Source organism: Perognathus longimembris, chromosome 6, assembly GCF_023159225.1.
Source record: "Perognathus longimembris pacificus isolate PPM17 chromosome 6, ASM2315922v1, whole genome shotgun sequence".
Classification (NCBI taxonomy): Eukaryota; Metazoa; Chordata; class Mammalia; order Rodentia; family Heteromyidae; genus Perognathus; species Perognathus longimembris.
The window spans coordinates 72,943,427-73,015,515 of record NC_063166.1 but is presented as its reverse complement, the minus strand read 5'-3'; the positions used below and the strand labels follow the sequence as shown (position 1 = coordinate 73,015,515).

Below are 72,089 nucleotides of genomic sequence, written 5' to 3'. Positions count from 1 at the left end.
GGTATGCTCTGCTGTTGGAGATGTAGGCCTGACAGCGGATACAAAGCAATAGGTGAGAGATGAGGTCTATAGCATCGGAATCATTGGATTAGAGACCACTCAATCCAGTGTCTACTTCACAGAAAGGAATATTGAGGCCGACAGAGAGAAGCAGAAGCTCCTTCAACTAAATGGAATTGATGAATTCAATAAGAAAAGAGAAATAAATGAACAAACCAAGACAAGTCAGTATAAAGTCACGTTAAAATCTATGTAAGTATCATATCAAATGAGTTGATAGTCATAAAGTACTTAGGGAAGTTCCCAGCACAAAGGAATGGCTATTAAAATGTCACACAGTAAAGGAGAATCTCTTGAGTTCTCACTGTTTCCAGAAGTTTGCAAGGCTCTTCATTGCAGTCAGTCACTGACTCTTCCGGGTACTTGGAGAGCGATGCTCGGATGATTTATCCCCATTGTACAGATGAGGAAATGAAGGCCCAAGCCACAGACAGAGCTGGCGTGTGGCTCCAGTCTGGCTGACTCTGGGGCTGGGTTCTTTCACTGCCCTGGGTGTCAGTCAAGGGCAGAGCTGGCATGGTATACTCTGTGCTCTTTCCCAGTGCCAGGCCTGACACTGGTGCAAGTGGGAAAAGCTGCTGATTCATATCTGCTCTGCTGGGAAGTTGCCTTACTCACTGGCCGTTCATGCTGCAAGCAGCCTCTGGGGCTATTCTCCCCCACCCCCTGCCCCACCCCCACCCATGCCAGCTCCATGCTGGGCACTGCAGACAGACAGGTGGAGCCAGGTGTTGCCTGTGCATTAGGGAATCACTAGGGCGGGGCAGGCAGTGGGTGGGACACACACTGGGGAGCCTATAAGCTCAGGCTGCGATGCTTTTCCATGTCCTTGGTTATCTGTGTGTATAGGGGACACCTTGTCTGATAGTCACCAGTGATTGAGATCTCAGATATTTGCAGGTAGAGAAGAAGTAGCAATCTTTGGTACCCAGATTACCTGTTCAATTCTCTCACCTAAGACCTCTACGAAGAAGGTGAAGAAAGAGAACTGGGCTGGCTCTGAGTGTGTCTTACTCCTGAGCAGCAAGGAGGCAGATAAAGCCCCACAGAGGAGATCTTTGGTTGCTCGAGAACCTTCATCAACGATTCCAAATTCGTCTCTCCTGCCACTGCCTACCTTCTCCATATTGGCATTTCTCTGGGCCTGTCCTTCTCACTTGTAACTGATTTCCATGTACCCTGTTATTAGCACCCCAAGATTTATAGGATTCAAGGTGGGTCACTCAAGGTGAGTGTTCTATCCTCAGTTCTCGGCAGAGATGTCCAACCCCATGACATCCATCAATCTCATGGACCTATTCATTCATGCTTCCGTTGACACATTCACTCAACAAATATTCATTGAATTCCTACTGTGGGCTAGGCATTGTGCTGGATTCTTAAGGAAGCAACTGAAAATATCTCAGTCATAGCTTCCATTACCAGTGAACACACACTTGAGAGGGCTAGTCTAAATAAAGCAAGGAGGAAACACATTACATGTCTGAAAAGGTGCACAGAAGGAAAGAGTGTGGTAATATGAATGAAAGATGAGTCATATCAGCTCGAGGGAGTCAACTGTTAAATTTTCAGGGATTTTGTGAGCAAGTTGTTAAAAAACACAGCCATTAGGACAAGGTATACAGATTTATAATTAAATAAATTTATATCAAAATGAAGATTAAGTGAAAACATCACTGCTTAATTATTTCACCACTCTCTGTGCTCTTGAGGTTAATGACTCCTATTATATCTGTGTGGTGGAAATAACACATCACAATGTGTTACTCTATATTTTCTCCTGCTTCACCTTCTGTGACCTTCCATCTTTAGCTTGACCTTGACCACAGGGGAAGATATACACCATGAGAACAGGCAAACAAATCAGAGCTTTTATTTTTTCTCTGAGGATTCTTTGCCAACATTTACCAGCCAACTACTGTGATATGAAGGAACATACAGGGTCGTCTGACTTCAAATGGGTTAGCCAGGGAAGAACTCCTAAAGTAGGAATACTTTTGCCAGGGTGAGGACGTAAGAGGTTTGTTCAACAACTGCAGACATGGAGTTCCTTACAGAGGCATGAACAAGGACAAAGGATCTTTAGCTTGGCCATTTCTGGGAATGGCAAGGAAACCAATATGGCTGCTCATGAGAATATGGACTTTTGATGTGAAGAGCGGAGGGAGATGAGTTTAAAAGTATGGTGACCATTCTGGACATGTGCGTTAGTATAGCCAGAGGCTGTAGAGGGGGAGGCAGATTCTCCAGGTCTCCACCACAGGTTCCAGCCGCACTGCCGGAACCCTGCTGTTCTCCCACATCTGACTCGGTGCTCTCTACATCTGTCTTCAGTCGGCCCCATGGCTGCCTTGTGGGTCTATGGGGAGGGGGCTGGCAGGAAGTTAATTCTCTTGGGGGCACCCTCCAATCTCAAGGCCATGGGGGGGACTCAACCTAAGACTGGGGTCACCTGAGAGTGATGTGTGCAGTGAGAGCTGAGGTGGCAGATGAAGGGGGAGCGGGAGGGGAAATGTCTGCTGACTCGGTTTCTCCCATCCATGTATGGCTAGGGCTTCAGGCTACTTTTAGGATCTCTTTCTCTCTCTTGGTGTGTCTCTCTCTCTGTCTCTCTCTGTCTCTCTGCCTCTGTCTGTCTCTGTCTCTGTCTCTGTCTCTCTCTCTCTCCTTGGGTCCTGAAATTAGCCCTGAAAAATGGCAGCCTGGATTCAGGTCCAGGAGATACATTAAAAAAAAAAAAAGTGGGGCTGGGGATACGGCCTAGTGGCAAGAGTGCTTGCCTCCTATACATGAAGCCCTGGGTTCAATTCCCCAGCACCACATATACAGAAAATGGCCAGAAGGGGCGCTGTGGCTCAAGTGGCAGAGTGCTAGCCTTGAGCAAAAAGAAGCCAGGGACAGTGCTCAGGCCCTCAGTCCAAGCCCCAGGACTGGCAAAAAAAAAAAAAAAAAAAAGTCAACACCATGTTGTAGAAACAACTTCAGGTCTTTCTGGATCTGTTAAGACACTCCAAACTCACCCCTCTTTGGTGATTTGATGCTAATCACCCTCGGCTGCCCCCTTTATGGCTGGCCCCTGTTTCCTTCTGAGGGCATCCCTGTCCTGCCTGCCTACCACATTATGCCAAAAGCTCACCTGGAGAAGGATGGTTTGAAGAGCTCTCCTGAGCTCTGAGAGTCCTGTGTAGTTGGTTCCCAGCCATGACCAAACTTATATACACGAATGACGCAGGGCTACCTAGACCTACACACTATCTAGGTCTTTTGGGGCACTGCCATGGAAAGCCAATCCTATGTAGTTCATTTCAGTCAATGCAGAAACTCAGCATTGAATTTCCCTTACTTTCCCCAGTTCAGCATGACTAGTCAACACATCCCCTTCTCTTAGCAGGCTATTGCAGCAAGAGATTCTAAGACTGAGCTTCTGCAGAAGCAGATAGCTATAGGAGTTTGGTATGCTTACAGAATAGGCTCTGTACACCCCACCTGAATCCTTACCTACTTGCTCCCCACAAAGTTCCCCTCCCTATTTCTCCTGTACTTTGCACTCCTGGTACAGGATACCCTTGGGCACAGATTTGGTGAGGTGGTGGGCTCCATTCCTTTCAGGATATTCTTCCCTGGCTCAAAGCCTGGGAAATCTTCCCATTCTCTCCCTCCTTCTCCCCTGGGGGACCTGGCTCCTTTCCCCACCAGCAGCCCCTCCTGTTGTTCCCTTCTGAAGCTCTACAGAACATTCTGACTCATCCTCTGACTCAGGTGAAGTCTATTTCTGTTCTCACGTCTTGCTCCCCCATGGGCCGAGATCACAGCTGTCACCCCTGTACATGTGTGTGCCTATGTGTGGGCAAGTGTGTGTTCCTATGTGTACATGTCCACAATGGCATGCACATGCCTGTGCACACATGCGTATCCCTGTGTGAGGGCATAGGTGTATATGTAATTACCAATGTGTACCCCATGTGTCTATGTGTGGGGGCACATCTACTCCATGAACTGGGAAGGGCAGTGCTTCTGCCTATATGTCTATCCTCCAAATTCTTCAGGAGTAGGCAAGCATCCTGCAAGGCCCTTGGCCAAGTGAGCTGGAAGGGTTGCCCTAGGAGATCTAACTCTGATCACCCAGATATGACTGTATAGTAGAAGATGTTTTTGAGCAAATAAAGTCCAAGATGATGACCCTGTCCTCGAAATCCTAACTCCGGCATCTCCACCTTGCAATGCTGGAAGAAACAGAGGCTGAAGGCACTCTGTGTTTGAAATTTCAGGGGCAAAGAAAGCCAGCTTGGTTAAGAACCATGCTCAGAATTACTCAGGAAGAAATTGGCCACTAGACAACACATGTCATCACACTAGACAACCAATTATCAATGTACTAGACAACCAATGTCATTGAGAGCAGGGATTACAGGCTTCACTTTGAGTAAGTGCTTAGGAAATATTAGCTGAAGCAATGAGTAACTTGATGCACGTGTGTGTGTGTGTGTGTGTGTGTGTGTGTGTATTTGTGTGCCTGTGTGCCCAATGGTACAGGGGCTTAAATTCAAGGCCTAGGTGCTGTCTCTTAACTCTTTTGCTCAGGCTGGCACTTTGCTACTTGAGCCATAGCTCCACTTCTGGCTTTTTGCTGGCTAATTGTAGATAAGAGAGGCAACAAATTGTACAAGAAATGTACCTACTGCCTTACATATGAAACTGTAACCCCTCTGTACATCACTTTGACAATAAATAAGTAATTATTCAGAAAAAAAAGAGTCGCATGGAATTTTCTGCCTGGGCTGGTCTCAAACCAGGATCCTCAGATCTCAGTCTCCTGAGTAGCTAGTATTTCAGACATGAGCCACCAGTGCCTGGATAACTTGATATACTTTGGAACTACTTGATATATTTTGGAACTAGAAGTCTGTTAGAATCCCAGGCAGAGGGATAAGTGTATGTGTGTCCAAGTGTGGGGGCAAGGAGCAGCTTTGTGTTCTATAGGGCCCTGAATACTTACATCTGCCTCCTCCTTGGGGCCTGGTCTTCTGTTTCTCTTTTTCAGGCCACCTTCTCTCTGTCCATGCAGACCCCAACAAATCACTGAGCTGCTCTGGCAGCAGGCTGGCCATTTTGGTTAGGAGGAAGGCTTAAGTCCTGAGCATGGCCTTCAGGGTCCTCTTGCACCACCTCAGCCCTTCAGTGTGGTTCTCTGTCATCTCCGGTGGCCTCCAGCACCCGGGCTACTCCCGCAGCGCCCCACCCATCCTGGTCTTCTTGCCGTTCTCCACATCATTTCTCTGCAAGTCAAACATCCACCCTTCCAGGCTCAGCTCCAATATTTCTTCCCTGAGACACAATGTGGCGTTTTGCCAGTTTTAGAGTTTCTCTTAAATAATTGTTACCACAAGATAAATGATAGGTAGTAGTTGGTTCCCACAGCACGTCTTATCTTTTCTTCATGATGACACTAATAATTTAAAGCAGAAAAAAAAGATCTCACTTTTGTATCTGATATTTGCCATCGGTCAGACCCTACCCTAGGCTCTCTGCAGGTATTGTCATTTAAAAAATTCTCACAGAAATTTTTATGAAAGAGGTACTATTTGACCCCTGTTTTATAGATGAGGAAGCTGAGATTCAGAGATGGACATAGAACTTCTGAGTGGCCTGAAATTCAAATATAGCTTGCTTTAGATTATAGTAACAAAAGGATTAAAAAAAATTGTGGAGGAAGGGAGGTACTAGGTATTGGATGCAGGGCCTCAGACTTACTTGGGACGAGTGCTTTATTAGCTGAGCCATTTTCCCAGCACTGTTGCTTTAGTTTATTTCTAGATAGGGTCTTATGTATTTTTTCCTGGGGTGGTTTCAGAAATTGATTTTCCCATTTCTACCTCTAGAATAACTGGGACTACACACATACATTACCATACTCAGTCCAAGCCCAAATGATTAATCAGAGCTCTGTCCTCCTTCTTGCTATGACAGCCTATCTCCCATGTGTGGGTCCCCTTCATCTTTCCTGCAAGAATTGCATCCTAGAGCCTAGAGTCAGTCCTGCTGAGAAGGTACCCTAGTCTCTGTGTATCTGCCATTATGTAAATCAAGCACAGCACCATGTTGTGGAGACCACTCCAATAGCTCCTCTGTGGCTGCTTAAATACTCAATCCCCATCGTTGAGGGCTCAGGCACAAAGATAAGTTTAACTCTTCATCTCTGGTCTTAACATAACCACTGCTTCTTTTTTTTTGGCCAGTCCTGGGCCTTGGACTCAGGGCCTGAGCACTGTCCCTGGCTTCTTCCTGCTCAAGGCTAGCACTCTGCCACCTGAGCCACAGCACCCCTTCTGGCCGTTTTCCATATATGTGGTGCTGGGGAATCGAACCCAGAGCTTCGTGTGTAGGAGGCAAGCGCTTTTGCCACTAGGCCATATTCCCAGCCCTAACCACTGCTTCTTGATGAAGTTCATGAAGATGATCTACCCTTGGCTGGGGTAGATCTTGGATATATGTTTGCATAGTATTTCTATGTCTTCCAAGACTCCTATCAGAGTTTAAAAATGAACAGCTTTATCACTCCCATCTTCCCAGGAGACCCGCACCAGGAAGGCCAGAAAGTGCTAAAGTTCCAGCACTTTCCTCAGGCACCTCTAAGATGCACAGTGAAAACTCGAATGGCTGGACGAAACCCTACACATCTCTTCACTTCACTGCTCTTCACATCTGAAGGGAGGTAGACAGCATGAGGTTTTCTGTCTCTAAGTCCTGTCTTTCCCGAGAAACTCAGTGAGGAAGACCCTGGCGTGAGTTAAAAATGAGACAATGAGAGATTGGTGATCACAAGACAAGTAATGTCTGGCCTTAAGACAAAGTTACTTTCTTCAGCCTCAGCCCATGAAACCTACGCCCCAACTATGTCCCTATTGGACACATGGCCTGAGGTTGATAACAGCTGAAGGAGACAGGTCTCTTGTCCTGGGATGAGCAGGCGGGCCTGTGGCCTGCACAGTGAGTCAGACAACCTCCCCACCCTGACCCCACCCTGGGGAGTGAGGGAAGTGATCTGATCAGTCATTTCCACAGCTGCTGACAGCATCTTGGAGTTTGATCTCCAATCTCAGCCTTGGGACTCCCCCATTCCCTTTCTCCGGTTGGCCTCCGTGGGTGTGGCTTGAGAATTTCAGTTATTATCTGGTTCAGGGAACTCGGTGGTAGGTGAGCCCCATAGGTGAGCCCCACCCTGCCCACCCTATAAGTATCTCAGGGATTGGCTAGTGGGTGGGTGCAGGCAGCCCGGGGATCGTGCCTCATAGGCATGCCTGGTTACAGGGCAAGCACCCTACTCCCTATTCTGATTTGCTTGGGCCCGTCTAGTTATTATTTTTTATGTCCAAGTTCTACTTCCTAGGAACTCTCTCAAATAGTTCCCAGTGAGCTGGGATGGTTGGTCTGCCATCTAGATCCTTTATACTTGAGGAATGAGTTTCAGGATAAGATGTCACATCTCTGGATTCATTTCCACACAAGGCTGCCCACTGGCTTCTATAAAGTCTCCCGCTGGGCTGGGCTGTAGATAAACTGCCACCAGATCAGTACTGTGAACTGTCTAGCCCTCAGAGGACTGTCCTTTTAGACTCAATGTTAAAGATCATGGATGTTTTATTCATTCCTTATGGGTGGGGGACCCAGGGTCCCATCTACTTGGCCATGATGGTGCCCAAGTTGGGTTGGCCTGAATTCACTGATATCTGTTCAGAGCCAGAGAAGCTGTGCCAAAGGATACAATGGAAATGCCATGAAAAAAAAAAGAACCCATCAGGTGAAATTACTTTTAATCCTAAACCTATTTAATGAGATTATCCAAAAGATTAGTATTTCAACCTCCAATAAACATGTAAATTATTAATGAAAACCTTCATAATTTTCTGTCTCCCTCCTCAGTGGAACATCTGGTGTGCTTTTCATACTGTCAGTCCACTTTAACTCGGACCAGCCACATTCAATTGCTCCCTATTGGACAATGAGGCTAATGGCTCCATATTAGACAATAGGGGAAAGGAATCTGAGTCAAGGGAGGACTTGCAAAGTCTGGGCAGGTGCATTTCAAGAGGATGCTTGGAATTTTTGTAGGTGAAGAGGATGTTGTGGACTCCGATGTCACAAGCAGCCCTACTGTGATAACAAAGCTGTCTGGAAAGAATGAGTCACTTGGGGGAAAGGTGGTTTTGTCATGCTTTCTATAGGACTGTCAGATCACTAAGAGGATTTCTCTCTTACTCTTAGAGATGCCTTTGTCAACCCTAATTCCAATGGACCACCCCCAAATAGGCCATGAAGAGCCCACTGTCTATCCCCTTACTCTTTTCATTTAGAGGGGGTATGGATTGCATTCTGTAGAGCCATGGTATGTCTTAAGATTTTTTTTTGTAAATGGGCATCCACATGTACAAATATGTCTATAAATTATCACATTTTTGTCAACGAGTGAGTTCAAGTCAACTCCTTTGGCTATCCAGGAATCATATTTGGTGTAAGGTATGGATAGTTTTGAAGTGGTTTAGTAATGATGTGTAAGCAGCGGGAGTTCCAAAGGCGAGAGGGACTGGGGACTCCCAAATTCTTGAACTAACCATGTAATGGGTTTACATGTACGTAAACCCACTGGAGAACTCACTGGGAATCACATAAGATGGGAGAGAGTATGAAAATGGAGGAGCAGAAGAGTAGTTCATTATAAAGATACATATCTCATTTGTCTTTTATGAAAAAGCCAGTGGGTGGCATTCATATATATGTATACACACATATGTGTGTATACATATATATGGCATTCATATATATATATATATATGTTATAAGTGGCAGAGAAAAATGACCTCTTAAAGATGTCTAGATTACATGCCCTAATACTGTGAACATGGAGCCATAGGAGACAAAAGTTCTCTGCAGGTGTGGTTAAGGTTACAGACCTAGAGATGGGGAGATGAGCTTGAATTATCCAGGCCGGCCCCAAAGAAGAGAGTCTTGGAGAGTCTTTCTTAGTGAAACAAAGACAAATACAGTCACTCCTGAGATCTGGAAAAGCAAGAACGCCTAGAGTACAATGCTGCCCTGAAGATGCTTTGGTGAGATTCCTGAGAGATGTGATGCATTTTTAATCTGAGAACTATTAAGATCTCTCTCTCTCTCTCCCTACTATCAGTCAGTCAGTCTGTCTATCTGTCTGTATGTCTCTCTCTCACACACATTTAAGCCCCTAAGTGCAATATTATTTGTTATTTCCTCACTAGGAAATTAACACAACTCATCTGAGTCCACACAAGAGCCAGGATGTATAAGCTTTCTCTAGGCCATGCACTTGTTCTGACCTTTGTGGGTATGACCTTATATGATATTCACAACCCCAGGAAGTGGTCACTGTCAACAGCCCATATCGAAGCCCAAGCCTCAGAGAGGGGAAGGGAATTGCCCCATGCACAAGTGCTGGTGTGTGTGTGTGACAGGCAGGTGAGAAGTTTGAATCCATTCTGTGTGCCAATTGTACTACATGGACAGTCATATCAGGAGTTTAAAAAAACAACAACAACAAAACAAAATGCACAACTCTTTACTTTCCTGTCCCTGATCCAGAAATGATTAGGTGAAAGTCTACCTTTTCAGAACTCATGAAGAAGAGACGCCTCCCAGAACTGGAATGTGACAGCACGCAGCACCTCTGCTCCCGTAACCAATTACAGAACTAATTGCAAAGTGTTTCTAATCTGTTCATTAAGGTAGATATAATTAAAGCAACATTTTGTTAAACTAGTTTAGTATGTGCTTTAAAGTAATAATTACTACTTTTATTTCTTTGAGACTTTCTAATTTGTCTTGGCTTGAATCTCAGCCTATCTCATGCTCTCTCTTGCTTTCTATTTGGCATCAGAAAGTCTGTGGACCTTAAACCTGAACTGAAATCAGTTTTAGATCCCAGACTCCAAGTCTAGGAGTTCTGTGTATGAGATTGGTTCATTTGCTCTTTTTTTTTTGGCCAGTCCTGGGCCTTGGACTAAGGGCCTGAGCACTGTCCCTGGCTTCTTTTTGCTCAAGGCTAGCACTCTGCCACTTAAGCCACAGCGCCACTTCTGGCCGTTTTCTGTATATGTGGTGCTGGGGAATCGAACCCAGGGCCTCATGTATACAAGACAAGCTCTCTTGCCACTAGGCCATATCCCCAGCCCCCTCATTTGCTCTTATATGCTAAATAAAGAGACACAGTGAAGGGCAAAGAAATGACATTTATTACATGTCATGAGAAGCTACCTAAGACAGCACTTCAGCCCATCTGCAGACATCTTCAGGGTGCAGACACGAGCTATAGGTTTAAATGGTTAGAGAACTGGAGCAGCAGGAGGGAGAGGTATAATAGCATCCTTAAACAGTTCCAGTTGCAGGTATGTTCCGGTGGTCCCCATCGCTGGCTGTGCATTGTAAGGGTTCTTGAGAAGTTGTCAGCATTTTATCATTTGAGGGGAGCAGCCTGGTCAGGATGACCAAATCATGGATGCCTGAGAGGTGTCTGTTTCTGCCTCCCACCCCCCCCCCCCATGGATTCCAAGATGGTTGTAAAGTGACTGCAAGAGAGCATAGCACAGAGCAAAAAGGGCCTAGCTTCAACATGGAGGCTGGGATGGTTATCCTCGATCTTACTTTTAGTTAATTCGTGGGTCCAAGTGCTGAGTCAGCGTTTAAGCATGGTTACCTGATTTTCTAGACATCCTTCAGTTATCTGGTTAGAGACAGGGAGAGTCCCCAGACCTGTTGACCTTCTGATAGTTGTTTATTTTCTTCCTTCTATCTGCCCCACCATACTAAATCAATGCATCCTTGATGACCCTTATTTTCCACTGTGAAGTTGGGACAACAGGTAAGTGGTGTCTAGTTCAATGCTCTCTTTGCCTTTAAGCTACTTTTCCTTGCTTTTTGTTTGCATCCATCTAGAAGAGGGAGTAGAGGGTTCCCGGGATGATTATACGCTGAGGTGCACTGCACTTCCAGGGGGAAGCAGCTACCTCTCAGGGTGCTTGTGCCTCCACTGAGATGGTACCTTAGGGCCAGCACCCTGTAGGAGGTCTCTCTTGCCCTGAAGCTCAAAGCCTAAAGTTCCATTCCTACTGCTCCTGCTCTCTTATAGGCCTTGCCATGCTTTCTTCCAATTTCCCTTCTCTCTCCTCCTTCCAGAGGACATTATAAGACTCTTAGGTAGGAGGTTTCTTCCTTCCAGGCTCAGGACCTTTGCCAAGACAACAACACACAGTGATCAGATTGGGGCCAGGGTACAGTCCTAAAAGTGTCCTAATCACTGAACCACAGCCCTCTGGAGCAATTCCAGGGGGGAGTGGGGTGGTACTTTGACCTTAGAAGCAGGGCTTTTGGAATCAGAGCTAGCCAGTGTGTTCTTTCTTGTTCCTGTTCCCAGCCTGCCTCAGCTCCTCCCTCGCTCCACCCCATTCAAACCCATGCCCTAGATCGTCATTTGGCCTGAACCCTGTCCCTTCCCAGTATCCAGGATCGGCTCCACCTACTGTGTCGACCAATGAGAGAGCAGAAGAGGCCAGTGTGAGGGAGGGGATGGGGGGAAAAGTCTTCCCCCAAAGGTAGAACTGCAGCAATCCACAGGCAACAGCTTCTTGACTTTCATGAGGAGTTTGTGTCTGTCTTCTCCGGCAATGGTGGTTATCTGGTGGGTGTTCAAGTTTTCATACCAGCGGGACTTCCAGCCTGTGACCTTGTTGCCTGCTCCCCTCCTTCTAGTGCTGTGTGTACATTACCTCTTCCCTTTGCTCCCATTTGCTTACCAGTGGACACAGAGAGTGGTGGGGAGACCTTTGGAGTTCATGGGTCTTGGTTCAATACCTGGCTGTTTGACCTTAGACATGTGGCTGCTTCTTTGGGCCTCTGTTCCTCAGAGAGAAGATGGGCTTTCAAAGCCCTTCCTCTCAGGTTGTGATGAGCATGAAATAAGGTGAGGCACTCACTGGCACACATTTCCTGAGCACTTAAATTGTGACAGGCACTGAGATGGGTTTACAGTGGTGATTGGGACTGAGTGTAGTTGGAAGGAACGAACTTGGGATCTACAGTGGAGACAGAAAGCTCTCACCAACCACAGAGAGATATACCAATAAGAAACAATCATACATTCCTCACATGTTGAGTGATGCTAGAAAAGCAAACAGGCAGGTGAATTTCAGTGAATTTGAAAACCTCCTCTCTAGGGAGGGTGGAGAACTGTTTTAAAAGGCAGGCTAGAAGGGGAGCCTTCTAGACCCAAGTTAGTGATGATCAGTCCCTTACTCCAAACAATACCAGGTACCTTCCAGATGCCCTGGAAGAAAAAAAAATGACCAACTCCTTGCAAGACTCACAATTCAACAAATCTTGATGTGTGATCTGAACTGGGGCACAGACTCCATTTTCCGGCAGCTCAGGAGGGTCAGCCCAGGTTTGGGGTGGCAGGGGTGGGGGAGAGGAGGACAAAAAACACATACCAGGTTCTCCCTCTCCTAGCATTTAAAAAGCAGTAATACATAGATGCGAGTCTGGGAGGTATGATTGATTTGTTTTATGAATCACAGAAGAGGCTGTAACTCATGGGAGATTAGGGCTGGAGTAAGTTATATGGCACTTGCATTACACGTGAAGATTAATGAATTATTACCTAAGTCCCTACCGTTAACCCAGCTCACCCACAGGTAGCGTAAACAGCAGGACCGTACTGGCTGACTTTTCATATGTGAACAAATGTTCCTGGCTTGTGGGTGGCCCTGATTCTCACCAAATGAGTACTTGTGAGGCTGGTGATGAGGGCTCAAGAACTGAGCACAGCTTCTCCTTTAATGAGAAGGAGCAAAGGTTTCTGAAGATACACAGTGACTTTACACATTTTTTTTTTGGTCTCAAATCAATGCACTCTTGGAGAGGGTCTGAAGAATGATGCTAATTTTTATCAGTACCACCAGCTAGAATGTTACTGTCCATGCTAGGTACTGTCCTGAAAGCTGTTTGGGTTCTCTCTGAAATCTCACAGTAACTGCACAAGGAAAGTTGAACCCATTGAATCCATGGTACAGATAAGAAACATAGCCAGAGGCTGCATGGGCCTCTGAAAGGAGTAGAGCTGGATCATGTTGACTGAGGTTGAGACCTTGGGTGTGTTGTGTGTCTCCTTCTTATTGTATTTACTATGTTGGAGCTATAGGTGCCTCATGTGTAAATTAGGTAATGTCGATCCATTGCAGGGATGCTCTGATAACGATACAACTGTGGTACCTGGTACATTTAGCCAGGATACTGCTGGGGATAAGAGGGATAGCCATCAGGTAGGCCTGAAGCAGACCTGGATGTCTGAAACAGCCTCCGGGACTATTCCTGGGAGTTCAATGTGTTGGTCAGGGGAGATAGGTTGATTCAGGCTTGGGAAGGTTAGACTCTATGCTTAAACATGACCCACAGTCTCAGACTAAGAGCACTGAGCCATGCATATTATGAGGTGTAGTCAGGAGAATTCAGGAGTTGGGTGACATCTGACCAGGTTCATAGCTATTCATAGCTATTCATAGCTATTCAGGCCGAGTCTGGATGAATGTATTTGTGTTGCTGGTGGCCACAGCATCTGATGAGACCACTGAATTTCTTGACCATTCTTTGGCTCAGCCTGTCTGTCCATCTCTACTTCTCAGCTTCTACTTTTGCTCTTTTGACCACTACTCTGTGTGCCTCTTTGGATTAGGTGCTGGGATCACACACGGTCCAACTGCTGGCTTATGTCAAGCTGACCTAATCATGTGGAACTCTGAACCTTATATCCACTTGCCCTCTGGCCTTTGTACCCACAGAGAGGACCTTTATGACTGCTCCTATTTACCTGAACTGCACATGTAGTGTAGAAATCTGTCTTCTACTGCAGCCACAGCAAGTTAAGGGTCATGAGGTATGAATCCTTAAAGTAAGAATCAGGAGCCCCCTCTCTCAAAGCTTGCTGAAACAACTTTAAGAACCCCTTAAGACTTTTCTCTTTTCACAGAGGGGGGCATCATACTTTTAAATTTTCTCTCATGGATACCACCCATCCCAACCACCTTCTTCATACCTGTCCCATGAGATAATCCTCCCCCCAATTCTATCTGTATCTCTCCTCACCTCCTGAGTGCCCTTCTCTCCCTTTTTGGCTTTATTTCTACAGGATACTCAAAGCTTTCTGCTTTATAATATCCTTATTTGCTCTATCTGTGTCTCTGCCTGCACAGATATTCACATGTGGGCAGGGAATTTTACTTCCCGTGTTTCCTGCTCTGTCTTCAGTCCTAGGCAGAATCTGAAATACATGAGGTACCCAATAGACACCAATGGAATCGATGAGATGACTGGAACCTCAGGAGCTCTCAGAGATCAGGTCTCCTACCTTCTAGATACGCTTTGTTCTCACTTTGCTCGTGGACTCTGCTCCCTGGGCAATGTACCAGGGGCCCATTTGCTTCTGACCTGGCTGCTCCACTTTGCTCCTTAGACTCAGTCTTGGCTGCCAGCCAAGGCTTTCCAGGAAATCCCAACCCAGCTGTTACTAGTCTTGACTTTGTTACTCCTTGCTTATCTCTGGGAGTTCACAGGGGGAGAGCGGCTTTCATTCCTTTGTGGGCCCCCCTGGTCATGTTGAACGCCCAGTCCTATCAGATCTGCAGTCAACCCCGTGGTCACTCAGCAGGGTTTCAGTTGGGCAGTCAATCAACAAGCACCTATTACAAAACAGATGATCCAGGCTTCTGGTTGAAATTGGTCCTCTGGGGAGGTGATGGAGTGTGAGAAATGGCATGGGAGCCTGCTGCAATCTCAGCTCTCACACTTAGAAGCTGTGTGACCCCTGTCCCTTTAGAAGCTCTTAGACCCCTGTTGCTGTAGCTCATGGTTAGGGAGTACTAGAGTTGACTGTTCAGGGAGGGAGTGTACCTTGGGGTTATTCCAAGATACAGCCAATACTCTTTACAGAACTGCCCTTTGGTTTGGAGCCATGGAACTTGGCTTGGTAGAGGGCCCTCAATGACCACTTTCCCTGCATCATTCTGCTACTCAGTATTCCACTTCTCCCTGGCAATACTTTCAATAATTTTCATTTTGAACAACCCCAGGATTTATGAACATTGTACAAAAATCCCAGCCAATACTTATTTTTTTAAAAAAAAATCAAGGTCAGGAAAAGGCAAAGAAAGGGTAAAGAATGGGTTAGCTTAAAAGAGTAAAAGAGACAAGATATGTAATACATGGTTCTGGATCTGATCTTGAACAAGGAAGAAGAAACAGTTTATAAAAGACTTTACTAGAATAATTGAGAAAATGCAGGTGTCACAGTATTGTAACAGTGCTAAATTTCAGGATTTTGATCATGATACCATGGTTATGCAAAAGAATGGCCTCATTTCTTGAGCATAAATGCTGAAATATTTAGTGGCAAGGACTCACAATGTCTTCAAATTGTTTTCAAATTAGTCCTTTAAAACAATAATGAGAGGGCTGGGGATATAGCCTAGTGGCAAGAGTGCCTGCCTCGGATACACGAGGCCCTAGGTTCGATTCCCCAGCACCACATATACAGAAAACGGCCAGAAGCGGCGCTGTGGCTCAAGTGGCGGAGTGCTAGCCTTGAGCGGGAAGAAGCCAGGGACAGTGCTCAGGCCCTGAGTCCAAGGCCCAGGACTGGCCAAAAAAAAAAAAAAGAAAAAAAAAAAAAACAATAATGAGATAGCTTGGTGAAGTGGTTTGCATCTGTAATTCTAGCAACCAGGGAGGCTGAGACTGGATGGATCAGTTTGAGACCAGTTTAGGGGAAAATTAGTGAGACTCTCATCTCAACCAGTAAAAAGCTGGGTGATGATAGCTTGGGCCTATGATTCCAGCTATGCCAGAAGCATAAATAGGAAGATCAAGGTTCAGGCTGGCCTGAACATAGACATGAGAGCCTATTTGAAGCCTAAAGAGAGAAAAAAGGATGGCTGGTGTGACTCAAGCAATAGAGTGCCTGCCTAGGAAGCACAAAGCCCTGAGTTCAAATTCGAGTTCCATCAAAACACAGCAAACAACTGAGAGATAGAAAGGGTGGAAAGGGAAGCAGAATAAAAAAGTGCTAAGCAAGGAGAGAGAAATTTCAAGTTATACCAGAATGAAGGGGATTTCGATCTCAGGGTCTGCTTCCGGAACATCTAACCTAAGAAACTCCCCATGCCTCGATTGCTACATAGAGACCAAGTCTTTATCCACTAGCCTGTTACAAGGATGAAAGCAGCCAATATCTAAGTCAGCTAGGCACAGAGGAGACTCCCCTTTCCCATCCGTTAGGCATGAACTGTGGAACCCTGGGCCCCCCGATGCCTGCAAAGGGTTCAGGGCACATGGAAATCAGGGCGTGCATGGAGAAGGTCCTGCAGCTCGCTGCTACCTCTCTCCATTCCAAGCTCCCTCAGCACTCTTTCTCTCTTCAGACTCCTTCCAGGTCTGTGGCTGTGGTCAGTGATTTTTGTTGATTAAAAGAAAATCTGCAGGTGGGAGAAGCGTTTTCCTGGGGAGATCAAAGAGTCAGCATCGCATAAAAGGAAACCTTATAAAATGATAGCTATTAAGAACCAAACAGCCCTCGGGGCTGGGGATATGGCCTAGTGGCAAGAGTGCTTGCCTCGGATACACGAGGCCCTAGGTTCGATTCCCCAGCACCACATATACAGAAAATGGCCAGAAGTGGCGCTGTGGCTCAAGTGGCAGAGTGCTAGCCTTGAGCAAGAAGAAGCCAGGGACAGTGCTCAGGCCCTGAGTCCAAGCCCCAGAACTGGCAAAAAAAAAAAAAAAAAAAAAAAAAGAACCAAACAAAACACAATCTAGCCTAGAAGCACGATCCATATGTCAGAGACAATGGGTCTGAGTGTCTTTGGTCTGTGCTATACAGATGCCAAAGGAGGCAGGATTGTTGCCTCCTCCAGGAAGACCAGTTGCACAAAAGGGAGATTTCTTTATATAGACCTTGGTACAAGGATGAGGCAGAATTTCCCAAGTCCAGACTTCACAAGAATCTCTAGGAACCTATCTGATGTGGTCTCTCTTATTCCTATTTTCTTATAATGGCTTAATTAAGGTATAATGAATAGTAAAAATATGCAGATTGCGGGGGGTGGGGCATGTGTGCGTGCATGGGCCTTAGTACTGGGACTTGAACTCAAGGCTTCATACTCTCCCTTGGATTTTTATGTCCAAGGCTGGCATTCTACCATTTCAACCACCAGCTTTTTTGCTGGTTAATTGGAGGTAAGGATCTCTTTTATTTTTGCCTGCTTGGGCTGGCTTCAAACTGTGATCCTCAGATCTCAGCCTCTCAAGTAGATAGGGTTATAGGAGTCAGCTACAGGCACCAGGCCCAAATACACAGATGAGTTTGGACCTAAAACTACTGCTAGGATATTACTGCAATCAAGGTTTGCACATATCCATTATCCCCAAAAGTTTCCTGTGTCTTACCCTACATGTTTTTGTGGTCAAAACATTTAAAATAGCCAGATAGGTTCTGGAGGCCCATGGCTGTAACCTCGGCTACTTAGCAGGCAGAGATCATAAGGATAATAATAGTTTGAGGCTAGCCTGGACAAAAAGTTTTTCAGACCCCATTGTAACAGAGGACAGGTAGGCATGGTGGCACAGCTGTCATTCCAGCTACAGTGGGGAGCATAACTAGAAGCAGCATAGTCCACCTTGGCCCAGGCAAAAACATGAGGCCCTATTTAAAAAATAACTAGAGCAAAAAAGGGCTGGAACCATGACTCAAGTGGCAGAGTTGCTACTGAACGCACCTCAGAACTGCCCAGAAACACCACCAATAGCAAATACTTCCAGTGAGATCTTCCTTCTAAGGAAAATTCTAAATGTGGATACCATATCAGTAATGCTCACTGTAGTTCCAGAGATTCTTCAATGGTTTCACGTAACTGAAAGTTTACATGCATTGAGCAGCAGCTCTGTTTTCCCCTCTCTCCACTCTTTCAGGCACTATTCTCTGTTCCTTTAAATGCAGCTATTTTAAATACTTTACAGAGGTGGAATCATGGAATATCTGTCCTATGGTTGGCTTGTTTCATTTAGCTTAGTATCCTTCAGGTTTATTTATCCAAGATGTCAAATGGCAGGCTTCCTCCTTCTCCTCCTCCTTCTCCTTCTCCTCCCCACCCCTTCTCTCTCTCCCTCTCCCTCTCCTTCCCCTTCTCTTCTTCCTGCTCCTCCTCCTCTTCCTTCTCCTCCTCCTCTTCCTTCTTTTTCATAAAAAAAGACTGGATCCTATTTTATTGAACTGATGGCTCTCTGGGGTAGCTGTAAGGACTCTGATTTGCATGTGGTCTCCAGCAACCTTCTAAGACCAAAAGACTAACAGTGGCTCCCAAGCTTCACTACTAAGAGCTGGAGTGAGATTTCTGAAGATGAGAAAGGAGCCCAGTGATCTCCTTTGGAGCCCAGCTTCCAGATGCCAGTGCTGACATGCATAGGAGGGGACAGTGTTTGGTGTCTCTTGATGGCCAACCCATCTGGCCTAATGATCTGTGACAGTGTCCTGAGGGTCCCAGGTAGGACCCTGCTGTTAGACCTCGCCTGCGGTCACCTGTTATGTGAAGGGTAGCAGATGCCTTGTTTCTTTGGTAGGAAGGAAATCTCCCTCAACCTGTAGAAAACATCAAGAGTCAGTGAGAGAGCTCAAGCTGACCTCCTCTGGAAGGAGGCAGAAGTTTGACGGCAAAATGGTAGGCAAAATAGAAGCTAGCATGGTTATCCCCATGAAGTTTCTAGGGTTAAGCTCAGAGTGTTTCAGTTGTCCATCATAGGTTGGGGTTTAGGAAGGCCCAAAAGGTGAATCTCTCTCTTCTCAGCCATATGATGATACAATCAGAAGATCGCTTCCTGTGAACCAGGACTAGATCACAGATCTTCCAGTGCCTTGATCTTAGGCTAATTCTGGGGCCACACACTACAACTGTGAGGAGAAATGTTCTTGCTTAAGTCACCCAGACTAGGGCAATTAGTTATAGCAGCCCAATATGACTAAGCTAGCTAGTCATCATAGGAAGATTTACATGGTGGTCACCCTGACCTTGAGAAGGAAAAGGAGAAATCTAAGCTGTTGAACTCCCAGTTATTCTGTTTGGTAATCTTCGAGTCAGTGGTCCATTGTCTTCCTGTTACAATTGTGACTGGTCTCCTCTGACTTTACAATGATTCCTAGTCTTTCTCCCATTGGCTTCAGTGCCCTCCTCTTGGGTACTGTACTCCAGGGCCTCTAAATGGGGTGTTTCCCAGCAGTGGGGACTCTGTCAGTCATCTGTGTCATTCTGACCTCTAGGACAGGGCTTGGCATGTCACTGACACCCAGTGAATATCTGATGAGTAGAAAGGAGGCACACACAGACAGGACCAGGCTGCATTCTCCATATAGATTATCAGCTGTGAGATCTATTCTCATTTCACTGAAGTGCAGGCACAACTAAATGTCCTCCAGGCTGTGAAATAATCTAACATTATCTAGTACTTCTTTTTTTTTGTCCTTTTGTATGTGGAATCTGGGACTTGAACTTAGGGACTTGCACTCTTACTTGGTTTTGCTGGTGCTCTACCACTTGAACCACACCTCCCCTTCTGATTTGTTTTTGGTTAATTGGAGATAAGAGCCTTGTGGGCTTTTCTACCCAGGCTGGCTTAGAGTGGCTATCCTCAGATCTTAGCCTTTTGAGTAGCTAGGATTGCAGGTGTGAGCCACCATGTCTGTAAAATGGGAATTACCACATCTACCACATAGCAGCATTTAGAGTCATAGAAACTAGAAGCTTAGGCCAGGCAGGGTGATTGATGATCTATTTAAAAATGTCTCTGCAATGCCTGTATTCTGACAGGACTCAGTCCAATGGTGGGAGCCTTAATTATAGATCACCTCTCCTGCACATGCACAGTGTGAGACCCTCAGCTCCAATAGCCCTTGGCCTGCCCAGATCCTGGCCAGGCTCAAGGGCCCTGTCAGCAGCTGAGGATGAATGAAGTGACTCTCCGATGCAGCGTCCTGCACACACAGGCGAATTCAGCTTCCATGAGATGTGTGTTAGTCACAGGAAATAGAAAATGATAGCTTTTGGGAGGCAGCAGTCTTTGGACATTTGGTGAAAACATGTGCTTTGCTTGTAAGAATCCAAACTGGTCACTCTCCTAAACCACATGAAAAGGGAGAACACTTTGTGACTAAGTTCAAGGTGGAGATTTCAAAAGGTAAAGGGGAGGAAGGTTAAGGCCAAGAAGGGAGGTGGCACTTGGCCTAAGGACTCTGTGGCCTGCCCCAGTATGAAGGAAGATTGTAGTAAGTATCATACAAATGCATCATTGTGCCAGGGAGTGGGTGGGCCTAGTTGGATACTTTATGGGAGGGACTAGTTGCAGGTGGGGCTTGTTAGCTGGAGCCAGGCAGAGGCAGGGCTTGATGGGCAGGGCTGGTCAGAGGTGCGGCTTGGTAAGGGGCTTGGTGGGCAGCACTGGTTAGAGGTGGCTCCTTGGCCAGATATTGACCTGGAGAGGAGGAATACATGGTACCACATGATTTAGCAGTTAACTTGGCCTTGGCCTCTCTGTGCCTCTGTTTCTTCACTTGATAACATCATTATAGGGGAGGTGGGGGGAAATAAACCTGATGGCTATAGAGTCCTTTGATTCCACAAATTACCAAATCTAATTATTTTAGCATGATTTGAGATCCTTGGATGAAAGTAGGGGAAGCTTCAGCTGAGTTATTCCCTGGTTGCCAGGGACCTTTGTTCAGGTAATAGACGTAATTACTACTTAATTTGAGATAATGGTAAGAGGCATAGAGAACCTCCCATCCTTGCTTCCCACCTACTGTTCAGGTGGTTTCAAGGTGGAAATGTGTGTCCACCTGTTCTGAACCCCACGTCCCATTATTGTCCCCAGGGCATTCACAGTGGGCGAGGGCCTCCCTGGCCTTGAAGGTTGATGAGACTGGTCTCTAGTTCTTGTGTATCAATCACCAGCTCTAATTAGACTGTAAATGTCCTTCCTCCCCTCCCCTCCTTCTCTAAGCTTGTTGCAGGTCACATGGTCGATATGTAAATCTCAGCTCTTGGAACAGTTTAATGGCTGCGGTGACCATAGGTAGTAACTCAGACTTCCCATAAATGGAAAATAAAAACAACAACCCATTATGGATGATGGTGGGTCGGCAACCTGCATGCAGTACATCGTAAACTTGAGCGATGGCTCCTGTGTTGGCTGAGGACAGGACCAGGGAGGGGCGCAAAGGTGGAGGGAGAGGAGATTTGTGATCTGAATTTTCCATGTTGTCTCTCTGCTCTCTGTCCTGGCCCAGCTCAACCACAGGTGCCACAAAACTTCAACCTGCCCTGACTGAAGAAGAGCAAGCAAGATGTGGCCTCTCCCTAGGCTTCGTGTCTACCCATTGGCCCGGGTTCACACTGCTGTTCTTACTGTGACACTTAGTGTGTGTGCTGGCGATTGGGGGCACATGGTGGAAGCACTTGCTCGCTTCAGCATCTACAGCTGGCCTGAACGTGTAGTAGGGGTACAATAGGGAATTTTTAGAAGACGCTGGATGACGGCTCTACTTCTTACTAGCTGTGTGAAGTGGGAAATAGTTTAACTTTTCTGAACCTCAGCATTCTGAGCTGTAGAATGGAAATCAAGGGCTTGCTTATCTGGATTGCTGCAAAGTTTAAAACATCTCATTTCTTTTTTTCTTTTTCTGTCAATTGTGGGGCTTGAACTCAGGGTCTGGGTGCTGTCCCTAAGCTCTTTTTGCTCAAGGCTAATGCTCTACCACTTGAGCCACAGCTCCACTTCTGGTTTTCTGGTGGTTAATTGGAGAATAGAGTCACATGGACTTTCCTGCTTGGGCTGGCATTGAACCTTGATCCTCAGATCTCAGCCTCCTGAGTAGCTAGGATTACAGGCATGAGCCACCAGCACCTGGCTTAGATTTCATTCCTAAGCATGCCTGGCCTTGGATGACATACGTGCCTCTGTAGAAGGGTGGATGAGGACATTAAAGCTGAGAGAGAATAAAAGGGGTTGATAACATTTTTTAAGAGGTGGGAAATGTAAAAGAAGGACCTTGGGGACCCTGATCCTTCACATTTAGTTTTCTTTCTAGTTCTAAGCCATGTCACAGGCACAGAGGAGGATCTTCTGGTTTCTCTCTCCTCCCCAGGGGCACCTGGGGTGCTCAGAGCTGATGTGTATTTCACCATGGGTTTATTGAACATCTGGACCTGGGGCTACAAGTGGCTACATTCATGGCCCCTGTCTCGAGGAGCTCCGACTCTGGGGGAGAACACTGAGGCAGGGGGAGCTGACATGGAACAGGGGTCTCACCCTGATGAATCCTGTACAGAGTGCTGCTGGGCAGGAGTCATGGTAGGGAAGTTCCTCCTCTTCCAGGGTTGTTCCAGAAAGCCTCAGAGAAGACAGGACGCAAACCGTGTCGTGAACAATGGGAAGAAATACTCCTGGTAGAGAAAGGAGGTGAAGCAAAGCATCACAGAAAGAATAGGGCAAGATGGAGGTGTGGTATGCACAGTGCTCATGGACTGACAAGTGGTTTGGACAGGAGTAGGGTTAGTGGAAGAGTGAGTCTGGGCTGCACCAAAGAGAAAGGGCTTATTGGTTAATTTCAAAAATGTAAATTTTCCTAAGGGCAATAAGGAGCTAGAAATGACTGTAAGCAAAAGAATGATCTATCTCTGTTTGCATATTAAGTTAACTGAGTGTATACAACCTGTCAGACTGCAAGCCTTACCACTGTGCTTAGGTACTCCTGCAGGGAGAGGCCAAGCAACTTCCAGAAATGACAGGAGCCACTGGCAACCACAAGAGCCATGGAAGGACATTAATCTGGGGTTTTTAGAGAGCACAGGCCTTTCTTTTGGACTCTCTTGGCGTCCAGAATTGTGAAAATAAATTTTGGTTTATTTAAGCTACCTTATTTGAGAAAATTTGCTATGATAACCCTGGGAAACCAATATACCTTCCAAAAGAACCAATACAGAAGTGATTTTGTTTTGATTTTTTTTTTTTTGTGGGGCATGGGACTTCTGGCCTGGGTAGTGTCCCTGAGCTCTTTCTGCACAAGGCTAGCGATCTATCACCATGAGCCACAGCTCCACTTCCAGTTTTCTGGTGGTTAATTGGAGATAAGTGTCTCGTGGACTTTCCTGCCCAGGCTGGCTTTGAACAGCGATCCCTAGATCTCAGCCTCTTGAGTACGTAGGATTATAGGCAGGAGCCACCACCAAGTGGCTGAAATAAGATTCTTTTTGTTTGTTTTGTCAGTTGTGTGTGTGGTTTGAACTCAGGGCCTGGGTACTGTCCCTGAGCTCTTTTGCTCAAAGTTAGTGCTGTACAGCTTTGAGCCACAGCTCCACTCCACTTTGTGTTCTCATTATTTTTGAGAGAAGACTTGCTATATTGACTAGACTAGCCCAGGACTCATTTTGTAGCGTAGGATAGCCTGAAGTTGTAATCCTACCTCGGCCTCCTGGGTTCTGGGATTATAGGCATGTGCTACCATGCCTGACTTAGAAAATTTTACTTTTGGAGAAAATTGGTTTTGCTAAAGCTAAAGGAAAGTGCTTCTATGGTTTGGGGTTCCCTGGGGTTCAGGAATTAAAATTCAAAACCATTTTTGTGGTCCTAAAATGGATACTTAATCTGCCTAAGGTGTTCACAGGCGAATTCCTTGCATGATTAAGAGTATGGAAGGTCATTAGGCTGCAGCTTCTCTTACTGTATTCTGGTGGCTTTATAAAGAAGAGAGAGGGATGGGGCAGATACACACGTGCTCCTTGTCTCTTCCCACACGAGGCCAGTTCCACCTCAGCACTCTGCCTGCAAGAAATCCATCCCCAGACGAGGATCACTGGCCTCTAGAACCAGGAGCCAAAAATAAGCCTTTCTCTCTCTCTCTCTCTCTCCCTCCCTCCCTCCCTCCCTCCCTCCCTCCCTCTCTCCCTTCTTCCCTCCTTTCCTCCCTTCCTTCCTCTCTCCCTCCCTCCCTCCCTTCCTCCCTTCCTTCTTTCCTTCCTTTTTTCCTATTTTTACTTTTTCTTCCTTTTACTTTTCCTTTTTCTTGATCAGTGTCATCTCACTTGCCGTTCTTGCTCATCTCTGCCCACCCTACCCATCCCTTCAACTTACCTGGTTTCATTTTTACAAATGTATGTTGAATATGATGTCTGCATTCTCCTGCCCTTCCTCTCTCCACCCACTTCCTCTTTTTCTTTATGCTGTATCCATATAGTGGCATGATGTTATTACAAAAGAACTTGCAGATCTAGAACGGATCTAGAACTTGTAGTTAGTTAGCATTGTAGTAAGTGCTGGAGCTGGATTCAAACCAGCACCAAACTCCTCTTTCTGTTATAGTAGGAGGGACTTCTGTGAGCAACCCATCAGGAGGGCATGTTAGACTTATGTGGCAAAAAGGACATAGATTGTCTTGAGAAAGCCCTCCAGGATCTTCTAAAACGCATTTGAAGCCAGTAGGAATCATTCTACCAGCTGGAGGGTCACTATGTCAGCACTACTTTATTGTTTCTCCCTTTACTCATGTGAATCCCACTTCCAATATTAGCCTGAATTCCAGTACCTGGACAACTTCCAAGGAACACACAGTATCTTGTTTAGTTAGAAAGGAGCCTCTGTATCCCAAGTACCAAGAGCCAGAACTAGAAATTTGCATCTACTCATTAGAGTAGCATTGGCCACATGGGGGCGCTGTTGAAAACCGGTCTCATGCAGCCCCATGGACCCTGGTTCACTGAGGTAGTGATTTCTTGTGGATCTAAATTTCTGCACAAGTCACAACAAAGCTTCAGATATGACCAGTTCTAGGCTAGACTTTTATCACACCAAGAGGCCACACAGATGGTAGCATCATGTTACTACAATAGAAAACAGATGGATCTAGGACCTGTAGTTAGCATTGTAGGGTCTCACAACGTAGTCCAGGTCATGATTCTCTTGCCTTATTTTCCCAAATTCTGAGATTATAGTCATATGCCATTATGCCTGGTTTCTCTACCTATCTCTTATTGTTTATGTGTTTTTATGTACTTATGTGTGGACACTGCTTGTACATGCATGAGCATGTGAAAGGGTGTTTTGTGTACAGGTATATATGAGTATATATGTGTGCATTTGTGTCTATGTATGTAGCTGTGTATTTTTTTGGGGGGGGGGATACCAGTCCTGGGCTTGAACTCAGGGCCTGGACACTGTCCCTAAGCCTCTTTGTGCTGAAGGCTAGAGTTCTACCACGTGAGCCACAGCACCACTTCCAGCTTTTACTGTTTATGTGGTACTGAGGAATCGAACCCAAGACTTCATGCATGCTAGGCAAGCACTCTACCACTAAGCCACATTCCCAGCCCTATGTGTATATGTACACATGCATGTCTGCATGCATATAAATGTATATATGTGTGTTTGTTATAGATATGCTATATGTGTATGCACCTACACGTGTGTGTGTGTATGTGTACACGCACGTATGGACATTCATGCTTGTACCTCCAACATGGAAGACTTTCATCCTTGAGGTGCAGAGGAGTCTGTGCTGTCGGGGGAGGCCTGGTGCTTCCGGGGTCATGTAAGGACAGTGCAGTGTTCACAGCTGTCCTTACCTGCCCTGGCAGTAGCACCGCCCCCAGGAGTTAGGGCAAGGGAGGAGCCAGGTTTGAGGTGAGAGGTCGGTCTGCACCAGCCTGAGTGGATGGTGTCCTAGCTTCAAAGTTCATTCGCTCCTCATAGCTTCCAGCATGGCAGGAAGCTCCCGAAAGGCAGAGAGCAGGACACTAAGTTTTCCCGGAAGACCTGGGCATGGTGTCCACAGTGACCTGGGCAGGTGATGAATGCTGGCACTTCAGTTTTCCTATGTGTATCATGAGGGATATTTCAGTTGAGGGTCTTACACACAAGCACTTACGCAAGCCAGATTGCCAATGAGTGGAATCAGGTTAATTTGAACATATTCTCACTCAAAGAGGCCAATGTTATTCAACTTCAGCCAACTATTGCTATGTGAGAAGGTGATCTCAGAACTCCTAGCTTCCCATTTAGTCAAGAAAGGGAAGGAAGGAGTCTGAATCTGTACAGCACTCTTGTATATATATAATATATATATTATATATATATTTAAAACATCAAAAATTCCTTACGACTCCTTGTGTGGTATAAATAAAACATTCAGTTATGGTGGTTAGGTCACTCCTTTATGATCTCTGCTGTTAAGACTGGCCCAGGGTTGGGCATCTATTAAACACTAAATTACAAACATGCAAATGAGATGCTGCTGTTAGCCCTGGGATGAACGCTGGGGCAACTGGGGTGAGGGAGAGAAGAGGAAATGAGATGTGCAAGGAAAAGTTAGTCTGGCATAGTCAGGGGCCTGAAGCTGCTGTAAAGGGTGAGCTGGGGTTGTGAGTGTTGTGTTTGGTCCCATCCTGACCCCACTGTAGGCCCTCACTTCCCCATGGATGCAGGCCAAAACCAGCTCGTGGCCTAACCTTGGGGACCACCAAGGTTCTGAATCTCCCCTTCCTTTCTGTATATAATACAGGTAGGTGACTTTATCCACTCTACTGTTATCAAGCTATGGGGAAAGGTGTTTCAAGTACTCCAGGAGCTCAGTTCAAAGCTGGAAGGTTTTGTGTTTTGGTTTTTGTTGTTGTTGTTGTTGTTTGGTTGTTTGTTTTGATTTTCCAATCTAGCCTTTCATATCACCAGACTAGATCAAATGATATAGGTACTCTAAAAGAATTTGGGCTTCTCAGCATTAGAATTGTCAGAGCAACAGAGGGCCAGATGTGGGCTGGGGTACGGGTCTACTAGAGGGGTGGATGAGACCTTGCACAAAATGAAAGGATGACCAGAAGATTCTAACGGGTGGAAGGTGGCAAGGTTAACCCAGGTGTGGAACATCCCCTCAGAAGAGAATCTGAGTAGCAATGGGTAGAATGTAAGTACATGAAATTGAAAATATGCTTTGAGGTCGGGAATGTAACTTGGTGGTGGAGAGTTTGCCTAGTATGTACAAACCCTGGGTTTAATCCCCAGTACTGCAGGGAAGGTGGGAAAAGAAAGAAAAAGAAAAGGAAGATATCTTCTGCACATGTATCTTGACTCTAGGCAGTTTGACTCTAGGCAGGGTGAAAGTGATCTCTAACCCATTCACAGGGCTCACAGATCATGAGGGGAGACAGACACTGGGTAGGAAATACAGATATACAGAAATCTGTGAAGAGGAAAGTTCAGGGAGCTGTGGGAGGGATACAAGGACGCCTCGCATGGTCTGCTGCAGTCACCAAATGGCATGCTGGTCCTCTTAATGATGATGATAGTAATAAGTAACAATTATGGAGAACTCCCTCTCTGCCAGGCATGCTGCATGTATGAGCTCATTGGATCCCTAGAGCAAGCCATTAAATAGGTATTTTAAAGAAGTTGAGGCTCAGGGAAGTGAAGTCATGCCTGTGGTCACTTGGTCATCAAGTGGTGAAGTCTGATCTGGGTACAAGACCTCATGTTTGGTTTTGGACCCACAGAACTCTGGGTTTCGACTCATCTTGCTAAGGGGTTGGCACCCTAAGACAGCCTCAAGCCTCTCCCTTCTGTTCCCCCCTGGAGGGCATCAACAGGAGGAGGAGAGAGCCTGGGAGATCAGACACATTTGAAGGGAAGATGGCAAAGAACAGGGAAGTGTGAGAGAGCACTCTCCATCTCCTCCCTTTGGTGGTGCACAACCTTGACATTCATTCATACTTCTTGGGCATGTCTTTCCCTCAGTGGCCCCTACTAGCTATGGAATTAGGTTCTCCCAGGGGTGATTTTCTGACTTTTCCATTTTTATCTGAAACCTATTGAGGCACAGGTGGTACCTGGGATAGATATCTGAAGAAAGAAACTTCCAGATCTTCAGGTCTCTGGGCTGCCATCTTGGACTGCGTGAACTATGCCAGGGATCAGCCCCTCAACTCAATAAATGGACAAGAGGGGGGAACATAGTTCTGAGATCCTCCCAACACTTGAACAAAATCAGAGGCCTCTGTGGGAGAAGACAGAGAATCCATTCGTAAATCTTCCTGGATGTGGGCTGACCTCTGGAAGGAGCCATACATAGATGATCCTGGCAATGATGACCTGCAGATAAACCCTTCTTCCAGGCCCTCTGAAGGTCCTGCAGACTTGCCCTGGCAATGAGAAGGAGAAGAGGCCCAGGCCATATTTTTAGAAGCAAATAGGACAACGCCTTCTCTTGGTTTCATTGAGCATTCTGACATTATTTTCCCCCTACTGCAAACTTCTGGTTTTCATCTTCAACTGGAAGTGGTCAAGAACAAAACTGAAAGTGAGGCATATAGGAGTGAGGTTCAGCTATCTTAGTGGAATCTTGTCTCTTAAGGCCCCGGGGTGAGGCCCCAGAGATCACCTCATATTGCTGAAGATCTCATGACATAGCTGGATCTTTAGTCATACCTGGGGCAGTGATGTGTTGCTGCCTTTTTCTAAGCTGAGAATTAGCTGGTGAAGATTAGCTATTTCAGATCTCTCATGAGCCCAAGATCTGGTGACTGAGACAATATGTTATCAAAATAGCAAAATGTGAAGACTTAAATAAAACAAGGGACAGAAGAACTGAAAAGGATTAGCTAATTCTCCAGGGCCTGAGAAGGTGGTCAGGAAAATGTCAAGAGCTTTGATTAAAATGCTAAAGAAATCTAGAAATCTCAAATGGCTCCAAGTGATTTTGGAATTGTCATGTAAGAAGATAAATGAAATTTCTGCAAGTCATTTAAACCTTTATTTGGTGTCTGTGAAAAGTGCTCAGTGGGGAAGGGCTACTTTATAAACACTCGCCCCTTGTAGCTCTCTTAAGATCCTCTATGGGGCCTTTCTCTCTCTCTCTCTCTAAATCTCAGCTATCACAGAAATCCCCTTTTCTCTCAAGTCTCTTTTTTAAAAACTGCATTTCTCTCATGCTACCTATATCTTGTTAAACAGATAAGTTGGTTTCTTTGCATTTCATTGTCATCCCTATGAGAAATATGGCCCTGACTTTACTTCTTAAAGAAATGGGAGGGCTGGGGATGTAGCCAACTGGTAGCATGCATGCCTAGCATGCATGAAGCCCTGGGTTCAATTCTTCAGCACCATATAAACAGAAAAAGCCAGAAGTGGTTCTGTGGCTCAAGAGGTAGAGTGCTAGCCTTGAGCACAAGGAAGCCACAGACAGGGCTCAGGCCCTGAGTCCCAAGCCCTAAATCTGGCAAAAAAAAAAAAAAAAAAAAAAAAAAAAAGGAAAAGAAAAAGAAAAATTGAATGGGAAGAAAAGAACCTGAATACTCACACTTTAGTGCTTTCTAAAATTCCTCTTACATAGGGCTTATTCCTGTTCAATGGAGTTTTGCTAATGTGGCAATTCGGAAAAAGATCATCTTGGTAAAGAAAGCACAAAAGAAATCTGTAGAAGAATGAGCACGAAGGTGAGACCTGAGCTGGAAATGTACATGAGGTGCTGGGAGGTAGATAAGGTTGGAGAGGGTAAGAAGGACTGGATTGCAAATGACCCCAAGGTCAATGACTAGCAATCTAGACCTGTCCCTGACAGTAATGGCAACCATTGGGGGTTTGGCTGTTGGTGTGTGTGTGTGTGTGTGTGTGTGTGTGTGTGTGTGTGTGTGTGTGTACTAGTCCCAGGGCTTGAACTCAGGGCCTGGGTACTGTCTTTGAATTTCTTTTGCTCAAGGCTAGTGCTGTACCACTGAGTCATAGCTCCACCTCTGGCTTTTTTGGTAGTTTAGTGGAGATAAGAGTCCATGAACTTTCCTGCCTAGGCGGTCAATTCTCAGCTCACAGCCTCCTGAGTAGCTAGGATTACAGGCGTGAGCCATGGGCTTTGTTGGTGTATTGTTAAATTGGAGGAGATAGGATATGATTTATATTTTAAGACAATAGCTATTAGGGAGATTGGGATAGATGAAGAGAGAGACTGGCAGCCGGAGAACCAATCAGAAAATGGTTGCAAAAGCCTGGGCAACGAGACCAGCTTTGGTATGACTACGGGTATAAGGAGGAGAGGATGGAGGTTAGAGCTGTGTCAGGTGGGCCAGGGAGGGAAAATGGCTCCCCAGGTCTATTAGCATCCACCCATTTGTCAAGGTGGCCACTGCAAAAGGCACCAGGCCCCCTTATGTCTTGGCTATGCATCTATGTGGTAATTATCTCTGTAATTATTTCTAAAGACGTGGATGTATGGACTCAGAACATGCTTCTGGGCGGGGCTTCCTTACATTTCCAGCTTTCCTGGCCCCTTCCCACACAGACCAACCTGTCACCACCCAGGACCAACCTGACAGCGCTTCCCTGTTTCCCAATTGAGGATCCTCCCTTCATGGCTTGGAATCCAAGAGGAGGCCATAAAGACTTCTTCCTCAAGGTGCCTCTAAGAGAGAGGAGCAGAGAATCCAGCCTTTTGAGAGGCCCACAGGACTTAAGTACAAACTCATCATGCTGGGCTGTCACTTCACCTCCAGAGCTTCTACCTGTGAGGTAGAAAAGAGTAATTCCTTTAAAAGACTGAGAAAATCATGAGATGACCCATAGAGAGCAGACAGCCTCTATGATTGGCGTGTGGTAGGCGCTCAATGCATGTTCATGCACTTCCACTGCTTTTTGACCTATTCTTGAGGAGGCCAAGCAACTGTGGCTAGTATCTGTTAGAATGCTTGTTTTCAGTGTGAGCAGCTTGAGGCTCTCAGGTGGTATAAATCTATGTCAATCTCACAAGTTGTAGGATAGGACTGGTACTACCAAGGTTTTAAAATACACAGCAATGTAGTTCATGACACATAGCGCTTTTGTTGAGCCAGGGACCATGAAGTTAGATTCTTAGGGTGGCCATAGAAAGGTCTGAGTCTGTCTGTAAACATCAAGACAGTCTCATAGTCTTCACAGTCAGAATGTTGGCTAGGGGTCCCCTTAATAGGAGACTGATCCCTAAGAAAGTTTATTGTAGACTGCTTTGATGAATCTGGGACTAAATATCTTTATAGCAGTTGCATCATAGAAGAAGAGCAGGAAGGAAGGAAGGAAGAATGTGTTCCCGTGAAGGGAACAGATTGGAAAGCCTTACCAGGCCAAGCCTGATCCTAGAGGCTTAATAAAGATTGTCTTAAGGAGCCCTCTTTTTCCTTCCTTCCAGGAAGACCAGGTAATTATCAAGTATTATATTAGTATGAGGGCATCAAACTTACACAAGTCAACTTTGAAACCAGAATAAAGAGAGCCAGGAAAACAAAGAAAGAAACACACAGATGATTCTGCCCATCATTGTACTCACTGAGCACATACCCGAGCTTGAGCATATTGTGGGAAGGCATGAATCTGTCAGCTACTCCATATCTAGGTACTCCTAATTGTGAAGTCCTGGAAGCCCTTAGTGTGATTCTAGAAGCCAACAGTTTCAATATTTCTGTCACCGTTGCCTCAAGTGCTTATCTAGTGGATTTTCTTGGGCTCAAGTAAAGTCACGGTGATTTGTCGCAAGACATGAGAGCGATCTGGCCGGGTTGACCCATGGCAAGGAGGTATCTCCGTGTACACAGGATTGGATGACAGTGATTCATGTAACTGTCCAGGTCTTGGGCTTTTCCTCCGGAGGATACAGAAGATAAGTGATTTTGAGCTCAGGTGGTAGGGCTGTGTGAGAGGTTCTGACCAAGAAGCTGTGAACAGAATTGATGTCTACCAGTACGAGATCAGAATATTCAATTACTAATACAAAGAGGTCCAGAGCCCTCTTTTCTTCCACCATGGGCTAACTGATGGCTGATTTGTGACACTTCTGTCCTGAATGACTTTGACACACAGAGCCTCCTCATCTGGCTGAGTAAGCAACATATAACACTGACTGAGAGATCAGTCTTGGCTGTCTCAGCTCAGATTTTTTTGGGCTTGCTTGTCACAGAAGCATGATCTAACCTATTCTGACTGATGTAGAATTTTTATTTTTATTTTTTTAAAAAGAGTTGGATATACAAACCATGACTTTGGAGTCTGTCTCTGTAGCTTCACCACAGTGAGCAGGGCCACTGGCATATGGAACAATCCATCTATCTTGGACCCAGTGTTCTTTTACATGTGTTATCTCATTCCACTCTTGGCACCACCTCTGTGGATGAGCAAATGAGCTCAGAGCGATTACACAGCTTCTCTAGATGCACAATGGCAGGAATGAATTGCTCTAACACCAAAGCCAGTGTCCCCTTCCCAATGTCACTGATGTCACTGACCCCTGTGGCTTCAGAGCTCGGTTCCTTCCAGGACAGGATGGGGCAGCTGGGGGGTGGGGGTGGTGATAATGAGCGACAGCTCCACCCAGCCTTAGCTACCCTCATGCCAGCCAGTTCCTGCCTTGTGCCAAGTCTCGGAGCACCTCTTCTTACCCCATACTCCTCCTACACTAATGATATTTATTCTCACCACTCTGGCAGGGTGTTCCACTGTCTAATTACTGTTTAGAAATCTCCAAAGGCAGAAAACATGGTGTTAAGTACTTAATGGTTAAAGGATTCACGTCAAGTCTGCAGAGGAGGGGAGGCTAGGGGAGGAAAGGAAGATTGTTGGTACGCAGCAGGGTGCAGAAACTGGGGATTCAGACCAAAGCAGGTCCATTGAGTCATAGAGGGCAGGACAGAGAAGGTTCTAGAAGTCCCGACTCTGGCTGCAGTCAACTTTTAGATGTGTGCTTTGAAGAGTTGTGGGGGACACTAGCCTGTAGCATGGGCACCCTGGATCTTTCCTGGAGCCAACTCTCCCTCCCACCCCCCCCCCCCCATGCCACTTCACCTGATCACAGACAACAGCAATTTGTTGGCCTCATACTCCATGCCAGGAACTTGGATTAGAACTTGACAGCCATGGTCTCACTTGCTCTCCCCACTGTGAGATGGCCTCTGGTCCCCTTGAGGATCTGAGGCTGACAAGGGTGCGAGGCCTTGTTCAAGGTCGTCCATCTAGGAATGTCCCATGTGAGTGCAGGGGGACTGGATCCTCAGCCTGGGCTCATAAACCTCTTTGTGGCCTTAGTTTTAGAAGGCAGTTGAGTGGTGATTCTCTATGCCCTAGACTTTGGAATGTATCATGTTCTTGCCTATTTCTTAAGATGGGGAGCTTACCACCTATCAAGGCAGCTCTTCCTCAGGCCGTGGGGTGCTGTGTCTCAGGGAGTTCCTCTCCAGTAAAAGGAGCAGGACACAGCCCTCACCCGCAGGGGATGTGGAAAGAGTAGGAGGAGAGGAGAGGGGTGGGCATTTAATGGCTGCGTCCTGGTGGGTGTCCAGGGGGGCACACCTGTGATGCTGATGACTAGGTGGTGATAATGGGCCATTTCCCTAATTGGCACTAATGACACCATTTGGCCAGAGCATCCTCCTCCTGCTTTCTCCCCTGCCACACCTTGCTGGAGCTCTGAGTGGTGACACCTGGCTCATACCTCAGCTTATCTGGACAACACTGGTTGGTCTTGAAAGCTGGGGGTATGGGGAAACTGAAAGGCGTGTGCCTAGGTTATAGGTTCGTTCAGACCCAGACTGTAGATCTGATCTGCTACAAGAGGCAGCCCGGTTCCCTGCCAACGTGAGATGGCTATTTTCTAAGAGCAGAGGCCACCTAGGATCTAAATAAGGACTGAGCCAGGACCACCCCTCACTGGCATGTGAAATGGCTTCCAGGGACCAGAGGTCACCTGCCATCCAAGGGACCAAAGGGGACGGGACCTAGTGACTGATTAGAGGCACAGAACAAGGAGGCACAGAGAAGCAGACTGTGAAATAGGTGAGGAAAGAGAGAAATAAGTAGGGAGGCAGAGAAGGAAGGGAAGGAGAGAGGAGACCACAGCATACTACTTCACAAATGTTGTTTCTCTGGGGGATGATAACTCTTTATCCCCCTTCCTTCCTCTTTCCCCCTGCTCTTTCTCCCTCCCTCCTTCTCTCCCTCCCTCAGGCAGGGGTTGGCAGGAAGAGCCCTCAGGGCCACCTGCTGTCTTCCTGGTGTTCACAGTTCTGTGGCCAGAGCTGACTGCGATGTGCATTGCTGTCGCCTGATCTCTAGGCCTCATTCTGCCCATCAGAGGGAAGAGGTGAGGCTGAAGGGCCTTGCAGGAAGTCCTTCAGACCTAAAGCGCCTCCCTTGGGTGGGTCAAGCCTAAGGGTGGACCGGAGAAGATCCCGAGGTCTCTGACCTTGAGAGGCTTACAGCTGAGAGAAACAGATGTCAACTACATAATCACACATGCACGCACATGCACACACCTCCACACACACCTCCACACATTGGCAGTGTGCTCAGGGCCACAACTAAGAACAGGAGTCTGTGAACTATAGAACAGAGTGACCATATCACCAGGGTGAGGTCTGTAGGTCACCTTGCCTGTCCTTATGTCCCTGAGCAGCTACGGAACTGCTGCCTGCTGCTTTGGCCCTCCTTCCCCGCCCGCCCCCCCCCCACTTCCAAACATGAGGGCCTCACCCTGGCCTCCTTATCCATCCACTGATTTGGTTCATTAATAACCTTTCCACTGAAGAACGAGAAGCAGCAGGAATTGGTCTTAACCTTGGGGACAGTGAGGTGGCGCAGGAGCGACTCGGAACCCAGACACACCACAGAGGGTGACTGCGACACTTACAAGTGTCATGAAGAAAAGGAAAAATAAAAAAGCAAGAAGGCAGAGGATGAGTGACCAAGGTGACCAGCTAGGAAATCTCTCTCTCTCTCTCTCTCTCTCTCTCTCTCTCTCTTTCTCTCTCTCTCTCTCAGGAGGTACTGTTTGAAATTGAGATTGATTGACAGGACCCAGGAAGGACCTTGCAAGTGCAGGGGCAGCAAGTACAAAAGACCTGGGGCAGGAAAGAGCTTGGTGTGTCTGTAAAACAGGGAGAAGGCTATCCCATCTCCCTAGCCAATTGTTATTAGTTCTTCCGGCTCAGTAGGACATTCAATACGGACCCAAATCGGCTTAACTTTGGAGACGTGCAGAAAGTCCGGGCAGCTCCCCCCTCCTGGGCCTGACCCTGTCCAGTCTCCTACTTCTGCTTCATCCCACGCCTTTCTCGTGTCTCCTTTTACCACTGTGTTCCCAGCATGCTCCATGGCTGGGCACGAGAAACCAAAGGCCTCTTTCTGGACACAAGTGCTTACTCAATTTTGAGGTCAGAGATTCTTGCTCCAGACAGAGGTCTGTCTGTCTCTGATGTGGCATGCTGAGGCGCATGGCACTTCTTTGACCCAGGTTTGCAGATTGGGCAAGGTCAAACTGGGACTGTGTGAATGCGACATTCATTTATTCATTCATTCATTCATTCATTCACTCTGTAGTACCATTATCCCCACCATTCAGAGCAATAAAACTAACAAGGGGATATTATTAGCAGGGGATGATTTGGGAGAGAACAAGATTTTTAAGGGGGAGAACTGAGGTAGAAATTGTCTCTTGCCAAAAAGTTGAGTAGAAATTTGTTAGTGGAAATAATCAGGAGGGAAAGAGAGAACTTTTGGATCTAGAAACTGCCTGTGCAAAGGCCCTGGGCTGGAGGAACAGAAGGCCTTTGTGGAATTACAAGAAGTTCAGATAGAATCCGGAGTAAATCAGGTAGTAAAATCAGGTAGTAAAGGAGTGTGCACATGCAAGAATCTCACCCAGAGGTCCTCTTGCTTATGGAAGACCAGGACCTACAAGGTCTTGTCCGCTTCAGAAGTTTGTTCATTTGTATCCTAAGACTGTGTTAGGGAGTCAGGCCCAGGAGGTAAATATTGATGGTGGAAAGGATGGCTAACCTTGAGATACCCTTGAGGAAAGTGACCTTCGTGGGCACCCTTACTTCGGCTTTCCTTCCGGGGTTTCTGTCGCTGCCTCTCTGTTTCTCCACCTTTCCCAGCTCAGCCTGTCACCTCTGTGCCATCGTTGGAAAACTTTCCTTCTTCTGCTGTGTGAGGTTTTCTGCCCTGTAGAACTCAGGCCTGCCTGGGCAGACCTCGGGGCTGCTGTGGAGTGTGCGAGTTGGAAAAGATGAAGAAGGAGAGGAAACCCAGTTTAGAGGCCTAGGGGTCCAGAACTAAAAAAATAGGCCTGGAGAATAGTGACATTTGACAGACTCTTCGTTCTCCTGTGCATGGTTTAGATGGATCTACAGATGGGCAGAGCCACTGAAGGAAGAGACTCAGGAAGCAAGGCCGGGAGTTGAGGAGAGCATAGAATTTGTGAACTTGGGATCATAGAGCTGCCTGACCTCAAACAGGACTTTAACCCCCAATCTTCCATCTCTTCATCTGTAAAGTGTGGGTACAAATAACAGTTACCTCACAGAGTAAGGAAGAAACAAATAGCCAGTGTGGTACTCACACTTGTAATCCTGGATACATGACAAGTGGAGATCAGGAAGATCAAAGTTCAAAGCCAGCCAGGGTAAAAAGTTTGAAAGACTCCCTCAAACCCCTCTGCCCTAAATCTCCACCAAGAAGCAGAGAATGGCAGCCTGTCACCCAAACTCTGAAGGAGTTATAAATAAGAGGATTGCAGTCCCTACCAGCCCAGCGGGAAAATATATAACGTCTTATTTGAAAAGTAACGAAAGCAAAAAGAACAAGAGGTGTGGCTCAAGAGGTAAAGCACCTCCCTAAGCAAGTGGGAGGTGCTGGGTTCAAACTTCAGAGAATACAAAGAAGTAAACCAGCAGCTTTTAGCACACCGGTGGCACACTCTAGTTATATCATTGTTTAAGTCTGTTCCTGGTGCTACTACAGATCTGAGGTTTGGAGGAAGACCTGGCTGGAGGCAGGGGTGTGGGGTTTATTTTCCTGGTTGCTGTTCCTACCCATGGGGAAAATAATTGTAGGGTTAGTGTTGGAGCATTTCAGAGAATCAACTCTTTGCAAGGAGCTTCAGATACATCGGAACAATTGATATGCTAGTTACAAACCAAGTCATCTCATCAGAGCTGCCTGGGGAATTTGTTGGTAACAGGTCAGTACTTAGTTTGAATTACTATGTGTATTCCAAGCAACGAAGCCACAGACTTTAAAAAGCAAGCAAGAAAAAAAAAAAGACCTCACTTTCCTTTTCTCAGACTGGTCTTCCTTCTGGGGCAGCCTGCATTAATGAAGTGTCTAGAATCACTTTGAACTCAATTATAGTTTGGTCCTAAAATGGCAAGCCCTTGTATTCAAAATCACAAGGTGGAGGTCATGCTTGTCTGTAACCTGTCAGTTCTTTCCAGGTGGGACTGCGGTGGCTGATGGGAGTGAAGATGACACATGAAGGATTTCTTTAAGTCTGGCTGTGGGTTCCATGTTCTCCCACCCAAGTAGTCCTGTTGAACCCAAAGTATTAATAAAGTTTAGCTAGCAGAAGAAGAGACAATTCAGCAGAAAGGCTGACCTGCTACAAGCTACCAGTTACTAGCTGCTAGTGTGGGGAACAGGGCATACTTGAAACCCATTTGATGGAAACTTATTTGACTGATGGATTTTTCAGAGGATGGCTTTCCCACTGGACTCTTCCTCCAAGTTCCATTCAGTTGTGAGCTAGGCTTGATGGAGACACTGGCATGTTTGGTGCCTAAGCCATCCTAGGACAGATATCTTATTGGCCAGAGCAGGCCACATGTCTGAGCCTAGGTCACTGTCACAGAGGGGACCACACAAGATCGGGGATTCTGAGGGGTCACTTCCTGTGGCAGATTGTAGCATTGTAAGGATACATAACTCAGGCTTGCCCGATCATCTGAGACACTGCGGACCAACAATTGCGCTATTATTTAGAATGTATGTGCACACACTCCATTTAGTGCCCAGGAAGTGCCAGACTTAATGTAAAAGCAGTCTGAAAGAGGCTGAAACACCAGACAAGCCTGATTATTTAGCCTTTTGGGTTTATTTACCACTAAGATTAGCCTTAAAAGATGCACCTAGTAGTTGGGCATCAGTGCCTCTTACCTGTAATCTTAGCTAATCAGGAAGCTGAGATGTGAGGATCACTGTTAGGAGGCCGGCATGAGCAAGAAGTTCTGTGAGACTCTTATCCCCAGTGAAACCACCAAGCAGCCAGAAGTGGGGTAGTGGCTCAAGCAGTAGTGCACCAGCTTTAAGGGTAAAAGCTAAGGGATAGTGTCTAGGCCCTGAGTTCAAGCCCCAGTACTGGCGCGTGCGCACACACACACACACGCACGCACGCACACACACACACACACACACTCTGCTTAGTGATTTCATGTCAGGGCAATCTTGTCAGTGTGAGGAGATTGGAAGGTGAAGTGCATTTCTCTCAAGGCATCTAGAAGCCCTAATTCTTTCTGACCATAGACAGCCAGAGCCTGAATCCCTCCACCATCACCAAGAGATCTCAGGACAAAGCAAATTCACATTTGCTCCTGGGGCCTGTTGAGATCTATGCAGCTCTCACCAAGCAGCAGCCTGATGAGCCGAGCAGAAGTGAATCAGAGACATGAGGCTGATGTTTGTCTTCATCCGCACAGGGGTTTGGCAGTTTACAGGCTCCCTTGGCAAGCAGACTCCAAGGGGCCATGCCAAAACCTGGGGTTCTGGCACAGGGCTGCTGGCCTTTGGGTCAGGCCAGGCGCCCGCCCTCCTGCTGTCGAAGTCAGGGGCCAGGCCCCTGTGGCTTCTCCTGCTGTTTCTTCCTGCCCTTGGATCCCCAGGACAGAACGGCAGGAGGTGTTTCTCCCCTGGTCACAAGTGGGAGCAAGGAAGCTTGGAGTAAGGCTTCCTGGAGTGCTGTCAGAGCAGCAAGGCCTCTGGGTGCCAGGAAACCAAAGCCCTGGAAAAGGTGGTGTCAGGGCCCCTCCTGGGCTGCTCTGTCGGGAAGAAGTTTTGTGCCCAGAGGAACTTGGCAAGCCAGTGGGAGGAGGCTCACCCGGGGCCAGCAGTGAGTCTGCCTGCCTCCTGCCTCCTGCCTTTAGGATGGCCTGTGCTGGCCTGAGAAAAAGCAAGTCTCAGATAGAAAGAGGTTGCACAGACAGAAATGCTTGATTAGCTTTTTTTTTTTTTGTAATTGCACATATCTCCAATTTTTTAATATTAGGATATTTGGGGGGCAGTGAGCTCATCTGCCTGGGGCTCATTTTTGTTTCATGATTTGTAGGACTGGCATTCTATAAGGTGAAGGGCAGAGTGGGAAGAGTGCTTGCTGAGCCAGAGTACAGACCCCACGAGGACAGGTACCACCTGGCTTTGCTCCTGTCCCCAGGGTCTAGTACATGATGAGTGGCCATTGCTTAGGGATCAAGCCAGTGAATGAACAGATGAGTTCACTCAATCCCTTCCTGTTCATCTGTCATCCATAGTTTGGATCACCAATGTCCTCTAATGGCCATGTGTTGGGGATGTGGTGGAACCTTTAGGAGGCGGAGCCTAGGGGAAGGTCTTCAGGTCATTGGGTGAATGTGAGTCCTGGAAGAGGATGATGGGTAAGCAGGATTTTCTTCACCATCATATCTGCCTTTTGAGTCAAAATAAATCTTTTTTCTTTATGAATTGATTCATCTTAGATGTTCGTTACACTGACAGAAATCTGACAAACACCTTTTCTTCTCTATGCCTCCTCTCCCTTCCTATCTGCATTCTTTCTCTCTCTCTCTCTTTTTTTTTTTTGCCAGTCCTGGGCCTTGGATTCAGGGCCTGAGCACTGTCCCTGGCTTCCTTTTGCTCAAGGCTAGCACTCTGCCACTAGAGCCACAGCGCCACTTCTGGCCATTTTCTGTATATGAGGTGCTGGGGGATCAAACCCAGGGCTTCATGTATACAAGGCAAGCATTCTTGCCACTAGGCCATATTCTCAGCCCCATCTGCCTTCTTTCTCCTTCCCCTTTTCTTCCCTTTCTGTTTTTCTTGCTCCCTCCCCCATCCCCCCCAACCAGCATTTATTGAGATAGGCACAGTGACGGTTCCTTGGGATACAACAGTGAAACAAAGCAGATCTGTCGTGTACCAATTCATAAACTAATTTCTTTTGTTATCATTATTTTTTGGCCACAGGAAATGAACTGCTTTTTTTTCTCCAGTAGCTGGAGTCTCAAAAGTTAATGGGAATTAGTGAGCCCGAATGTGGAAGAACAGGAGCAAGAAATGTTCTAGAGAGAGCCAGAAGCGTATGAAAAGACCCTGGGACAGAAGTGATCCTGGTGCTTGCTGGGAAACAGAGATTCACAAAGGGCAGGTAATATCCTAAGGTTGGAACACAGTGTCTCACCACAACCTTTCTAAGCAAAGATGGGGACAGCAAAGATGGCTCCTAATTGAACTTGGGAAACATTCCCCTGGCTGCTGTGTAAGAGAGTATGTTCCCTTATAACTCTTGCTAGTAAAACAAAAGAAGGGAGCTGATGGATTCTGCTTGGCACATTGATTCCTTTCCGTAAGTCTCAGTTTCTCCTTCTTGATCCAGTGATCTTGGATCCAGTGATTGACACTTTCTCTTCCCCTTGCACGATCTTTTGACTCTTCCTCCCTGTATGCTGGGGAGAGGTGGTCTTGGTGTGTCCAGTCTTCCTCTTGAGCACTTGGTAGATGAGTTCCTGTGTGCACACCCACTCATCTCTGTAAATTTCTAGAAAGGTGGAGAGAGAATCTCATTTTGGAGGGGCTGTGCAGTGCACCCCTTAGGAAGGCACCTGCCTTCCAGAAACACCTGAACAAAGGAGGATGGGAGGGAGATGGTCACTTCAGTGTGATTTATAACAGGGAAACAGTTAGAGTCCTATTTTTGTATTGGCTTATATGGGGATAGTGGGTGTTTGTATTGTTACGCCTCTGTACATGTTAACACTGTATTCCAATCTATGTCACCCTTGGCATCACACTCCCTGCTCCCTTCCCTTTAAGAAACAGTGTCCCTCACCCATCTTTCCTTGTTCCGTTCTCACAATTGTGCGTGAATCCTCCCACAGGATCTTTAGGCTCCTCTCGGGCACACCCACCTGAGTGATAACCTTCCAACCCATTGGCAACTGTGAAGACTATGGCACGTGTGTTATTGAATTCTGAGTAGCCATTAGAAGGTGCCTCAGTGGAACATGAATGGAAATTTCTAAGGCGTTCCAATGGGTAAGTAGACATGGTGTGCGAACGATGCATAAAAACCAGAAAGTAAGTATGGAATCCCCTCCTCTCCTCTTCCCTAGTCTTGCTCATAAGCTTGTGCATAATCAATACTTACCATGCAAAGATTATTTTAAAAAGAAGCATTAACTGATCATAGGGGTTTCCCCCTGAATAGAGTCACAGATGTCATGATAGGCTCTTGCTTTCTTTGTAACAGTCTAATATTTTCTTTTTAAATGGGCAGAATGCATCTATGCACTCTTACATCAATTAAAATTAATGAAAAGGTCAAGCTCTTGAAGATACACAGGAAAATATTGACCAGATTTGTTATCGTGTGTGTGTGTGTGTGTGTGTGTGTGTGTGTGTGTGTGTGTGTGTGTGTGGTGGGTGGGAGGTTGTCTGAAGGGGGTGACGTGTAAGGGAGCATTTTCCATTTCTTCTTTTCTGTATTTGAGAGCCATTCTATTTCTTATAAGATGAGCATATGTTTAAATAGCCATGGTGCCATTTTAAGGAAAACAAGGCAGGGGGAGTCTTCCCCCACCCCCCCAATATATAGTTCTTCTCTGAATGATTTGAGTAGCTCAGAAGTTGGGCTGGTGGGGTGGGGGGACTGAGGCTCAGGAGCCATGTGACTGGAAGGGTCCTGGGTGAGTCAGCCGGGGGGAAGGCAAGGCCATGCACAGAGCCGGCCTGCCTCACGTGACACCACAACACAGCAAACGGGCTTGTTTTGCAACCCAGGCAGGATCTTTAACCACAAGCCTGCTGGCTGGCCCTGTGCGGCTGGGGGGGAGCGAGTGCCAACCCTCTTCCCTCGAATGAATCACGCCTCTTCCCGCAAGAGCTGGGGGAGGATGCAGAGAAGTTGATCCTGCTGTGGGCAGAGGTGCAGCTTCTGTGTATGAGCCCTACCATGCTGGGTGCCCTTCAGAGCCTTAGGGGCTCCTGGGGGGGGTGTCTCCAGGTGGTGGGCTTCAGTGGAGGCAAGTGACTTGCCCAAGTCCACACTAGGAAGTGGCAGAGGTGGGATCTGAAACCAGGGGTTGCTAAATCCAACATCGGGATGATTCTCATTGTGCCTTGCAAAGGTTGCTTCAGTTGGCCGGAAAGTCTGGGCGTACAGGTGGACACTCCCTCAGACCCTTCACACAGGCATTCTCACAGCATTGCTGCAGAGAAGGGAAATCGAGGCAGCAGAGGTAAGAGGTCCTCAGAGGTGGCAGCCATGACAACAGAGACTTGTCTACCAGGTGCCACACCAAACAGTTGGCTGTTGCATGCTCTCTAGTTCACTCAACAACTGATGAGTCAGTGATCCTTGTTTTGCAGGTGGGTAAACTGAGGCTCAGAGAGTAAATGATTAGTTAGTTGCATATCCAACAAGAAGAAGCAGGTTTCAAAACCAGATCTACCCTGCCACCTGGAGTCACTCATACGTGACTTTCAACCTCCAGACATTTATTTCTGGGAGACCCAATTCTTGGTCCCTCTCTTCCCTCCTGAGCCTGACTCTTGTTCAAAAGAAGAGCTCTTATTCATGCTTCAGTACCCCAAGGGGCATTACCACCTTTAGGGAGCCTTCTTCAGCCCGACAGTGTCTGTTTCTGACCAGTATTCCCGTAGCTTTCTGACCATGTGTTTCTTTACTGAAGGATTTCATACTCATCCAGCCAGAGCTTCTTTAGGGGAACGACAATGCCCTGCTAATCAATCCTCTAATCGTGTTTTTTTTTTTTCTTCCATCCAGACATTAATGCAGTGGTTACATCATGGTTTTCTAGACCCAGAGATCTAGATTTGCATCCCTGCAGGGCTGGGCGATGGGGTCAGGGAGGACAATTACATTCATTCTTTCAGCCCCAATGGTAAAATGGAAATTCTCATGTGGGCTTCCCAATCCTTGTAAGGATTAGTGAAATATGTATATAAAGTGCTTACCACAGTGCCTGAGGCACAACGTGTATTAATATCATTAACCCTCTTGTCTGACCCTGTCATGGATCAGTGGTGACTGGCTGGAGAGAATATGGCTGCCTGGCTCCACAGTAAGGATCTAATGATCTACACCATCCTCCTGGTTTAGGAGTAGTGACCATAATCCAGATGTGCATGCACACATGCACACAGAGGCAGGAGACCAGGATGAGCCTGACACATCTGGAAACAGAAACTTAAATGTGAAGTTTAATTGTTTTAAATTCTTTTAAAGAGGTTCCTTCCTGTTAGTTCTTTCTTTCTTTTTTTTTTTTTTTTTTTTTTTTGCCAGTCCTGGGGCTTGGACTCAGGGCCTGAGCACTGTCCCTGGCTTCTTTTTACTCAAGGCTAGCACTCTGCCACTTGAGCCACAGCGCCACTTCTGGCCATTTTCTGTATATGTGGTGCTGGGGAATCGAACCCAGGGCCTCATGTATATGAGGCAGGCACTCTTGCCACTAGGCTATATCACCAGCCCCCTTCCTGTTAGTTCTGATCAAGGGCATTAAATGAACGACACTACCCTTCTAACATGAAAAGGGAAACGTTATAAATGCCTAGCTCTGATGAAACTGGATTGGAGATCGTGCATGCAGACACTTCTTATGACCACTGAAAGTTTTAACAAAGCTTTTAGGATAACATGATATTCTATCATTCCACCCTGATACTTATCCCGAGAAAATCTCTGAACATTGAACAGTAGAAACCTTGGGTAATCTTTGAAGGCCCATTTATAGGGATTTGGGAAATCCAATGGTGGTATACTGGTCTGATCCTCAGCAACGGCAGTGGCAAATGTCTTATAGGAACAGGGCTGAGCACAGTGGCTCATGCGTCTAGTCCTAGTTATGTGGGAGGTAAAGGTTTGGAGGATTATGGTGTGAGGTCAATCAGAGCAAAATAGTACAAGACTGTATCTGAAAAAACCTGGAGGTCTGGTTCAAGTGGGAGAGCACCTGCCTAGCAAGCACAAAGCTCTGAATTTAAACCCCAATTCAAAATGCAAAATGTGAGCTGGAATTTACTCTCTGAATGCAGCTGTGCTAAATTTGTGCAAAGAAAAAGGTGGACAAGCTACAACAATGGTCCAGGCAGAATGAAAGGGTTTTGGTGGTAGGAAGGAGGCTATGGGCTGCCTTGAATGCTATTTGGACCCAGTCACCTGTTCATTCTCTGCGTGACCGGGAGTGGGTAACAAGTTTGAGATTTCTTGCCCAGAGCTTTACCTACCAGGCTACATCTCATGTAGACAGGACTCACCATCCATGCCCCCAAACCCTTGTCATACGAATGTATGTAAGTGCTGTGCATCTGGCCCCAAGATGCCCAGTGGCCTTCACCAAGGATTTTCAGGAGGTGAAAGCACTCTGGAAGGTTCTACCCAAGTGTTTTGCTGCACTGGGCAGCAGGGGCTGACCAGCAGCTCCTGAGAGTACTTTCCATAGAGACAAAGAACACTGCCTAAGAGCAGGTTGCATTAGGCCTAATGGAGCTGATGGGAGCTCCGATAATCTAGGAAGATTGCCTGCACATGGAATCATGTACTCTGGCCCACAGGACCATTTCTAACTTTAGAGGAAGCAAAGTTATAGATGGAACCACTTCCTTCTGAAACCAGCTCCAGAGGGGCCCTCACAGTGAGGCAGAAAATGCTGAACTCCCCAGCGCCTTGTCTCTCTCTATCTCACTCTTTCTGTCTGTTTCTTTGTTTCTCTCTATTTATGACTCTATCTCTTTTTGTCTCTCTCATTCTTTTCCCCCGTCTCTTTCTCCTTTTCGATCTCAATCTCTGTCTCTCTGTTTCCATCTCTCTGTCTCTCTCTCACACATTATTTGTCTTCATTGTATTTTGATATCTGTTTTTCTTGGTTTGTTTCTGGATTTTTTTTGGTCTTCTCTCTTCTTCACTTTTCTGGCTCTTTATTCCTGACTGGACTCTTCTTCTTGTTGTTGTTCAGCCTATTTTTTCATCCCTCTTCATCCTTTCTTCATGTTGTCTCTTTCTTCTCTCCCTTTCCTTTTTATCTTTCTGTCTCCCCCTAACTCTGACTCCAGCTCTGTCTCCCTGTCTCTACATCTCTGCCATTTCCCACTTCTGTTCCTAAACAGAGGCCACTGGGAAGCCTGTATGATTGATATTACTGCTGACAGCCAAGGCCTTTGAACCTCTACACAGCACATCTCTGGGAGGTGGTAAGCCAGAGGTGTTTTGTCTGTACTCAAGAAAGCCAGGGGGTTTAAACAAATATGTACATTCTCAGAAACCCAAGCGATTGTGTTTCTCCGTTGATCCATCATGATGTTGAGTATGTGTGAAGTTGCCCAATGCCTATGGGGGAATCACAGAGTGAAGACTGTGCTCTCTCTGGAGGTGGGAAGGAGGCAGAGAGGAGGGAGAGGAGACTGGCCAAATGGGGCCCTAGCCAGAGCCTGTGCTCCAAGGACCAGAATAAGGTAGTTTAGGAGGGAGAGACAGCACTTCCGTTTGGGAGTGATTAGAGAAAGCTCTTGATGGTCACCATTTTTTTTTTTTTTTTTTTGCCAGTCCTGGGCCTTGGACTCAGGGCCTGAGCACTGTCCCTGGCTTCTTCCCGCTCAAGGCTAGCACTCTGCCACTTGAGCCACAGCGCCGCTTCTGGCCGTTTTCTGTATATGTGGTGCTGGGGAATCGAACCTAGGGCCTCGTGTATCCGAGGCTGGCACTCTTGCCGCTAGGCTATATCCCCAGCACCATTTTTTTTTTTTCTTTGACACAGATACTGGAGGCTTGAACTCAGGGCCTAGACACTATCCATAAGCTTCTCTGACTCAAGGTTGGAGCGCTACCACTTGAACGATACCTCTACTTCTGGCTATTTTGGTGGTTAGTTAGAGATAAGAGTCTCATAGACTTTCCAGCCAGGTTGACTTTGAATCATGATCCTCAGATCTCAGCCTCCTGTGTAACTAGGATTATAGGTGTGAGCCACCGGCACCAGCCAGTCTCCATCTTTGTTAAGCTTTCTTGATCCCCCTCTCTTGTCTTACTATTATGAGTGCTTGGCATAGCACCTAGGACTCATCAGGACTTTCGACCTTCACTGGACTTTGTGCTTCTTGGAAACAGCCATCCAGGGCTTCTCCATATCACAGCCCATCCCCAAACCTCTGTCTTCTCTGGCCACGCCAGCTTCCAGGTCAAGGTTTATGATGGGGGGAGGGGCTATGTAAGTAGCACCCTTTAAGTGTGGAGATAGCTTTAAGAAAATGCCTCGTTTTCCTCCTTTCTAAAGTAAGGATACTTAAAGCTGTAGAGCATGTGATTTAAATGTTCTGCAGTATGAGCACTGGGCTGTCACTGTCAGTCACTGCCACCATTATTACCATTGCTGTCATCATCAGTACCATCATCATCATCGCCATCACCATAGCCATGATACTCTTCAGGCCTGGGATCTATGTAGTGAAGTGGATAACGAGCTCTAGCTGTCAGAGTTATGAATGGATAGGAGATGGGGCATTTGGGTGCAAAAGTCTAGTAACCATCAGCACAGACTTTCTGTGATTCTCCAAAATGCATCCTTTCATACCCTGTTTCTGTGTAGACTCAGAGCTCTGGGACAACATGGCCATGAGAGGTATTCAGGGAGTGACAGACCCAAGCCCTTCTCCACCAGATGTCTCCTTCCCCACTTCCAGGCGGGTCCCGTGTGTCTCCTTTGAGTGCTGTCCTTTGGGTTGATACACTTGCCTCAGGCTTATCCTGAGCACTTTCCACGGTGTTCCAGGATGCTCCCTTGACTTAGTTCAAGTATGTCTGAGTACTTCTTTCTGAGTGTTGGCTTCCTCAAGTGTAAAACAGAAAAGCCATATTCCTATAGCTTGCTCTGGTTCCCAGGTCTCTACTAAAACTCACATTGACCTTTAATACCCATTGTGAGAGGTATTCAAAGGGTGGGGCCTTTCATACGAGTATGACATTTAGATGTATGATCTTTAGGATGTAATTAATTAAGTTTAAATGAAGCCATAGGTGGAGCTCTCCAATGAGACTATGACCTATCTATCTTTATCAGTCATGGGGCTTGAACTTGGGGCCTCAGTGCTGTTCCTGAGCTCTTTTGCTCAAGGCTAGTACTCTACCACTTTGAGCCACAGCACCACTCAATTGGAGATAAGAGTCTCATGGACTGACTGCCTGGGTTGGCTTTGAAATGTGAACCTCACATCTCAGCCTCCTGAGTAGTTAGAATTACAGGTGTGAGCCACCAGGGCTCAGCTGGGACTCTGACTTTGTAGGAAGAGGAAGAGACTCAGAGTAAGACATTCTGTCTTGCATGAAGTGTCCTATCCTGTTAAGGGGAGCCTCTTGAAGAATCCCACCAGCAAACATCTCAACCCTTAGAATTGTGGGCTGAATGTTCTTGATACATTCCAGAAACAGAAAATGGACTAAGAAGGTTAAAGTGCATGGATTGAAGAAGCAATAGGTTCTTAAAATTACCTTTCTGGCTCAAATCATAGTTTGACAGAATAGTGCTGCCTTAAACCATAGTGAATAAGTTGCTTAGCATAAGCAAGCAAGTGAGAGGGAATGGATAAAGAAGTGGAGAAATAAAGGAGCTAGTGAACAGCTAGACAGATGAATTAATGAATGGATACATAGATGAAACAGGTGGATTGACAACTAAAAAGAGGAAGAGAATGGTGAAATGGATAAAAAAAAAGACTAAAAACATAGGGATACATAAACCACTAAAACAATTAAGTGCCCAAGTGCAAAAATAAATACATAAAGGAAGAGCAGAGACCCAGGAGCATGGGATATGACTTTGACAGAAGGCTTCTTCCCTTTCCTGAGCTCATGAAGTATAAGTCTGTGACCAAGAAAAAAGGTTTACCCTTGCTCTTGAGGGGATTTATTATTTTAATTGTTAGCCTTCATCAGGGGTTATTGGAATTTTTCCCCCCTTGGACAGTTTATCACTTGTAAATTATTTTGTCACATGCTTGCAATTCTATCCAGATCCTTAACATTCTAATCATGCATCTTTTATGGGGTCTCCTTTAAAGGAGCACTATAATTACGTGCCAAGGGTCCCAGTAAATTTTATCAGGCCATAAAATATTATACTTTAATTATTTGGAAGGGGAAGAAAGGCAAATGTTCCCTCGGTAAGGCTGGTGATCAATACTACAGGGCTCGAGGTGGCACTTGCAAGCTCTCATGTCGTTGTCGAGCTGACGTTCCTCTGAGGGGGCTTAGAGGCCATCAGAATCAAGCCACACAGAGGCCGCGCTGCTGTGTGCAGATGCCTCCTAGGGTAGGAAGCCAAAGACTCCTTTACCTAAGCCCAATGGGTGAATTACAACATTTTTTTTTTAAAAAGAAAGAGAGGAAGAAGGCAGGATGACTAATCCTCATTCATCCTTCTGGTTTTTAGCTTTTATGTCATTTCCTTGGGGAGCCCTTCTCTGATCCCTTCTTTGGGCTAGGTCCCTCCTCTCCCCCTGCCAGCAGAGGCTCCCCACCCTCCATTTCCGTTTGTGCAACACACAAGACTACGATTGCCTTGTCTTACGGTTTCATCTTTTCCCCTTGCTGGTTGCAGAGACCATCCGGGAAGACAGAGATGGAGGCCATGGTCATACTGTTCCTTGCTCTACTCCCGGCCTAGGGTCTGAAATGTGGCTGGAAGAAAAGACCTAGGGCGGAGTGAGCAAATGAACGAGTGGTACCCAGGAGAGATGGAGTATGTGAGGCACATGTTTTTCCAGCTTCTTGCCTCATGGTCCCTCCTCTGTTCATTCTCACCCCCACTCCCTTCTCACTTCCTTTTTTTTTGCCCCAGTGCTGAACTCTTTCCAACTCCCTGCTCAGGAGCTTTCCTCTCTGAGAAATAGATGAGCATATAGCTTCAGAGGGGAGATATGAATTTCCCTGGAAAGATGTCAGTATCCACACCTGTCATGCACAGGAACTACAACTTGGGTTCAGAGGTGAAATGACTCAGTCACCACAGAGCAGAAAGAAGATGACCAGAACAGTTCATGCCATTACCATGTCACCATTTCAGAGTGACTCATCTTGCCACTAGATTTTCTGCTGCTAATCTCAGGGTGAACACTTTTGGGTGAGCCGCTTTTGTGGTCTCTGGGCTGATAGAGAATCCCTAGCACATTTTTCTACTGAAAGGAAGTTGTATAGATTAGCATGAGTGTGAATATTCTTGACCTAAAGTCAACTTGCTTGATTCTGAGTGCACACTGAGAGCTCACAGTGTTTTTTTTTGGTCAGGAGAGAGACCTGGCACTAACTCCTCTACTCATCCTGAGACTACAAAGGCTGCACGTACTATCAGTATCTTCTTCTGGGGCCCATGTTCTGATTCTCTTCATATGAAGAGACCCATCAGCAGGTAACTGAAACCAAACCATCATTTACTTTGTTCTCCAGTCTGTAATGCCAGCAAGTTTGGAGACAGACACTGTTGCACACAGCTCCCGCCAGCTTGTGCACAGGGGGTTGAGGATGTACATCCTCCGTGCTTCCCTGCATGTCGGGCCAGTGGACTCTTGGTTCTCTTCCTCGGCTCGCTTACACCTTGCACCTCCTTGTGCCATGGTGACTGAATTCTAAGAGATGGCACCCGAAGAGATGAAAGGTGGGATTTGCCATTTTAAAAAAGGTTTTAAATATTTTATTGATATCATTAAGTAGTTATGTGAAGGGGTTGCAGTTGCACAAGTTAGATTATGACTATAATGCTTCTTTCCAATGTCACCCCTTTGTTCATTCTTCCCTGGAATTCGCCCATGTTTTAAGGGCCTGGAATTTTTCACAGATCCACTTTGATGTAGGGCTATTAAGGTGTGAAAAACCTGACATAATTCAAGGGAGAGGGTAGACGCTACCTTTTTTTTAACTTCTTTTATTGGTGGTTCTGGGTTTTGAACTCAGGGCTCCAAACTTGATCTTTTTGATTGGGCCACTGGTATTCTACCACCTGAGCCAGGCCTCCATCCTAGCTTGTTTCCTGGTTATTTAGGTGATGCAATCTTGAAGACTTTTCTGCCTGGGCTGGCTTTGAACCCCAGTCTACTAGATCTCAGCCTTCTGAGTAGCTAGGATTACAGATGTGAGCCATTAGTGTCTTGCTCAGAGTCTAGCTTTTGATGGGGTGATTATCAATGATACTTGGGACTATGCTTTAAGAACTCCATAGCAACTGCTCAGTAATTTTGGGAATCCCTTGGACCAGCGTACATGGTGATTTCTTGACCACTGTAGCAGACACTGGAGAAAGAAAGGTGAATTGTCAGATAGTGGTCACACACAGAACAGTCTGATACAAACCGAGCATGCAGTAACCCTGTTCCCAGTGGGTTCCAGCTTTGCAAACTCCAGCCATGGCCTGCAAAGGATTTGAGAAAAGGTCAGAGGTCAGTAACATCCACAACTGAGCTCTATCCATTCAATTTCCTTCTCTCCTAGTTGTTCAAGTGATTATGGCCTGGACCCTCTGCAACAGAAGCAGATTCAGCCCTGGTTCCCACCATCCCTTCACAAACTCTAAACAAGTCAGATGAATGTTGTGATTTTGTGGGCCATTGGCAGGCACCACGGGTCACTGGGCCCACATATTGAATGTCCACTGTATGATAGACTGGGTGTCAGTCCCTGGGGATGGTGCAGAGGTGAACAGATCCCCACCCTGACCAGTTCATCGGACAATTAAGCCTGAATTGAAACAGGTATAAATCCATGTTTCACTACAGTAGAGGACTATTCTGGCTGGAGTTGGGAGTTTAGGGCATGAAATCGATTCCTTGGCAAGTGTTCTCTGACCAACTAGACATATTCTGAGGTAAGAGTGGTATGGATTATAGGGATAGTCAACTCCAGAAGGCTTAGGTTGCAGAAACATAGGCTTTTGCAATTCCTGTCTGGACCTCATGGACCTATAGCTAGCTCTGGAAATCAGAAGTTAGAAACATGGCTGTCTGGACACTTCCTTCCTTCCTTCTGGGTTTTCCTCTTCCATGCTAACCTGTGCTAGCCTGTACCATGGTGGGGGCAGATCTGTTTTGTGATCTGCAGAATCATTCTGGGTAGGGGATAAAAGCCAAGCAGTGAGTGCTTTAAAAATTGGAGAGAAGCAGTTGGGCCAGGCGCTCAAGAGGCAGAGGCTCTGATTCCCGTATGTCCTTGACCAAGGGCCACAGCTTTGTGAGAACTCTCAAGATCAACTATGTAAAAGCTGTACTTCCTTACCTCTTAGGGTTTGGGAGAAAACTGCATTCCTGTTGGAAAGCATCCAGTCAACGTCGCAGCTCATGTTGGGTATTTATACAGTCCTAACCCCTAACCTCAGATGCCAATAAGCTGGGCCAGCCATCCTGCCTGACTAGAAGCAGTACATTGGAGGGATTGATTTATTTCAGAGGTCACATTTGCCCAAGGCCCTTCCCCTTCACGGAGAAAAGTGACCAACCTCACATGCTCAAGAAAATGCATGTGATGCTGGTGTGTTCCAAGCAACCCAAGGAATCTTGTAAAATGTATGATCCCCTCACAGCTGCAGGAGCATGAAAGGGAAGGAGGAAGTGGGCATGCTGCATCCCCTGTGGTCTGTGGGGCTGTGCTTATTCCTAGTCTAAAGCCACTTGTATAAAGGTGGACTCTGGGAGATTCTGGGCATTATGAAGAAAGCCAACCTTCTTTCCTCTTTCCTCTTTCCTCTTTCCTCTTTCCTCTCCTCCCTCCCTCCCTCCCTCCCTCCCTCCCTCCCTCCCTCCCTCCCTCCCTCCCTCCCTCCCTCCCTCCCTCCCCCTCCCTCCCTCCCTCCCTCCCTCCCTCTCTCCCTCCCTCCCTCCCTCCTCCCTCTCTCCCTCCCTCCTTCCTTTCCTTCCTCCTTTCTTTCTTCTTTATCCTCCCACCCTCCCTCCTTTCTCCTCCCTCCCTCCCTCCCTCCTTCCCTCCCTCTCTCCCTCCCTCCCTCCCTCCTTCCTCATCTTTCCCCTCCCTTCCTCCCTCCATCCCTCCCTTCCTCCCTCCCTTTTCTTATTCTTCCTTTCCATACTCTTCCTCCTTTTCTTCTCTATATCCTTCTCTTTCTTTTAATAACACACCTTCTGCATACTCTCTTTAACCTTCTTACCCAGAAGCGTGCCCTCAGAAGATTAAGAGTTGGTCTAAAAGCCAGAAAGCTTGAGAGGCACATGGGTCTGTTTTGGGCCTTGTGCCAGCAGGGCAGCTGAAAGCTGAGAACACAAAGCCACAGTCCCAGAGACGCAACAAGGGTTCAGGAGGGGGTCACAGAATACCCAGGAGTCCCAGAGACCAGGAACAGAGAGGCCGTGACAGCCATGGGGAGGCTTAAGTCCACGAGAAGAGGTGAATGGGTCAGGACCCCATTCCCCCATCTCTTAGCCAGACACCATCGGTTCTCAACTGTTCCTCTCAGAGGAAACTCCACTGAGAATCTGTTTCTGTATATCCCTAAGGCCTTTGGCCTTAGCAGTTGGTGCTGGCCAACCCTGGCTGTGAACAGTGAGGACTCTGCCATCCTGGGAAAGGAGCATGAGGAGTGGGTGTACCTTTGATTCATGGCTCAGCCTTTCCTCCCACTCAGGGGGACCCAAGTCATACGTTCTCCTTGTGCTCACACACATGCAGCAACTCTGCGTACCTACAAGTGTGTGCATATTTATTTTCACCCAATCCCATGTTCTTGGTTCTACACAGCCCTTAGGGACAGCCCGTGGCCCATGTGGTCCCATGCTCCCCTCCACAAGCATGTACCATGCACTGACTCCTCTAGGGAGCCTTATTGCCTGGGCTTGGAGGTATTCACAGACCTGACCTTGGCACTGACCGACTGGGCCTTCTGGTGACACGTCCATAAAATCTCATAAATTGTCTCTATGTGACGTCGCATGCACATTTTTATTTTCCTCAATAAATACACACATTCTTATTTCCTAACAGCTCCAGCACTGGCTGAGTGCCCAGCTAAGGGGTCCCTTTACTCGGATTCTGACCCAGATGCTTCATCCACAGGAATGGGCACCACACTGTAGGTTGTTTGAAGCCCACAACATTTTGAGGCAGATGTGTCTAGGACTTCCTGGGTCCAGTCAGTTCTGAGGTCTGGGTGTAACCTGTATATCGGGTTCTGTGGGAACCCCATGTCCTTTTGTCACAGGCTTTCTTAGGCTTAAGCTGGCTTCGGTTGGGGTTTGATACGGGCCAAACAAAGTCTTTAACAAAAGCATAGCAGATGTGCATTGAGTTTAAGGAAGAGAACACAAGTTACCGGCAAAGCGTTACTTGTGTGGGAAAGGACTTGCTGTTCTCACTAGCTCTTGTCCCATGGCTGTCCTCACTTAGTGGTAGGGAGCAGTGAAGAGGATTGTGCAGTGACTTTGGAGAGTATGTTGATTGATGTGATTGTGACAAATGTCACTTTCCCTGTGTCCCAGGTCACTCAATAAGAACATGTATTCTTCTATGTGTTTCTACTATAGCCTGACTTCTTATATGTCTCCTCTCTAAATTATAAATCTTAAGATAAATGACCCTTTGATACATATTTATTTGTTGAATTTGTCCTTCTGCATTTCCAGACTTTTGCAAAACAGTGGTCCTCTTTGTATCTCCTAGAATGAAGTACCAGGCAAAAAGCCAATGACACTATTGATACCAGGTAGGTCATAATATTGGGTAAAGGAGATGCCTTCTATTTTGATTTGCATTTTAAATTTATATTTTAAAAATTATTTTTAAGTTGTACAAAGGGTTTTCAGTTCAACCTATCTGTTCACGAGGACAATGCATCTTGATCAGTGTGGCCCTTTATTTACATCTTCTGAAGTCATCCCCATCTCTTCCACCAAAAATGCTGGTCCATAAAGGGACTTTTACTGTAGTGGAAGAAATTTCTAGAATCTTTAGCTTTTTTGTTGTCAATCAGGTCTTGTCTTCCTTCTTCTAGCCTTGAACTTCATGTCCTAGAGAACCTGCTCCTTGTCCTAAAGAACCTGCTCTCCCTGAAGGAATGTGGCTTCCTATAGCTCATCTTGGGATCACTTGGGTAGGAGGCTCTTGACCCCAGACTCTGGCTTACTACTGATGCTTGTACTGGGGGTACCAAACTTGAGGATCTTTGGGGTAGAAATGAGTAACAATGTACAGGCAGAGATAGTGATTTTGGTCAGAATTATTTTTCTTAAACTGAAAGAAACCTAATTTAACCCTGTTGAAGCAGGACAGGCAATGTTTTGGCTTAAATAACTGGAAATTCAGGTGTGGCTGGACCCACATGGACTGATACTTTTATTAGGGCATCTCTGCTTTTCTTTTTTTCTGGTCAGCTGCCATTTCTGTATATTTCATCCTAAATGAGGGTTTTCTTTTTGTTGTTGTTGTTTTAACCTCTCACAGTTTTAGGCACAATTAGTTTGACTTTGTAATAGTAAAAGAAACACAAAAACACGAAACAAAACTCCTCAAAAATGAGGGGAACAGATGGACTGGGTATTAAACCATATAGGATGACGGGGAAAGGAGAGGACAGAGATCTTCGGAGAAGATCAAAATGATAGATGGTTCACTGCGTTTGGATGGCCAGAGGATAATTACGTGGGCTTGAGGATGAACAAGGACACATGAGAGGAGCAGCAGTGGTACAGTGACTCTGACTGTGGTGGTGGCCGTGCCGGGGGAAGGAAGTGGTGAGGTGTTGGTGATGGGACAAGTGAAGACAAATGGATCCTCCTTTTTTGCTCCGGAGTCCTGCTTATTCCAAGACCACAATCCAGCTGGATGAAGAGAAACACATGATTTTCTGTGGTCCCTGCCTTTCAGGGCAGAGAGAGCTACACATCTGTCCTAGAAGAAATTCACTGGTATCTGAGTCAGCAAGTTGCTCTGGCTTGGGGAAGTAGATCACGTGGCATCTCGGAAACGTACCTATACACACTAGCAGAAAAACACCAGCCTCTGCCACCAGCATGGCAGGAAGTGTGGTCAGCTCTCTCCCAGCACCGAGGGAGGTGAAGCCAGCATGAGAGGTCACTGGCCTGAACTAATGAAGAGGCTCAGAAACTGCTGATTTAAAGAAGAATAATAAAAACGAACCCTGGGGGACATTTTATTGCACTTAGAAAATGTCCAATTTCATCCCTCACATATACATATATATATATGTGGAGGAACATTTTGATTTTCATAAAAGTCAATGGATTAATAGAAAAAAAGAAAGAAAAAGGAAAACGTTTCCAGCCAAGAATGAAGCCACAGTTGTGTAGATGCTGATGCCTGCGTCGACTCCTCGGGCCTCATGTGAGCATCTGCATTTGGCATGCAGATCCCTTGTTCTGGAGAAACTATTTCAGGAACACTTTGAAATGACTGCCCAGTGATGGCAGCCTCATTTGGGATTTATTATAATATCATTAGGAGGGGTTATATCACTTGGTATAATGTCAGACACATTGTAGCCTGTGGTTTTATGATGTGGACAAATATCACACTCAGGAATAAGAAGGCTCTGAGTAAATCAGTTCCATCTGGGCCTACTGTAAATAGAGTTTTCCTCTCCTGCTGAAGGAGGAAGGCTCCTCCTCCTCCTCCCTCATCCTCATGAACTTCTGTCCTACAGAGTCGTTCTCCCCAACCCCTGGGGAGTGGGGAGGAGCAAGCAAGCAAGAGAGCCAAGAGAAAGGAGGAATACAGAGATAACAGAGAGGGGAGAAAAGAGGAAGGAGCACAGAGAGAAGAAGAAGAGGAGGAGAAAGAGGAGGAGGAGAAGAAAAAGGAGGAGGATGGGGAGGAGGAGGAGAAGGATTGTTTTACAGTGTACCTCCCCTGTTACTGAACTCAAGCTTGGTATCTTCACCTGCATCACCTCCCTCCAATCCCCTCTCTCCCAAGAAGCTGACAGAGAGCTAGGAGAGAGCACAGAGTTCTTTTTATAAGGCAAGGCTGGGACCTGGTGTGGTTAACAATAATATCTTGCTTGAAGTCTATACACTAATAAGTGAGGGGATTGGGTTTTGAGGTTTATCTGAAGTTCTTTCCAAATCCTACGTTCTCTCATGGTACCCTGTCATCCTTCAATGTCTACAAATAAACTATGCACAGGAGGGGCGGCCATAGGAAATGTGAATAGCAGTTGTATTTAGTTAAAAGTGTGGTCATTTTCAAAGCAGATAGGAACATGATATAACTGCCTTAGAAAACAATTTGGCAGTTTCCTATGAAGTTAAACATCTGCTTACCCTATGACAGAGAATGAGTACATGTGTCCACTACAAGAGTCAAACAGGAATGTTCATGAAGCTGTTTTATAATCCTCAAAGTCTGGAGGCAACCCAATTATTCATCCCTTAGGAAAATGGGCAATCAAATTGTGATATATTTATACAAAAGAATACTACACAGCAACAAAAAGTAAATGATACTTGCCAGAGCCTGAATGAATTTGAAAAATGCCATGTTGAGTTCAATAAGGCAAATAAAAGATCATAATATTTGATTCCAGTTATATGAATTTCAAGAAAAGCATTTTTTTAAAGCAAAAGGTGTCACTACGTTTACTTTCAGCATAGGAGGAAGATTTTTGCTACTAAAGAACTGGAAAAAGACTGCCAGCATTATAGACTTGGATAATCATCATGTTTAGGTAAAATTTCATCATGTGTATTTAAGATGGTACTCTTGTTTGTTTGTTTATTTGTTTGTACCAGTCCTGGGGCCTGAGCTCTGTTCCTGAGCTTTTGTGCTCAAGGCTAGTGCTTTACTACTTGAGCCACAGATCCATTTCTGGATACTTTTTTGCTAATTAATTGGGGATAAGAATTTCACAGACTTTCCTGCCTGGGCTGGCTTCAAACTGAGATCCTCAAATCCCAGACTCCTGTAGCTAGGATTACAAGTATTGAGCCACTGGTACACAGCTAAAATGGTATTCCTGGTAGATTAAACTCCAATCACAATGCAGACCATCATGGTATATTAGTGCAGTCCCACTTTTTGGCGATTGTGTGTGAATATCCAATGGGAAGACAATGAATAGGTCAGGGCTTTATCTCTGTATTCCTCCTTTCTCTTGGCTCTCTTGCTTGCTTCTTGGCTCTCTTGCTTGCTTCAAACCTGTTACCCCAAGTATGTTTGTTTTGCTTCAAATTGTCTACTTCATTAGGCTGGTTGCTCTACTGATGAGCCACACAAACAGGCTGTTTTGTTCATTTCAATTCCACCAGTACAAAAGGCAGCATAGGAATGTGCATAGATACACATTTGCTACAATGCCAAGTGCTGGATATTCTGAGAGAATAGATGAATGAATGTTTGACGGATTTAATTCTAGTCCTTCTTAATATAGACAATGAAGCATCACCCTTGTCCCCTGATAAGTGGTACAATGCATCTCCTATGTGCTCTCTATCCATTTACTTCTTTTCACTCTTCTCCTTCTATGGTTGCTATCACTCATGCATTTGCATTTCACAGAACATAATAGGTCAGGGGAATTTTAGGTGAATAGAAAGAAGAAGAAAAGGAAAAGCCAACCACTTTCATTTTGATGTAAGAATACCAGGAAGTCATTTGCCTGACTTTTATTTTCTTATTTTCAGAAGGGATTTGTAGGCCAGTCCATAAATTGGCATGACACCATGTTTAATTCTGCCCCCCATCCCCCGCAGCCAGTTAAAATGAGCATGTTAATTGGTTTTTTAACAGACATGTATCAAAGCAGTATGAACAATGCCAGCATGTTAAAACGGATGCACAGTATCAAGGAAGACCACCGGATTTCATGACGATCGTCTGTGGGGGGTGACTTCTATGATGATGTTTTATATTTATGTTATTCATGTTCATGGCTTCAAGGAAGCCTAGGAGAGAGAAGTTCTGAGTAGTTTAGATAGTTCATCTACACTCTATACTTCTATGGAATAGTTGCTAGGGTCCATTTGAGTGGTCCTGGGTTATTTCCAGAGATTCTACCACTTGAATTTCCAAGAACTTTCTCTACCCTTTGGCATGACCTCCAAAAGCTGGATTTGTCCTTTTTTTTGCTCTTTTGTATGAAGGAGAATGAATGACTAATGTCTAGTTAATAGTGTAATCCCATTTTTTGGCGATGGTTGTGTGAATATCCAATGGGAAGTCAATGAGTTGGTCAGGGTAAGTAGGAGTCCTAATTTGATGGTGGAAAGGCAGACAAGTCTTAAGATATGCTCAGTGTCCTAGTGTGTCTCCCCAATCTGCAGTTGAGAAAACAAAAACAAAGTCAGAGCACAGCTGATATTATTGCTGTTACAGGGGAAGTTTTCTGGGCTGACACAAGACAGGAGCAGAAGAGCCAATGAATTACTCATAGATGCTCATAGATATCTGAACCAGCACTCACACACTCCCTCTTCACTGCCGGAAGATGTGTAATTCTTAAAATCCTTCTATATACCCAAGTCTGTGAAACATGAGGAGTAAGACTGCTTTCTACCATTTAAAACCCACAGACTTCAATTTCACCCTGTTCCTTATAAAAGAGTTGTTTTCTCGGCTACGTCATGACACTTAAAATTGTAACCTGCTGAGTTGTGTACTATGTCTATAAATGTTTTTAGCATTTTCTTTTGCAGTCTTGCTGACTCAGTAAATTGCACAAATATTTATCCAGCACCTACTGTGTGCCAGGCATAGTTCTAAGTGATATAAACAAAGAAGCTAGTCAAGTAGAGACAGTTTCTGTAATGCAGGACTTAGAGTCTAGAGAGGAGATAAGCAACAAAGAAATATACAATGCTAGGTAATGAAAGTACCTTTAATGGGGAATAAATCAGGGTTAGGGGGTAGAGATGATGATATAGGAGACATAACTGTAGATAAGAAACGAGCTAGGAGATTTTGGAACAGAGACCTAAGTTGGTTGAGGGAGAAGCCCACGTGTCTCCCTGAAGAATTAACTGCATGCTGAAATATTAGTAAACTCTACAAAGAAAAGTGGCAGATATGAGAAAAGCTATAAAGGAGTTGAAATCTCCAGTGTCTGGCTATCAAGATCGATGTTAGTCCTTGCTAAGACTTGGGAATCCTCAGAGGCTTCTATTTCTGTGGTCATTGGGCTTAGAGTTCCATTTCTAAAAATGTGATTTCTAATCTGTATCATATAAAGTCACACATGGTGAGTTTCATCTTTGATAAAGCTCTGTTATACATATATACACCGAAATAGTAACCCATTTCCCCCAATCATCCACAGTGTGGTAGACTTTAGTGATGTTTTGGTGGTGAAGGTACAAGATGGCATTTATAGGACAGCCCATGTTAAATAACTTTGTACAGAATGTCCTAGGATCCCAGGATGTGAAGAAGCCTCAGTGTTCTGTTCTCTAGCAACACAACGTCCATCTTGAGGGCCCTTTTATTCCTTTTCCCCTTCTTTCCCCTCCATTTTCTTTCATGCTTTTACAATCTCAAACTTTCTCCAGTTTGTACAGGACTATTTGTCTCTCCTCAGCTCCAACTTCATTTGTGTGTGTGTATGTGTGTGCGTGCACACACGCATGCACAAATGTGTGTATTGCTGGTGATTCAAACCCTAGCACCTCACACATGCTAGGCAGACATTCCACTATTGATTTATTTTTTTATCAGTCTTGATGTATCCTAAATTACTGATACCTTCAGCAGAGCACAGGCCTTTTGTTCTTTCCAAGACAATAGTCAACCAAGAGAGAAACTACAAAGAATGAAGTTCCAGAGATACAGATCATCTCTATGGATATAGATAAAGCTCTGTAGGTATAGATCTTGCATGGATTCTGGAACACTCTGTACTGATGAGGTAGCTGGTGGTCAAATCCAAGGTGAAATCCTGAGAGGGAAAAGAATGAGTGTTCTAGGTAAGAACCAGGCAAAGGAAGAGACAGATGCTACTTAAAGTAATGGGAAAGTGCAAGTTGGACCTTAGACTAGAGAGGTCCTCACTTTGGGCTTTGCTATTTCAAGCTCAAGTATTCAGGCTGTGCTTGAGATCTGTGTTTCACTTGAAAAGATAGCTTCTTGACTGTGTGAATTAATAGGCTGCTGAGGTTTCTGTGAGAAGGGGCCATGGATAGCCAGAGAGCCATATATAGTAGCAGCCAGGTTTCAATGCCATCATGTGCCAATGTTTTGTCATTGTTCTTTGGAATGTTCCATGAAGGCACAAGTCCTAGGAAGACAATGAATTGCAGCACCAACATTCTACTAGACATGTGACCTAAAGACATACTTCAAGCCAAATATTGGTGGCGCATGCCTGTAATACTAGTTATTCAGGAGGCTGAGATCTGGGGATCATGGCTCAAAGCCAGCCCAGGAAGACAAATCTATGGGGCTCCATGTCCAAATAAGCAGCAAAAATCTGGAAGTGGAGTGTGGCTCAAGTGGTAGAGTGCCAGCTTTGAATGGAAAAAGCCAAGCAAAAGTGTAAGGCCTTGAATTCAAGGTCCAGTACTGGCACACAAACAATAAAATAAATACATACTTCAGGTGACAAATACCTGAGGACTGCTTATGGAATTAAAGTTTGCAATGACAGATCACTAGCAACACCTCAAAGTACACAATTGGGAACTGGGTAAGCTTAGAGAGCAATTCATTTACTGTTGCCTGTCATTGCAGCCATTGATAAAAATGTAGACACTAGCCAGGCATTGGTGGCTCAGGCCTTTAATCTGAGTTCTAAGGCTCATGGTTTGAAGCCAGTATGGGTAAGAAAGTCTATGAGACTCTTATCTTTTTTTTTTTTTTTGAAGGCCACAAAATGTCTTCATTTTATTTGGTCAAGGACTCCATACCCAAGAATTTTTTGTTCAGTTAGAGGCAGCACTGTTAACAGAAGCCATCTAGACAATTTATACATCATATAATAGTTGCACGACTTACAGATCTTTGAAGCACATTTATAAGAAATTCTAGAAAAAATGTCTTTGAAATAGCCTTGTTAAATTTATTATTAACATTATCTGCTTTAAAAACATCCAGAGCGGGCTGGGGATATGGCCTAGTGGCAAGAGTGCCTGCCTCATATACATGAGGCCCTGGGTTCAATTCCCCAGCACCACATATACAGAAAATGGCCAGAAGTGGCGCTGTGGCTCAAGTGGCAGAGTGCTAGCCTTGAGCAAAAAGAAGCCAGGGACAGTGCTCAGGCCCTGAGTCCAAGCCCCAGGACTGGCCAAACAAACAAACAAACAAAAAAACATCCAGAGTAAGTGACTTAAAGGCTCCATTGGAGACTCTTATCTTGAATTAATCACGAAAAAGCTGAAAGTGGAACTGTGGCTCAAGTAGTAGAGTGCTAGCCTTAAGCACAAAAGCTCAGGGACAGTGCCTAGGCTCTGAGTTCAGGCCCCCCAGGGCTGGCACACACACACACACACACACACACACACACACACACACGAACACAAATGAAGACACTGCTCATGGGCTGACAGGGAAGAAGATCCAAGGTAAAGCTATCCAGTGGAAAAGACAGAGGGCAGCAAAGTGTATGTAGTAGGCTTTGTTCACTCTGTCTTAAAAACTGTGTTTTCCTGCAGAAGGAGTTGTATGTCTTAGCTAGACAAGCTATGTCTCACCTGTGTGGGATGGTCCTTCCTGACCTGGGCATCCTGATACCCTAGAAATGCGCTACATAATAGGTAGGCTGGTCTCCATCTCCTCTGAGGCCCTCCAGTAATGATGCTACCACTTAACCTCTCCTTTGCTGAGCAGTACTCATTCTCCAAAATAGCTGTCTTATATCCAGCCTTTCTGGCTCCTGTCTAACTATAGTATGTGTTCTGTACAACTCTGAGTGGGCCTCACTTATGTTGATAAGCCCAGTCCCCTTGCCTGGCTGTGTAGGTGCTCAACAGTATCGTCTCCCAAAGTTTTAGGAGCTCCATTGCTAATGACTACCCACCCTTTTGAAAGGGACTTGCTGGTGGCACATGCTCAGCTGACCAGGGCACTATCCTAATAACTGTTTTATAGATTTTCCATTGCTACATCTTGGAGTTTTCCTGAAGTGCTGCACAGTTTAGAGACAGCACTGTTTTATGTATTTTAAGAGTTGCTCCTCTTTTGTGTCTCTACCTTAATGTGATTATGATTATTTTTTAAACTACAGAAAGAAAGTTCCAGAAAAACCAAATGGATAAATATTAATAAAGAGACAAGTAAATTGAGTTTCTGGACTTGTAAGGCTACGAGAGGGGAGCTGGTTTGTCTATGGCTCTTTGGTGAGCCATCTTTTGCTGCCCAAGTAAATGTCTACTTAGTAGTGAAGATATAAATGGAAGTTATGTTTTCAGCAACTTCTTGGGTCTTCTGCCCACCCCACTTAAGGGTATTGATTTTAATTCTCCTCACTCAGCCTGAGATGGCACTGGAAGGATATGGCTCTGTGAGTCTGGCAGTAGGCTACTGGGTGTGGCATTGCCTAAGCGAATGTGAGCCTCTGCATGTTGGGGCTGGGTTACTCCAGGAGCCCAGGGCCACTCTGGGACCCACTGATGATGTAAAAGCTCCAAGACACCATAAAAACTTGGCCTGGTTTATACATGGGAGGAGGAAAGGTCTACATGCATTACACAGCCCTCCTCATGCCATTTACTTTAATGAGATGCAAAATTGTGCCAGTTTCAAAATTATGATGTATATCAGAGCTTAATTATAGGTATGGGATGGCATGTTTGATTGAGTCCTTGAAAACGGAACAGAGATTTTTGTTTTACTTGTCTGCTACTTTCTTCTACATCTTTCTTTCTCCTGAGTATCTTTCCTACAAATAACTTTCTAGAGATCATGGCTTATGACACTGGTGGAGAGTCAACCCATACTCTAAGCCAGTATCTTCTGGCTTGCAAAATAACCAGGGAACATTGGAATCCCATAACTAGAGAGCTAAAGAGACTGCCTAAATAACAGTAAACACGATTAAGAATATAGTAGCATTTGATAACTCATGCAAAACAGGCCTGGCTTCAATTTATAGGGGTAGTCTCATTTGCTAAATTGTACACACACACACACACACACACACACACACACACACACACACCACAAATCTAATAATTCTGTGGTTAAAGACATTCAGAAAACACTAGAAAAGCAAGTTTTGAGTTATTGCTGCATTTGTTACTAATTATGGGCAAAACTTAGATCTGCATGTGCTGATGAAACTGCCAGGCCATTGGTGGGCGTCACTTTCTGATGCCTGTTGCACTTGACAGGGGAGAGTGAGAGGCAGAGCTACATGCCAGCCCATGCTATGTCTGTCATATGAGTAACTTTGAGAGGGGTCTGATGTTTTGGAAATTTCTCTGAGAGGTAGCTTGTGAGAGTAGGGAAGCAAAGAAAGGAGAAGAAAACTTGGACCAACTACCATGCCCTTGGCCTTGTGCTAGGTATTAGTCAACAGGCAGAGGTGATTCCAGACCAGCTGATCTGAGAGACACTTTTCCCATTCAGAACTACCAGATGGCTTCAGCAAAAGTCGCTGGAACCTGTCCAGTGGTAGTAAGCATCTGCTTTCTGTTAGAAATAACTGGGTCTAGGGAGCAAGATGGCCCCATCTTATAAAATGTCACCTGCTCAAGAACCTAGTGATTTTCCATCCACTTCTTCATTTGTTCCTCCACTAGTAAATCACTAGTATCTGCTGAGGGTCTGTGAATACACAGTGAATGGGCCCTGTTGTTCCCTGGAATCATGAAGCACAGTTGGGGAAGGCTCACAAGAAAATATATGACATCTAGATTGGATCCTATCCTGGCAGAGGCCTCACAGAGGCAGGCAGAGTAAATGCTGCCTAGGGTAAAGATAATATTGCAAAGGATGGTTAAAGTATCAAGAGAAAGTCACCTGGTGAATATATTAAGAGAGGGGGGGGGAGAGGGGGGTCACACAGATAGAAAGAGACAAAGAAAGAGACTATTGATTATTTCTGGTCCAGAGATTTGTGTGATGAAAGTCAAGGAAACTTGAATGAACTGAGGATTTTGAGGGATCTACAGATTTCTAACGAAGCATCTAGATCATTCTATGGAATTTAATTCAATCTAGTAAATGCCTATTTGAACCAGATCCAGGGTTCTGTCCAAGGGTTTGTGTCCTTCATGATGGTGGGAGTAAAATGGAGAATAATGTGCCAGGCTTGGGTTTTGTCCAGGTGGAGTTTCAAGTCTAGGAAAGGTAAGGCATGTGGACACCTGTCTAAGGCATGCCAGAGTCAATACAATCAAGAGGCACAAGGAAATATTGTTAGATATACAGGAGAGAGCACATCTTGGGCCAGTGGTTCCAGAAATCTTACTGCAGAAAGTTGAGTTAGAATTTGGTTATTCCAAGCTGTAAGAGAGATGGTATTCTCACAGGCAAAGGAGAATGCATGGACAAAAGTGTGAGTAGCAAATATTAATTGGCCCTCCAAAACATTCATCTCCAAACTAGGTTATGCATCAGAACTCAGAAGGCAGGGGTTAAATTGAAATACCCGTTCTCAACCTGGAAATCCAGGGTTCAGGTTGGAGTACACACAGCAAAGGAACTCCTCAGAGGATTCTGGGGTCCAGAACATGGGTGGGATTTTGTCTGAGGGAAGCAAGGACAGGCTTTGGACATGCACAGACGTGGGCTTGAATCATGAGATTGCCTCCTTACTATTTTGTCACTTCTGGAAATATGCTTATTGGCTCCCAGCCTCAATTACCCATTCTAAAAGGTGACAATAACAATCCAGAAGGGGAATTTGAGAATAAATGAGACAGTACTTGTCATATTGCTAACATAATTTCTGGCCGAAGAAGGTGGGAGGTAGGGGCTCAGTCTGAGGTCTTTTCCTGTCCTTGGTCCAGGAAGTCAAACGCTCAAGAGGCACAATTTCTGGTCTCAAGAAAGCAGTGTTACCAGGCAATGAGGGAATTTGCTATTCTGGAATGAATTAGCAGTCACAAGGAAGACTCTTGTACTTTAATCTCTCACCTTGTCATAGTGCACAGAATTCTTCAATGTGGTCCTTTAAACTTAGGCTCTGAAAAGCTTTTTGCCCAGTGAATATTACAGATGTTATAGAGAATGTCCATCATTTTGATAAGCATCATTTTATATGATCATATACACATAGCTATTGAGCTATTGTGGAGCTATATTCTTAGAATATCCTAAGACATATCCTCGGCATATTCTAAGAATATGTCTAATAATATCATAGATATATTCTAGTTATTACAAATGAGGGAAACCATGCAGCCTATTTCTTTGGGTCTGACTTACTTTGCTTAATATAATTTTTTTCCCCAGGTCTTTCCATTTGCCTTACAAATTGGGCAATGCCATTCTTTCTGATGGAAGCACAGAATTCCATTGTGTATATATGCTACATTTTCTTGATTCATACACCATGGGGCACCTGGGTTGATTCCATATCTTAGCTATAGTAAATAATACTGCAATGAACATGGTTGTGCTGGTGGCTATAGTGCAGGCTGGTTTGTGGTCATTTGGGTACATACCCAGGAGTTGGATTGCTGGGTCTTAGGGAATCTCTATGTTTAGTCTTTTGAGTAATCTCTCTACTGCTTTCCAGAATGGAAACAAGAGGCTGTTGTTTTTTCTATTGGATGGTTTTCAGTTATTTCTTCCCCACCCCCCCCCTTGGGTTATCCCCGGATGTCACTGTTTTGATTTCTGTACCCTTTGTCTTGTATATAAGCTCATCGGATTTGGGGAAGGGAAGGAGAATCAGAAACGATGAGACAAAAGGTGAACCAATTCAACAGTGATACTAGACACTATGTTGGAAATGAACTTTACCACTTGGGCAGTCTGGGATATGGAGGGGGTAACATTGTTCAAAAAGAAAGATACTCATTCCCTGACTTATGTAACTATAATCCCTCTGTACATCACCACTGCAATAAAAATTAAATAAAAAAGAAGAATGTCTATCAGTTAAGCCCTTACTAGTTCACATCTTTGTAAGAATTAGTGAAGTACTGGCTAACTGCTAACCTGACAGAAGAGTGTCAGCTCTTTGAGTGTCAGCTCTCTGATGGTCCACTCTATTTAGAAATTCTGCCTTAGGAAGCTTGAGGAGTGGGGCTACCATTTCTGATTATGCCTTGAACAACTCTAGGGCAAGTCATCTCTATAGTCTGCAATGCAAATTGCACCTTCTAAGATTGCACAGTGCCAGACTTGCACAACTGTCTGTGGTAGCTCCACCTAAAGTTTCCATGGAGTTGCTTACAGGCCACCACTTGCCTCCAGAAAAGTCCTATGCTATAGAGGAGGCCCTGGGGTTGGGGTGGAGGGGGTTTGAGAGTTTTCTTTAAAAATTAAAAAAAAAGTTGTAAGCCAGGGCCCTATTCAGCTTGCCCATTTTGCAGCTGAGGAACTACAGTTGCACTGTGAAAATGTGGCGGAGCTGGTACTGTGCTTGGGTTGCTTTGGTTCAGGTAGACCAGGCAGGGAGTGCCCCTTTTAGCAGTAGACCAGGGTATGAAAATGAGAGGTACAGGGGGCCTCTGGACAGGTCAATCCCTCCAAAAGAACACGCTTGAAGAAATCAGGTCCTTGCTGTAGACAGAGAACAAGGCCACCTGCACAGACCACCTGTGCCTTTCTCTAAGGGGGGAGTAACAAAGGCACTTTAGGATTGCCTGGTGTTCAGTACTGGGTACCACCCATAGATGCCTGCTCAGTCCAGAGCCCAGACCTGGGAGACGAGTTTGTTCTCCAAGGCCATGGGGAGGCTTCAAAGCCTCCACTTCCCTTTTTCACTGCTGAGTTATTGGAAATGAAGAGAGCGGAGCCCTCAGAGCTGGGAAAGCAGATGAAGTCGCCCTTGAGGGAAAGGAAAGTGAGGGAGGGAATGGGTGGGTGGCACAGGCAGCCCCTCCCTTGCCTCCTTCTGGAGCTTCTTGCTGGGGCACCTCTTAGAGCCTCAGGGGGAGCCCTGTCTCTTCTCAGGCAGAGCCTGGGTGGGGACTGTGGTTGGCTTGCCAGACTTGGGCACCCCCAGGCCTGCCTGTGGGCCTCCTTCCCTCACCCCAGGGCTCCCGTGGGAAAGCAGAGGCAGGCCGGCCTGCCTGGAGCACTTTTGGGCAGCAGTGACTTCAGTGCTTGTCCCCAAAATAAATGCACCACAGACAAGACAATGTGGTCAAGGACTGAAGAGTTACTGTAAATACCAGCCCATCTGGCCTTCCTATTTCTGTTCCTATGACTCCCCAGGGGTAGGTGCTGGCCAGTCTCTCCAGCCCACTCTCTTCTCCATGTCTTGGCATGCATGTCCCTCATCAGCTGTCCCAAGGACACCTTTTGGGTTTGTTATGTTGGGAGGGCTTCACTCGTCCCCAAATCAGGTTTGGAGAAGGGTCAGATCTCCTAAAGGAAAAGGTGCGAACCTTAGGTATTAGGCACTATACTGGAGATTCATATATTATTTGTTCTAACAACAAAAAGGGATGAAAAGGAATGACATCTCTACAGATTTCCTGTATCTATCTTTACTCCATATCATCTTTTCTATAGTTCTAGGCTGAAGATCCCATTCCCATGCCTACCATAGAGCGAGAAAATCAAGACAAGAACGTAAAGAGTACTTGCTCTAGTACATCCCATCAGTCACCGGTTCTTTTAGCCCCTAGGCCACAGAGGGTAGATGACTTCAATTCATGTACTCCATGGGTAGAGGGAGCAGTGTGCAGGCAGGTTCCAGGTCATGGAATAATGGGTTAGAGGTGTGGACTTGAATACAGATGGAGTATTTACTGCAGTAGATTATCTCCTAGAGGCAGCTGCTCAACACAGCTTTGTGATTTATTTTGTTCCAACTCTTGGCTTTCAACAGCCTCCCATCTTCTATGCTTCACCTTTGTATGTGTCTGTGGAACTTTCTGGTTTAAATGAGTTTATTGTTTCCAAGGAGAAAAAGTCCTTGCCCCTGAGTGGTTGTCTGGGTATGATGTTTCCTGCCTTTCAGTTCTTGTGTACTCCCAACGTGCATCTCTTCCAGAGTCTTTGCTGTCTTGAAGAGGCAAGCTGTATTTGTACACAGACTCCTGCTAGGAATTCTCATCGCTTTCTCAGAGATGGCCCACTATGAGAAAGGCATATAAACCTTCCTGTTCAGCAGATCAGCTGTGGAAAGTGAAACTGTGGAAGACAAGCATTTTTCCTACAACCTTGACCATAGTTTGTAGGGGAGAGAGGCATAGAATTAACAGCACCATTGGCTTTGCAAGGATTATTTTTTAAAATTTATTTATTTATTTTCATTGAGTTTTAAGTAGTTGTACAGAAGGGCTTTAATTCAACGTATCAGTTGGTTAGTCCAATGCTTCTTGACCAAAGTCACACTTTCCATCTATCCAGGTGCAAGAGCTTTTAAAACACCCAACAGACCAGGTTAGAAAAGAACATCTTCATGACATATTATTGTCAAAACCTTAAGAACAGAATACTAAGAGATTCTTAAAGCTTTTAGGAGAAAAGATCAAGTTTTATTAGAGAAGGAGTCTACAGCTCTGAGATTTAAAGTAGGTTAAGACCAAACTGGGATTCTGACCCTCACTCATGCAATTTCCCTTAGATGGGGGCAGTACCCCATGATTGTGGGTGAAGGATTTGAGATCTGCCTGTCTTTGCATTTCTGCTCCCTCTCATAGCAGTGGAAGTCCCCTTACTGGACTTGGATGAGTTGTACCTTCCCTCTTCCATCTGCAGAAGGAGCATAAAAAGAAAATAACCCCAACCTCTTTGAATTGTTCTGAGGATGAGGTGGATGTCTCTGTATCTGGCCCCAGGTGGATCTCAATAGATGTCATCTGTTATTATTGCCATGAAAGATGAGGAACTGCCTGTCATCCTGCAGGGAAGACAAAGTCCAGGCTCCACAGCTAACCAATGAATAGAAGTGGAGATCCATGCTCATCTTCCCTTCCACGGGTTCAGCAAGTCTACACCAACAAGGGAGACTCTGTCCTGTGGGGACAAGTTGTTCAAGGACACAGAGGTAAAGCTCTATGCCATCTTAGTTGGGTCTCTGATATAAGGGATTGATGGCATTCATAGATAGTCTGAGGAGAAAACTGAGCTGTAGGGATCACCGTAAGTCTCTCTTCTTCCTTAAAATTGGGAGGGAGCAAACCTGAGCCCTGCTCTCTACTGACCAGCACCTCTCTCCAACAGCCCTGGAGGGAAGGAAGTGTAGACTCCTAGAGCTTTGGCCTTGAATTATAATGCAGTCCTCTCTGCCTGTCTGGATTTATGGAGGATGTTCTTGCTCAAAGTGAAGACTTCAGGGCTTCCTTTCTTGACACCAGTGAGGCTTATTCTCAGATGTTATTGCTTTACCATGAGACCAGAGAGAGAGAGAGAGAGAGAGAGAGAGAGAGAGAGACAGAGAGACAGAGAGAGACAGAGAGAGACAGAGACAGAGACAGAGACAGAGAGACAGAGACAGAGAGACAGAGACAGAGACAGAGACAGAGAGACAGAGACAGAGACAGAGACAGACAGACAGACAGAGAGAGAGAGAGTAGTAATTCCATTCTTCATCCTGAGGCAAGGCAAACAGCAGGAAGGAAGCAAGGCATCATCCTCTGAGGGATGAATTCATCCTTCTAGTTCCGCACTTGTCCTGCTGAGCAGGCCCCTCCTATATCGCCTTACTCTCTCTACTTGGCTGAAATTGAGCCCAGGGAGGAAGGAGGGAACAGCCCTTTGGGTCTTGTAGTCCCAGGGTGTGTCATACATCTTTTGGGTCTGCTTAATCTTATTCTTTCTCTAATAAACTGCCCCCAGTTATTCCTGTGGAGTGTGTCATTCTGTCCCTACACCAAGACAGTATCATCTGACCCTCACCAGTACAGCCCTACAGTGCCTCTGCCTTCTAGGAAATGAGTGTCCACGTCTCAGACAGGTGTACTGCTGATTTTGAAGAGATTTCTTTCACCTGCAATAAAGGAGATTCAAGTTTTGTTATTGTAAAGTGAGGTGAGTGCATGTAAAACAGCATGTAGATGCTTAATGTAAATGGCCAAAAAGTCCCCCCAAACTATATCAACTATAATAAAATAAGCTACAAGTAAAAATGTGACGACAATGGCTCTACTGAGGACCTGAGAGGGTCTCTTAGAGGAAGGTATTAAAGATCCTTTTTCTAAAAAGCATTATTTTTAGGAGTCATATGATTCTTTAGTGATGATGTCCTTCTAAGGACATGCCCAGAGCCAGAAAGACTTGTGGAAGAAGACACTCATCTTGTGATTATTCAGTGGTGTCAAAATAAGAGCAACAGAAGTACTCTACCAAAGAAGCTGGCTGGAGAACTCATGTCACATCTAAAGTTGAGGTGGTTAATCACATAGTCTCTGACATCAAACCCCTTGGGTTGCAGGCACTGCCACACAGCTTAGCTCTGTGTGTGTGTGTGTGTGTGTGTGTGTGTGTGTGTGTGTGTGTGTGTGTGTGAGAGAGAGAGAGAGAGAGAGAGAGAGAGAGAGAGAGAGAGAGAGAATATCTTGAGGAGTCCTCACCACAGAGATGGCTCATGCAGGAACAGGGAAGAGATGACCTTCTATAGATTAAAATGTATTTTCCTCGACATTCATATCACAATTTAAAGGGTGCTTCTGAAGAGTATGTGATAGTATGTAAAAGGATCCATGGTACAACAAAAACTAAGAACTAATTGAAAGCAGAGCTTTAGAATTTGGGGGTATTGGGGCTGGGGATTTAGCTCAGTGGAAGAGCGCCTGACTGGCGAGCACAAGGCCTGGAGTTCAGTCCTCAACTCTGGAAAAAAAAAATCTATAGAATTTGGAGGTATTCAGGCTTTTGTAACCTCAGTAGTCAGGAGGCTTAATCAGGATTAAGAAATTTGGGGGGCTGGGAATATGGCCTAGTGGCAAGAGTGCTTGCCTCCTATACATGAAGCTCTAGTTTCGATTCCCCAGCACCACATATATGGAAAACGACCAGAGGGGGCGCTGTGGCTCAAGTGGCAGATTGCTAGCCTTGAGCGGGAAGAAGCCAGGGATGGTGCTCAGGCCCTGAGTCCAAGGCCCAGGACTGGCCAAAAAAAAAAAACCCAAAAAAAACAAAAAAAAAAGAAATTTGGGGACAGCCTATGTTACATAGCAAAACCCTGTGTCAAAAATCGAAACCCAAACCACAAACAATAACTCCCAGAGAATATAAATGTAGAATAACTCTCATTATTTAGATATGAAAGACATATGTTAAAATAATGAGCACTCATATCTGGATAGTGTGATGACTGTTATCCTTTAGTTTTCATTTATTTAGAGGAGTTTTCATTTATTTAGAGTTGATAATCATTACGTTTTACCTTTCTTTCTCTTTCAATATAGAGAAGTAGACAAATGACAACATAACAAGTAGAAAAATAAAAGAAACCTGAGATCCCATATCCGATATGTATGTATATATATATTTGAAACACCCACATATACTCACAGTCACATGAGCTTACTTCTCCATCTACAACAGTGCAAAAACTACAGAAACAAAACTAAAAGTCTTTCTTCCCATGCGCAATCCTCCTAAACAGAACAGCTGCTCATAAATGCTTTGATTCATTGCAGGAGTATGCGCATATACCAGCAAATCTGAGTTCCTTTCACATAAGCCTGTATTGATTTTATAATCAGAAAAATTGTAGCGTGCACACATTTGAGATATAGTCATTTTTATTGTCAGACCCTCGAGGGGGAGGTCACACAGTCCATCCTGCCCTGCCTGGGAGGAACAGGAGCTTAGACAACACTGC

At 45.6% G+C, this 72,089-nt stretch overlaps 1 long non-coding RNA gene across 1 annotated transcript; it reads left to right on the top strand.

Annotated features, from left to right (window-relative positions):
- The first annotated feature begins 40,222 nt into the window (after positions 1-40,222).
- On the top strand, positions 40,223-69,275 carry LOC125353495. Its single transcript, XR_007211339.1, has 5 exons — positions 40,223-40,396; positions 41,136-41,283; positions 53,234-53,321; positions 53,872-53,951; positions 69,168-69,275. It is a non-coding gene; the product is annotated as an uncharacterized LOC125353495 (long non-coding RNA).
- The last annotated feature ends 2,814 nt before the right edge of the window (positions 69,276-72,089 follow it).